Raw genomic sequence first — 68,894 nt, 5'->3', positions numbered from 1 at the left:
TAATTAGTGCAACATTCACTTAAACTAGCTTTGCTTTTGAGCTTTTAATAAGCTTATCATCACTGTCCTGCCAAACCTTGTTACTCCCAAATGGCAACTTTACAAGAGAAGGAAAAATCCTTCAAAACTTTCAATGGAAGTCAATGTTAAACTAGTTTAGTTATTTTTGGAGCATTTCTATTGATCGATTAATCATGAGCTTTTGCTACTATGTAAAGAACAGCCATATGCAAATTAATCCCAAAAATGAAAAATGGCAAAAAAAAATTTGATGTCAGGAAAGTAAGCATTTTCAATTTTAATTTGGAAAACGTAAGAGATAAAGAAATGCTATGAAATGAGTAGATATTCCAATAAATAGAAAAAATATGGTCCAAAGCACACAAACCAGCATGCCTTATCTTTCTGTAGCTCCTTAATGAAGTTGCAGGTCATTCCCTCAAGGTCACTCACTAGGCTTTATCATTCTGACTTTATCATTGAATGTCTGCTGATGTTTGATTAGTGCCCCACTTTTCCAATATACATTAACATATCAGTAATTCCAATCTGGTACTGGGGATATAATGGATTATATACAATTTACATTTGCAAATATGTGCCATCCATCACTTAAGCTTCACGGGAGGGTGGTAATGCCAATAGGAATATACCCCTAAAAGCATGACCTTAATTCTTAATTATTTAATTTCTCGCAAACCTTGTTTTTCCATTATGTCCACATTTTATAATAAATAGACCAATAGAAATTCTCCAATATTTCTAGTAAGAAAAAGTTCAGAAGGTTTTTTATCTTTTCCTGTAAAGTTTTGAAAATGAGGTTTTTGCACAGGTCTTCAGGGTCACACTGTATTATTCTATGCCTGCCTGTGATTGGATAAATGGTAGGTAAGTATACTGCAAATTCTATACCCAGCCCATTAACCAGATATGGAAAAAACACACACATTTAGCTTGATTATGATGATGGCAAGATGTTAATCCCCCTTAAGCTGATTCCATAAAACTGCTTTGATTTGAAGCTAATTGGAGTTATGTATAGTACAGTGCTGTGGCCTATAGATGAACCACCGCCCACTGCCGAACACTGACTTTCATGTTAAAATACGAATTCAAGTGGTAATCTACCAGCACCTTAAAAAGAAGAGTCAGACATTTTCCACCCATTTTCACAGACAAAATGTGAGCTTTACTTAAGTCACAGCTTCTTACTACGCCATAAAAAACAACCTTGTGACATTCCTTATAAAGGTCCCTCCTCCCGAACAAATTTTTAATTAATTAATTGATTTTTTGCTGAATACTGCACTCTGAGCAAGACCTTGGGTAAAATTTTGATAAGAGCACATCTGCTTAGCTCCCCTGGTTGCTCTCATCACACTCAGGTCTTTGACCCAGAACGCTGAAATAGGGCTCGGTGCCGGCATCTGTCTGTTTAAGCCTGTTAAGCTGAACTGTGCTATCGGGGTAGTGAGCCTGCTGCTTCAAAACGATAAGTGTGAGATGCAGTGACGGTGCATGCACTTGCGTGTCTTTAGCCTCTCCTCCTGACGTACACTTGGAGTCGGTCCACTTGGTTTTTGCAAGACAAACTTAGGATTTGTAATCAAGACTGTAAAGCAGGGTTTTCTTGCTATAAGTGGAATGAAAAACTGCTTAGGGCCCAAAGCCACTGGAGCACTCACACACTTACTGTATATCATTTGAGTCAGCCATATTGATCATGATACTCATTGTATTCATACAGTTCTGCAAATATGAATATTAAAATAAAAATATATGACTACCATTGTATTGGATAACCTTTTTTAAATTAATAACTGCTTTGCTTTTTAACAAATGATTAAATGCCCGAGAGCACCAATTATGACAGGTATGTTTTTTATGTACCAAAAACAATCAAATTATTTATTTTATTTTAACATTTTCTGACCTCCTTTGTGTGTCTTTGTTAGGACTGCAGTATGTACATGACCTCTTTGGTTCTGACTGTCTACTTTATATTGTTTCTAAAAAAAGGTCCTTAATAATATTATATAATGATTAATAATATATACTATGCATCAGTAACACATCAATATGTATCAAGCCATTATGTTACATAATTACATTAAAGCAGTAGCATGCAAGAATTGGGAAGTTGTATTGATATTAGGCTCCCCCTACAGTTGTGGAGTGTAATTCACCACTGCTGTAAAAACAAATTTCACTGCAAGTCCCCCTCAAAGACAGCTGTACAATTGCATTTGTTGGCAAGTTAGAGTAGAGTAGTATCACAGGATTTGACACATACATAAATCAGGTAACACATTCAGCTCCATATGGCAGCAGCAGTGTTCAGGCCTGGAGTGGCAATGAGAGAGACACCCTTCTCCCTGTTGCAAGTTAGAGGTGCATCAACATGATTTTGAAGCTGTTAGTTTGAGGTCAAATTGCTACATAATGTTGCTTTACATTCACATATTCTAGATATGTGATTAGAATGTAAAAGAATATAACATAATAGAATAGAATAGAATAAAAGACTAGAACAGAATGCAATATAATAGAATGGAATAGAATATAATAGAATGGAAAACAATAATTGAAAAGAATAGAATAGAAATTAAAATAATAGAACAGAATACAACATAATAGAACAGAATAGAATGTAAAAGAATTGAACAGAATACAATATAATAGAACAGAATAATGTAACAATGTAACAATGTAATAGAATGGAAAATAATAGAATAGAATGGGAAAATAAACCAGAACAGAATAAAATAGAAAGGAAAATAATTGAACAGAATACAATATAATAAAACAGAATTCAATAGAACAGAATGGAAAGAATAGAATAGAATAGAAAGGGAAAATAGCACAGAACAGAATAGAATAGAATAGAATGGGAAAAATAGGACAGAACAGAACAGAATGGAATAGAATATGATATTGTTATTTGTTGTGCAAGTACATTAAATTGGATTGCTAACGTTCTTACTAAACACTACGAGAATGAATAAATAAGCAACTAAACAGTGACACCATAGCAGTTTAATCAGTACAGAACTGTTATCAAAAGAAACAACTAAACCAGTGACAGTGGAGGGATGTAGTTGTTAAACCTGTTACATGTATATAACATCTCAGGTTAATATCTGTAGATATGACATTGCACACTCCAAATAATGTGAAAATTCACTGAATTTGGGAGATTATTAAAATTGTGCTGGTATCACAAAATCAATGTATTCAAAATGGGCTAGTTTCCATATATGGACTAAAGAATTACCTGTATGTTGTGAAACTTTACCCGTTACGTCAAAAATGAAAAGTGAGCATTCCATGAAATTCCATGATTTTTTTCCATGCTGGTTGTTCTTTTCTTTCTTACGTGCAGAAACATGATTGGGATCAGAGAGTCTTCACTTGCAGGATCACTTGGGAACTGCACTGTTGTAAACAGTGCCTTACTCTGAATATATCAAAAGGCAGAAACACAACTTTTCCAGATGTGTTGCGATGTATTGTGATATGTTATTTTATGGGAATAACAGACCCGGTGCTGTTTTGTATGTGTGTTTACAACTGGAGCTCAACTGTTTACAAACAGGCTGAGAAAGAGGCATCCCCCTAAAGCCTCCAAAAAGTTACCTCTAAGGTAACAGAAGATCTCCTCGGTTTAGCTCTGCCTCATTTATATCTCAGGGTTGTGGAAAATGTTCAAGTAGAACTTATACCTTTGAGTCTTCACTGGAAAAACCGAATCCTCCCTTCTTTCGTGATGCCATTATAAAATCTTCCAGCTGACTGACTCCCAGGTCACAAGCCTCCACAAGGTCAGCCATGGGTGACTGAGAGGTGTGGATGCCAGCCTTCATGGCAAATTGGTCCGTTAAATCCAAATGAATGTTCTCACAGTATGTCTTACACTAACAATTTCTGCCGGCCACCAATGGAGCATTAAATGGTCCATAGGGATCAGCGGCTATATGTCTATTAATCCCGTCTCAAGCCTGAAATAGCTCAGCACAAACCTTTAGGAAATTCCTCTTACAGCTGAGCATGGAGAGTACAAATAATGAAGTCTGACTAAGAACCTGTTGACAGTAATTTAGAGGAATATCTGCGCCCCTGGGCTAATTTAAATTTTGCACGTGTCTGGCAGGATTCTTGGCTGGAGATGTCTAACAGGTGCATTACACACACACACAGCAAGGATCGCTGGGGGATCAGCAGATGGAGACGAAGAGGACCATGGCCCTTAGCACTGTAGCACTGTCACACTGACCCTTTAATTGGGAGTCCGATGAAGCACTCCATGCTGGGATGATGTGTTGATTAAGTGGCAATGAAGGTGAATCTCTATTTGCAGTGAATTTAGTAATTAACTGGTGATATTGAGAAAGGCAGGCTTAAAAAACACCACAGCAAGGGTTAGGACAGTGAAGGGTAAGAGGGTCAAAGACATAATCCAAACTAAACCCTCTTTATAGGCCTCTGTCATTTTCATCAAATGTCTGCTTGGGCCTGCCATTTTTTTAGGATGTAATTTGTATCAATGGATCCGCCGTCGCACCAGATGTTCTAACACAAAGTAAAGAAAGGTGCCCCATCCTCCATTGTTTAGTGGAAGATAAGGTGAATGGCTCCTTAAGCCTGGTGGCTAAGCTAATGAGCTAACTTACACATGAACAGCAAGTGAGAATTTGATTCTACCCCGTATTTAGCAAATGGTGAGCTAAACAAATACCACTAAACTGAACACTGTGGCTAGTACCACAATGACAGTTGGTCACATTTAATATTACCACAGGCTACTTAATGCTAAAGCAGCTGCTTCTAGACCATTGCAGAGTTATGCCAATGGTTACAGGTGTGCTAATGCACTACATACATTACAGCCCTGTCTTTTTCATGGATTTTCACTTTAAATATGAAATAAATTGGAATTCTGCTGCTGTATTTATGCTTTATATTAGGAAGTTCAGGTTTTTCTAACACTACTATTTTCCACAAGGTCATAGCACATTGCAATCTCTCATTTTGAAATAAAAAGAGCATGCCCCTGAGAAATACAGTTAGTGTAGTATATAGCGTTCAATGGATTTGAATTGAATCTGAGACTTGACAATTGAAAATTCATCAGACCTGAAAACATGTATCGACACTCCCCTGCTGACCACAGAGCTGCTCTTAATTAGACATTTTCGGGTAGCAACCACTCCATTCCACTACCATTTCAGTGCCACTGCTGTGCTGAGAATGGTCCACCACCCTGTAGAAACTCATGATTAACTGGAGAAAAACTTAGAAGCCAGGGGTGCTTGAATGCAGAGCTTTTAAACTTTTTTTAGACTTGCACGTTTACATGCCAAAGGGAACAAAGGGCTCTAGAAATTCATCACAGAGCTTTTCAGTGCTTCTTTCCACTCAGGCTCTGAACAATGGGGAACATTCTCTCTCTGGTCTTCGACATCTTCTGAGGGGAGAAAAAACACATTAAAGGCTGCGGTCAACCACGTACGGATGCAGACTATTACTTAATTACCCTCTGGCTCACCGTGACACCCCCTCCGTACCACAGCCGACACTCACACCCAAATAATATCTGCTCAGAAATGGTCCTGTAGCCAGAAACTGGCCAATGATGAATTGTGTAGAGGGTATATAATTACGTGCATGTATGAACTGGGTGTAGGAAGGGTGTGAAGAAGCAGTGCTACAACAGACCGCTGAGGAATGTGTTATCTTTTTGTATTTGGAATTATGCCCATAAGATACTCCAGGCCAAAGCTGGTTATCTAAGAAAAATGTAAAAATCCCTTCTATAAAATCCTATAGTGAATAAAATGTTCCACTTCTGATACTGCACTATGTTACTCTGGAGGAGCTGCCCAAGACCAGTGGTGTAAATGTGAATCACACTCCACAACTGTAGGGGGAGCCCAGGAGCAAAAAATACCAATTCTTGCATACTGCTGCTTTAAGTAGTCAAAACAAAAATACTTTTACATGCTGGCTAACACTACTAGACATGGAACAGACATAATGTGACTGGTAACATCATCTGAATACCCCCAAACTAACAATTCAGTAGTACCGTAGTAACTGCCTTGACTAAGTTTTGTAAAAAGGTCAGGTGTGCATTGGCTTCTTTTTATTTTTAAACTATTTTCCTAGAGTCGAGTCAGTAGTTGAGGCTTTTTTTTCTGCTTGGTGACCAGCTCAGTCACTCCTTAACCACTGAATAACACATCTGCATTTAAACACTACTCCAAACACCACAGCAAGTGATTCAGATTGGAGAATGCATGTTTTATGAGCCAACATGGTTGCTGCTGGCTTTTGCTCTAATTAGAGGTATTTGAGCGCAATATGACGGATTAAATATTGAAAGGAGGTAAAGGTCACGTCTTCTAGCCGAGGCCTATCTTATAATGCCTTAGTGCAGCAATTACAGAACATGCGTTCTATAACAAGCGTAACCTTTTCAACAGAGAGTACTTCTAAGTTCTTGTTACATCTTCTGTTATACAGTTTGAAAAGCAAGGGTACTATGCAATGACTGTGCAACCCCATACCTCCCCCCAACGTCGCTTTCTCTCTCTCTATCTCACTCTCTCTCTCTCTCTCTCTCTCTCTCTCTCTCTCTCTGTTGAAACTGAATAAAATACAATGATGCTGAAGTAGGAGAGCTCAGAAATGCATACAATTTAAATAAAGGGAATATGATGAATACAGAGAATTAGAAATCGCAAGGTCATTCGTATGGATAAAAGCTCACCAGTTGAAGAGGTTTGTTTTTGCCTGATGGTGGGAAATACTGTTTGCTGAGCCAGCTGTACAGTTAGAGCACTGGCACAGAATTTACTGAAGGGAGATAGATCATTTAATGCATTATGTAATAAGCTTATGTGCTTATTAGGTGGTGCACTTGAGGCCCATACAAATATTTTTTGTAGTAATATTAAAAGCCATAGGGATCCTGTTTATTATGATTACGGTTATATTACTGTACTGATGGACTGAAGTATTCCTGATGTTTAATGCTTCCTTTTGATTCTCATCCAGCGTTAAGTCTGGAATTGAGTCATAGGTTTCCGACAACTTGTTCAGCAGGGTGGAATTCCACAAACTATCAGCACTAATTGCAGGTAGTTTTGGCTCAATGAATGGTCTGCATACTCTGAAACCCAAGCTAAGTGGTTGAAGAGTGAAATCAGTTGTGCATTACTGGCACTTAGCTCTGTGTGAGGTCTTATGATAGTTAGCCAAGACAGCAGGTAAAGCAGCTGCCAGCAATACCTCTGCATACGGAGGACCTCCTAATGTGCTGCACCTGATCTTTTTTACTAGAATAAGACTATGAATCACTATGGCCTATAGGGTGACCTACACCAATGCATTTAGACTTAGTTAGAAGGTGATTTTTTTCAACAAGTTTAAAGAGGCCATGACAAGAATAGCTACACAGATTCTTGTAAGAAATTCCAGCTCACTTTTGCACAGTAACTCAAAGCACTTTTTACCATAAAAACACAAATCACTGTGATGAGCGCAATATCTGTCACCATTCATTCCCGGTTCTTGTTCCATTCCATCTGGTGTTTATACCCTTGTTCTGTCTGATTATGAATTTCCCTGGTGTATACCTGCCTGCCTGTGCTTTGACCCCATCGAGCCTGTGTGACAATGCACTGGAAGCCCCTCAATAAAGCTACTCTGCACATGCATCCTGCTCCTTTCCGTTCATTACAATATCAAAAGCACCTTGAAATGCTGTGAACAGTGTCATGTTGTGGTGCAGTGGTTAAGACACCCATGGGCCTAAACAAAACATTGCTGGGCCAGATTTAAAGATGGAGAGCATGGACATGAGCACGTTCTCTGAGACACAACCACTGTCAGTCTACTGTGGGCCTTCAAATGAATGCTGTTTCACAAAGCAAGATATATCAGTTAATCAGATAACTTAGGTCAAGCTCTATAATAGGAGAAGAGGTTTATGGGACAAGGCTTAGCTTTGGGGTCGTTTCAGCATTGAAGGACATTTCTGATTTTCAAAATGAAATATATATTGTTATTTATGCTACTACATTTAATAAAAAATAAGAGATTAAATTATTAGAAAAAATGTATTGGGCCATTTCAGCATGTTTTTTGTTCTTTTTTTCATGTTCATATGTCAGCCCTGTTTTGGACATATGGCTATTTGAAAGGAATATCTTAGCAGCATAAAACACACTTTTATATCACTTTATTGGTCCTCAACTAAATGACTTGTAGCATAGATTTTGAAAAACTATATATATGTATATATTAATCAAATGCTATTTTTTCATATAGTTATTTTCTTTACATAAAAACAACACACATCTGGATGGCATAAAATCTGTTTTAGTTTTTCTTTTATAGGAAGGAATATGAAAAATGTGAAAAAGGTTTTTTCTTATTTTACTCATAAAATGATAAATAAAAAAAATAAAATATTGAGTGTTTGTATCAAACATGAATGAATTGAAGAGTATGTAAAAGAATATTATGCAGCTGATTTCATGTATTTATGATTTAGGTATATTTCATTCATTAAAATGTCAATGGGACAAAGATTGTCCTCAAATGCTGAAATAACCCTTTGGCCCAAAGGAGAAAGCCTGCTTTTTAAATACCCCCAACAAACCTCCCACTTTATACTGCATCTAGAAAATAAAGGCGTATAAGTGTGCAATGAGTTTTTAAGGTAACCTTTCTGCAGCAATTAAGTGCACAAAATGCAAATTCTTTAGCTATCATTACCAACCTACCATGTTAAAATATACTGAAGACAGTTTAAATTGGAACAGTTCAACGTTTTTAATATATAACTTAACTATTAACTATCATTTAAATCACTATTTATTTTTTAGATGTTAAACATGCTGCACTATCAACCCACCTTGTATCAGATAGTTTCCCATTTACCAAGCAGCAGGACCATAATGCTGTAACTGACTTCTTTATTAACGTCATTAACTTCAGCTTTAATAAAAGCTGTTCACTTTCTCAATGGAAACTTAGAAATAAATATAGCAACCAGAAGTGATCAGAGCACTCTGTTAAAAAAGCCAAAGTGGGACGGGATAATGTGGATTATTGGGAGGCGAGAACAGTTCACTCCCCACCAAATAGTGGGACGCGACCTCTCACTCCCCATTTATGCCTATTGATCTAGCACAGGTAAATAACTGAAAGCTGGAAGTTGTAAGATAAGCTGTAAAAATGTGACTGAAGTTAAGTTCATTAACTGTACAGCTGGAAAGAATCCTTTGCAATACCTGTTGGCTGCATTCTAAGCCATGTTCTAGTTTTCTGGATTTTCCGTGTTCTGACCAATGCTTTGTTTTCTTTTTTTTGTATGGATTTGCTCGTTACTTGCCTGCCTGTGTTTTGAGCCATGTCTGTTCAATTGACTATGCGTATTGGTTTAGCCCTAATAAGGACATTCTGCACTTGCAGCCTGCCTCACCCCATGCATTACAGAGGACTTTGTCCTTCAAGGTTGCATTGAGCGACTTTGAACCGCCTGGTACTGCCTTCGCTGTGCCTGAGTGCCCCAGCTTTTTGCATGGGGACCCAAAGCCATTGAGTGGCTGAGCTCCTTGGCCTACTATAGCGAGTGGTTTCAGCCTGAGGAGCCACTTGAAGCAAGCCAACTCACTCCTTCACCACATTTCGGGGGCTGTTTAGGTCCATGTGACCTGTTGGGAGAAAAGGGGGAGGCCTCCAAAGGATTTTGTTTGGTTGGGGGGTAGTACATTCACATACTTGTACACTCTCGCCAAGGGAAAAGGGTAGTGACCGAGCAGATGGGGTAACGCAGCAGACAGGGGTTCTACAGCGCTGCTTATTGCCTTAAAGAAGCTAAAAAAGCCAGCAAGCAGTGGGTTCCACTGAAGGACACTGCAGTTAGTCTGCCTCAAGGTGACTAGTCTCAAGGTGCCACTGAGTGCTCCAAGTACACACATGCTATCAAGGCTCTGCACAGTGCTATGAAGAGCATTGGCCATTCAATGTCTGTCCTCAAGGCGTAACCCAGTGGTTTCCTGGGCTGCCAAGCCTATGGTGGCTCCTTGAGTCATCTCTGTTGATGGGTCATTCTATGAAACTCATTTCGCCCTTGATATACCTTTTGGTTGTGACTGTGCCTCCCTCTCTTTCCACTTTGAGGGCCATGCTTTAAGGGAGATTTTGGTCACAATGTCTTCCTCCTGTTAGGGAGACTTGGTGTTGCCTCAAGTTCAAGCTTATTTGTTTTCCTTGCATAATTAACCTTGAGATCTGACCCATGTTTTTTTCTGGATTTTCTGTGTTCTAACTATTGCTTTGTATTCTGTTATTTGGAGTATGGATTTGCCTGTGTGTTACCTGCCTGCCTGTTTTTCTGAGTTCTACCTGTTCCATAAATTACGAATATTGGTTTAGCCCTAAAAGAGGCTATGCACTGACGTCACATTCCCGCCGGAACACACCCTTGACTTGGACTTGGAGTTGAACTGAGGGGCAAACTCTCAACATGGCTGCTTTTGTTAGGGAAAACCAGCCAAATCAGAAATTAAACAAATGGTTATCTGCTAAAGTTAAAGTCAGTTGGATTTAACAGCAATCTATCCAGATTACTAAAGAGCCAATGGTTCATGAGCAGCAATGTGTAGCCAGGAACGTTCAGGTAGCTTCAGAGGATAAAACCTCATATCTGAAAGCGCAGAGTCGAGTGAATGGTCTTATGACTGTTTTCAGACTTATTTAGTAGACTGGCTCATCCAGGTTTGCTTGCTTTCTCTCTTACTAGAACTTAACAGTGGGCTTGTTTTTCCCCACCTGTTGTCAGAGCTTGACTTCACTGCTCAGTGAGCTCCCACGTGTCCCACATGAATCTGTTTGTACAGTCAGTTACACAACAGCTCTGTCTCATTTTTGTGTTAGCAGCATTCACACTGAACACTAGCGATGCCGTGGCCACAGTGATTCATGTGACGTCACGTGCATACCCTCTGTAAACACATTCTGCCCCTGCAGCCTGCACTTATGCCATGCATTAAAACACTGTAAACTGCTTATTAGCACATGAAGTACACACAGTTTTTAACAGATCATTTTTACAGTATAGTCTCCAAAAAAGCATCAGCACTTTGTAGAGAGCCGGAGCGACAGGTTTTCAGGGATGAATCTCGATAGGACAGTTGTCATCTGTAAGGTACAGGCCTGAGCTAGCTGGCTTTTGGCCACTGACTTGCAGTCTGAGCTCTGCATACTGGAAGGGTGAAGGCGCACCCAGCTGGGGGGAAAAGACGAATCCAGCGAGCCGATCACAGCCAGGCAGAGATCTAAAATCCCCTGCTGTTCCTGCCGCTGGGCTGGGGAGAATCGCAGTTTGTGTTTCACAGACAAATGTCATTTCCATTAAACGTCTGAAATCTGAGTTAAAGTCGGAGAGACTTCTAAGAAGTAATAGCACAGGCTATGAGTTTGAAAGGTTTTTTCTTTTTTTCACCTTTTTTATTTGCACCTTCCCACTCAATATCATTGTGCTGTTAAGCATGATGGATGACTGCTTGGACAACTGACAGCATGGGACACAGAAATGCTTCAAAAGCACCTCTTACATGTGTCACTTAGAGGCTGAATGGCTATGTTGATGTCACATATTTAATTCTCTCTATGTGAAATGGCATGGCAGATGTGATCATTACTTTCTAACTGAGAAATATTATATTCTCCAGCATGACAGCTGTGTCTTCACTAAGCCTCAGGCCCAATCTCAGTGCGGTTTGATCTCATGCCTGTACCAAATCTGTGACTTATAGAGCTTCTTATTGGGCAAATTCCACAATGTAACAACACTCATACCCAACAGCATATATTAGCTTTCATAGTTGCACAGTCAATATGCTCATGTTCTTTTTTAGTGTGCCAAAGAATGCATTTAATGGATATATTAAGTTGTTATTTGATGTATAAACAGTGTATAAACAGTTGCATATTAAAGCTTTATTTTAACACCGTAACAAAAACACTGTAATTATTTTTTGTATTTATTCCCAGGTCTTACGGGATGGTGTTGCTGTCCTCCCATTGTGTCCTCTCAGTGCAATGTGCTGTTGGAAGCTGAAGAGACTGTAGCCAGTGTAGCTTTTAGCCTGGCCCTGACTTGTTTCCTCCGGTTTGGCTTTATTTTAGCCTACTTGGTTAAAAAAAAGAAATCAGCACTTTCCCCTTTAATGTATGTTTAGCTCCATTTCAGTAGTCAGCTAAGGTTGGAGCATTAGCTTTTAGCCTAGCATGGAACCCTTTCTGCAGAAACTATCACAAGATGTGCTTAATTCATCAACCTATATTCCCATAACTAGCAGAATCTGGCAGTGATGTACTGCTCTCCAATATCAACAGCACTATATTCTCCCATCACTGTTGCTTTTTACTGGGAATCAGTAACTTGGGCTAGCAGGGTTTTTATTAGTTGGCTGGGTGTCAAAACACATGCTCGTATGGGGTTCACATGTGTGGAACAATGGCTAGGTGGGTTCCAAGTGGGCATGGGCTCATAGTGCTTTTGTACATGTGTTGTTACTGGGACCCAGTTGGCCTTTTCAAATATGCCCCACCATTACAGCCCACCCTACTCTTATATGGGTCCCATCTAGGTCCCATTGAGCAGTGTACAACCCCGATGGGGCCCATATTTAACCCCTCCTGGTACAATCACTGACCCTGGTGGGCATCCATCTGTGGGGTCAACATGGTTCCCATAGGTAAAACATTCTAGGTGCCATACAGGGCCCCATGGGCATGTTATCAGGGCTGTGTTGAAATAGTTTTGGGGTTTTTGGAAATTACCTGTTTAACAGCTCTTTTTTGATGATGCCAAAGTTCATGGTGTGTCAGTTCTATGCACCAACTATGCCAAGATAAATACAGTTTGACATTCAAGGGTTCAAAGTACAAAGAAAAAAATGAGGTATGGAATGTACTTGATTTAGCAGTCTCACATGCCTAAAATATAATACTTAAATACAATAACTGTATTATACTTATGCTTTTTTTTTATTATGCAACAAAAATGAAAAGGACAAAAATTAAGATTTTATTAAATGATGTGTGAAGCCATTTTAGTTAATCAACATGCTTGAATGCGCGCAATTTTAATATACAGAAATTTTGGTACCTTAGTCTCAGTAGAATTGGAACTCTCAGCCTCATAAAATAGAAGTTTGAGCTTGATAATTGTTTATATATTTGTAACATGTAAGGTTTCAGAGTGCATGTATGTTTGTATTTCTTCACTTTTTTATTTACCACCCCCCCCTCCCATTTTTGTCCTCTCCTAAATTGACAATTTTCATTAGTAACTTGTTTGTATATGTATATAAAACTATGTATAAAATGTTTGATTACAAAAAAAAGGAAAATATGGAATTTCTGTGTGACTGACCGTATGCTTTTCACGCAAAATAATGTGTGTGTATATTGTAATCACGTAAAGCATGAACATTTTAATTATTGCTTAATAATTTAAAATGTATTTGAGCAAGATTAGTAATTTAACAAGCACATACCGGGTATAAATAAATACAGCTGAAAGCAGCATGAGTGCAAACACTACAACTTACTCTACTTCTTCGAGGGTTCCTTAGTAACGGCAGAGTTTATATATAGAACCACAGCAGCTCAAGTAACTATTTGATTGCTGAAAAGGTTCTTTGCTGTCTGGTTAAACGGTTCTACTCTACAAAACTCTATGAAAAGGGTTCTTCTCTGTGTAACCTACTTTATATAAGGCTCTGTGTCAAACAGGCAAACATATTTTTGACCACAAAACAGAACAGAAAAAAATAGAATCACCAAAAAATAATTAAATATAAAAATATTTTTAAAAAAACTTCAGAAGAAAACTTTTGGAACTGTTAATTGTATGGATGATCTCAACATTTCACACTGTTTTTCATTGGTTTCATTGGAGTTATTTGTAACATTGTGATGCTTGCATTGCTTGAATCTCAACATTGAATTACATTAACTTTGCCTTGTGAAAGCTGTACTTTAGACTGTTACTTATTTAATTATATTATTGTGTAAGTATATATTTATATCATATGTCTGAACAGTGAATCATTACAACCATCAAAACGTCAATTCTGTAACCTATGCCCACAACTCAGAAATCAAACATATTTCTAATGAACAAAAAATAAATCATTTACACATGAAACCCACATTATAATTTACCCTGTGCTTGGCTGTGTACCACTTCTCCCTAAGTTTATTTATAATTTTAAAATAGCAATGCTTGTTTTGCAATAAATGCTAAGACCGCCTCCACAGGACAAGCACACACACACACACACACACACACACACACACACATCTGACAAGCTTGACAATTTAAGCCCCTGAATTTCCCACTTGTGCTCATTTGCTCATATCTATAATCTCATTCATCTGTATTTAAAATCCAGGCCTGCATTGATTAGTGCATGCTTTAAACAAAAAGAACATTAACACACCAGGCTTGTCTGCAGCATTGGTAATGAATGTTGAAGGAGCAGAGCAGGCTGAAGCATGCAGTGACGTATTTGCTCTATTGTTAGTGTAATGAACACCTGGTCATCAGTATAGTGCAAAATCAGCCACGGCTCTGTAGCACCACATCCGTACTGTAGTGCTGACACAACTACGCACATTTCTGTCCTGTATTTGCAAAGACTGGCAAGACCAATATATATTAATCGTTTCATTAGAGGAACGGTTGCTTGATGCTTGGATGTAAAGGAGCAGAAGATCTTCACATCATTAAAGACCTTTAAAAAAAAGTATCACAAAAAACAGAGACTTTTCAAACTTTGTAGCATCTACATGTCAGAAAATATGCCACAGCCACCCTTTTCTCCTCACACTACACAGAAGAAGAAGAAACCCCATAAGAATAAAACTGCTAAATTCTTTATGACTGTGGAATTTAATTAATGAGTACAATGGGAAATATGACTCGCCCGAATAACCAGATTAACCCCCCAAAACTCAGCTCATATCCTTAGTAATCAGAGGTTCATTCAAGCTGTTCAATGGTTCTGCTTAACCTCAAGCAAGCACTTAAACATGGCCCTTGAAGCCCAACAGTGAAAGGAGCACCATGCAAACATTTGGGCACCCTCAGATATTTAAGCTCTAATTTGCTTGTTAGAGCTATGGCTTGCTTACAGTCATTGTCAGAAAAAAAAGGCCAGGTGCAAAATTCAGAGCTTTATAAATACTTAAACTCCATTAGCAGCAGAACTAACCTTTAGCAGCCATTTGCTCCTCTAAGCAGCTGCCTAGCACTCTGAACATTAAAATAACTGATGACGACAAGGCAGAAGAAGGCTATAAGTAAGTGCTTTTTTCAGGTAGCTGATTCCTCAGTTGTGTAATTAATAAATACAGTCTTAAAGGTCCTAAAAATAGTTATTTAAGTGATGCTAAAGAAGAACCATTTTTGACTCCATAAAGAACCATTATTCTAAAGTGAATAACTTTATAAAGGCTTATAAAAGAGGATTTAACAATTTTAAAGGTTCTTTACATGCACACATATCTTTAACAACAATGGTTCTTTGAGGAATTAAAAATGGTTCTTCTATGGCATCGCTCAAAGTACTCTTTGTAGCATCTTTATTTTTAAGGGCGTGGGATTTGACGGGAACGGTGAAGAAACTACCTGTAGGCATAACAGGTATGTTTGTCTTGCCCTTGTGTTTTCCCTTCCTGCCCTGCCATGTGCACATCAGCACAGCTCTGTTAGTGTTTGCTTCTTGTCTCCACTCTAGCCCCGCCTTTTCATTAGTGTTCCCACATGTGCCTCCTCTGTAGCCCCACCCTTGTTAGTTTCAGTTGTTTCTTGTTGGTCTGTGTATAAGTAGTCCCTGTGTTTCTCCGGCTGGTGTTCTGAGTACATGTTCATGTGTGTTCATGGCAGATCATGGCAGTTTTTAAAGGACATCTAAACAAACCTGTGTCCTTCAAACAGTCCTGTGGACTGATGAAGTTACAATAGAACTATTTGACCACAATGAACAAAGGAAGGTTTAGAGAAGAAAGGGGCTGGATTTAATAAAAAAAAGAACACCTGTTAAGAACAGGGGTGGATCGATCATGCTTTAGACTTGTGTTGCAGTCAATGGCACAGAGAGCATTTCATTTGTAGAGGGAAGAATGGATTCAACAAAATACCAGCGAATTCTGGAAGCAAACAGAAGGGACAAAACTCATTTAAACAATAATGAATAGACTCTACAAGAGGTCACTAGAAAAACAATTTCCAAGCTGTGATACTTGCCAAAGGGTGTGTCACTAAGTGCTGACCATATAGGATGCCTACACTCATGTTCAGGGCTCTTTTTTCCTTATTTTGAAACTATAAAACATAAAAAAATAGAAAAAAAGTAATCTTGCCCAAACCTTTGCATGCCACTGTACATTCAGAAGAACTGTACATTTAAAACTACAGGGACCAATTAATACTAAGCAGAAAAAAGAGTAAACCTTCAGGCTGTCTAGGAATCATCTCTTTTATGCCTGGTCAAATTAGATTGGCCTACTATCCAAAGGTTGATGCTCAGATGAATCTTTTGATGATTATTTCATCCTTTTTTAACAAATTTGATTAGAAAGTTGTGATCATCCTGTGCTAGACCTCAAGACCTCATCAAACAACTTTTACTGTATGGCAAATTTCTTTTTCTGTGCTCTGTATAAATGCACATAGACCTTCCAACTCCGCTTGTAATAGTTAACACACTGTTGTCACTCCATGAAGTCTTTCTTGAGTATTACAAACTCAAATTTTATAAAGAAAACCTTGACAATGTTGCAGGAAGTGTGAACTGCCTTGACTGAATACCAAGAAGGACTTCTTTTCAGGACTGAAATTCTTCATGGTACACCTAAAAAAATATGATTCACTGGCAAAGTCTTGCTGGCTGTCACTATTACATAAGGCAGGTCACTGAGTTGAGCTGATAAGAAGAATAGGACTTCTACAGATATTCTGCGCTTGTGTTACGTGCTTGAAGGACTGTTCAGTAGCAGACAGAGGAAGGAGGAAGTAAGAAAAGGAGCTGGAAATGCATGTGAATTAAACTGGAGTCATGATTGTTAAGTGCATAACATATAAGCCATGGTTTATGATTTATCATCAGGGCGATGAATGATTTCATATGACATTGGTTGGTACCTACCAAACATGGTCCAAGGAAGGATAACTGGTGAACCGGCAACAGGGTCATGCCCTGAGAGCATACCCATGTAGGGCATGTATGGGTAGCCCAACTGGGCAACAGAAACTTTTGTCCATGGTTTCCATGTTGGCCTCACATATGGATGCCCATCAGGGTCAGTAAGGGGACCAGGAGGGGTTAAACATGGGCACCATCTCAGTTGTACACTGCATGTGAGGTTCATTTGGGAAGCCCAACTAGGTCCCAGTAACCCACATGTATAAACCCACTTAGAGCCCATGCCCAGCTCCACATGATCATATTGGCTGGGTGGGACACCTAAGAGCAGTTGATATGATCCATGGATCACAATTTACAGGACACCTTCAGACGTCATGTGGAGTCCATGCCTTGACGGGTCAGACCTATTTTGGTGACACAAGAAGGACCTCTAAAAAATCAGGCAGGCATGGCAAGCTATGGCTGATTGGTGTACAGAAATGGTCTAGTAACACTGTAAAATTCCACTTGTTTTTTAAGATTCAAATTTAGGAAAAAACACTGCTCTGACACTCCCAAAATAATTAAGAGGGGGTCTTTTTCCTTTTGTGTAATCTGTCTTATGTGTAATATCTCTAAATGAGACAAGTAATTGGGTTAATTGAGCATATTTGAATATTGGTTATGATTTCTTGGATTGGTTTATGATTTCTCTTTCCACATTTTTCTTGGCTCCACTTTCAAAAGTGACCTAATATCGTGCATAGAGGGTGCCATCAGTTTTCTTTTAATATTCATCCCTTATAAGAATAAAACAGAAGAAAGGGTTCTCCCACAGAACCCCCAGAAGCTCCACAGGGATTCCACATAGAGTTCCTTTGAAGACGATGAGGATTGCTTTCACATTCACAGTCAGAGGCGTATTTACACTCTAATTATTACACTTGTGCAATCCAAGCAATTTTGCCTAATAAAAATAAAAGCACCCGGAATGTTAATGCTTCATTGCAACCTGGAGAAGTAATTTTTTGCTTCTCCACAACTCTGCAGAACATTCTCATCTGCATATATTGAACAGTAAGTGGAGATAAGAGTGTATCAAAAGAGGGAAAATATGCTCCTCAGTGGATTTTGTATTGCAATACAATTTTCTCTAATGATCTGGAGATACAAGGAAGATGAAGGATAATTTCTTTAGACAAATAGTTTAGACATTGAAATAAAGATAGATGGTGGTTACAGTGCTACTGTACCAAAAAGAACTATCGCCAGATCCCATAAGATCCATTCAATAGATATTATAACTCCACAAAACTGCCAACGGTTCCATAAATCAAGCATAAGGGTTTTAGTTGTTTCCAATGGAATTAATGAATCAATAGACACTGTAACATCAGAATATTATGAACACCCCTGGTTTGGAATGAACATGTCCCATTACATCAGCCCCACTTTTCATATAGGAGCACTGTGCTGTTCTATAATTGCAGACTGTAGTCCTTCTGTTTCTCTGCTTACTTTTTTGGCCTCCTTTCATCTTGTTCTTCAGTAATCAGGAGCCCACAGGACTGACCACCACAGGACAGCTATTATTTGGGTGGTGGACCATTCTCAGCACTGCTGTGACACTGACATGGTGGTGTGTTTGTGTGTTGCACTCCATAAAATGGATAAAAGTGATGCACAACACACATGGCAGTGCTGCTGGAGTTTTTAAACACCTCAGCATTACCAACCAGAAATATCAAGCCAACTGTGTCCTGGCAGGAGTGACAAATGAGTGGACTATGAGTAGACACTCCACTCTGTTTGATCTACTCGCACACCACCACCAATGCTGTGGCGCCCAGGGAGCAGGAAAAGGTGAAAACCTTACTCAAGAACCCAACAGTGGAATCTTGCTGAGCCTGGGTATTGAACCCACAACCCTGTCATCAATTGCCTGGTGCTCTAACTGCAGCCCGAAGAACCACTGCTATACAGTAAGTGGAGTTGATAAATTGGCCAAGTTCATTCCAAACCAGGGGTGGTCAAAATATTCTAATATGACCGTGTACTTAGGACCATTTGAGCCAGTTCTATTCTAAGCCAGGAATAAGGTCCATTCTGGACTCTTAGAAATATGTGCTCCAATATTTCAACCGTCTTTTATCTTACAGGGAAAACAGAACTATATATACAGTATTCAGTATTTCTGTAAAAAAAGATTTTCAGTGTATGTCAGCTTGCCAACCTTTTTTCCATTAATGAATTCCCCAGTTATTTTTTAGAGCTTAGTAGGTGAGAACACTCCTGGGTCACTCCAAACCCACCACCCCCAGGCCTCCCGGAAAAGAGCTGTTTAAATCCACCAGCTAAGGAAAGTGACTTTTTGAATTCAATTAAAATGAAGTTCATTTTCCATCCACCGTAACATTCACATTAGCATAGTTTCACTAGAATAGTTCAGTTCAGATGCCTCACAGAAATCCCACTCCAAGCACTGACCACACATAGCAAGCAATTGACAGTCGTCCACCTAGGGCTGAACGCTGTTCCATGCTTGCTCTTTTTGACAGTTGTTAGGCTGCTGTTAATGTCAGATAAGGGGAGATCTTCAGTCACCCTTGCATGTTATGACAATGAAAGAAGCAGTGCTCATATTTCACACCTCTTATCAGCCACAAACACCGCACACCACTTTGCTTGTGCTGTTCTTCACCAGATGGAACTGATTGCGCATACACTTAGAATAATGAATCTACAAATGCATGACTGAGAAGCTCCAGTAACAGCAGAGATATATTTCTCTCTCTCCTCCTTGGGAAATCCTAATGCCTGAAAGTTAACAATGCGGCAAATTGAATTATGACATATCTGCAATATTTAGGCAGGCTTCATACTCACAGTAAGTGTTATGGAGCTTCCTTGTTTCATATAGTCTTAAAATAATAAGCCATCATTGTTTGATTTTGAGCAGCTTGCTCTAACTGTAGTTTACTTTGCTATGTACAGTACAGCACTTAAGTAAACTGTACAAGGCTATTTATCTGGGCGGTAAGCATGTGTCACTAATTTGTGTCTGTAATTATACAGAATCAGTGTAAAGACACTTGAATTCAGGAAAGGTTTACGATGATTTATAGATATGTAGCTGATATCATTATGCTAATTCAAAAATCAAAGATTTGGAGCGTCTAGATTTCTCAACTATCATTCAAATGTTAATGATCCATTTTTATATGTTCTTCATAACAGGGTACTTTGGGTGGTCTATATAGAACCATGACAACCATTTGAATACATAAATGGTTCTTTGCCTAGTCAAAGAACGGGTTCTTTACATTAGCAGGAAAACCTTTCTACCTAGAACCTTCTACAAAACATGGCACCAAAAATGGAAGAATTCTTCTTTGATTTTATACAGGACCTTTTTGCTTAGAGTGTACCACCAGCAGCTCAACCGATCTAACTTAATGAAGCACTGAGTTGCCAAACCAGGTATTGGATGATGCTTACAAATAAATAGTGAGGAGGGATTTGGAAATGCTTAAGGGAACATATTACCAAATGTCAATTTGTTATTTGTATTGATTCTAATATTACAAGAGCCAATGAACACCTATTGTACGAAGGTGTCCGAAACATCTGCACAGTACAGTACTGTGTGTATGTCTCTGTATGTATGTATGTATATATGTATGTATGTGTGTAATGGAGTTATGTAATAAATAAAAGTTTGGAAGAAGGACCACGCCCCAACTCCTCCTCTTCATTTCTCTTCTCATGACGAAAATTTGCACTGCCCCTGCTCCTCGCAATGGTCCAATTATACTCAACCTCTGCCTGGCAAGGGGGGTCTGGCTTCAGGTCCCATCAGCTCGAAGCCCCCTAGAACTCCAGCCAAAATCTCTCAAATTCTCCTCCTTGCCTAAATCAAGCGTGGTCTGCACTTCGCAAACTGTATGCATGTACTGTATATGTGCATGTATGTATATGTATGTGTGTGCACACATCTACAGATGTATTCTTTTATTACTATCATTATGAAATTTTACATTTTTGCCCAAAAAAAGTAACAATAGCATTTTGTTCCACTTACAGCATACCTAAGACATATCTACACATGTCTATACATGTATATATGTCTTGAAATTATTGTATGTGAAAATTAGCCGATAAAACTTAAGTTAAGAAATGCTGGAGTATTCTTTTATGTAAAGGTACTAAGCAGTTTTTGGTAGGATTAGAAAGCCGTATGTTTGGAAAGCCATGCCGTGCATGTGTCTGTGTGGACTATCATCTCATAGAGATGCCACTATTAAGGAACAGAAGAATATCCCCTGTGTCTCACTTCTGTTCTCTAGTTGGAGATGGGTGAGCGGCCTGAGTTTGTCGTGGTTTAAATCAGCTTTGCTGAGAATTAATGCATGCACTGTGAAGAATATTAAAGAAGTTCCCCCTAATCAGACGCCTCATCTCGGCCAGTCTGCCCCTACTGAATTAATCTCTACTGGTGGAGCACTGCCGAGCATACCACTACAAGGAATCCAAGGGAGGTAACTCTAGGTTACGCTGGCGTCTAGGCTCATGCTCATGCTGTCATGGGAGGCACGAGTGGAATATCTGACAACTGCTGAGTCCTGAGGGTAATCTATGTATTTCGTATTTTTAATGTGTGTGCATTTGCACATCTGTGTCAGCGATGGGTTAAACTTAAAATAATTTTTATGCATTCATTAGAAGGGGAGTCCACAAACATCTGGACATATTGTGTATGGACCAGATATCTGTCTGAAAGAAGATACTGCCATCCAGTGGAGAGTGTTGCAAAAGCTACATAAGAATCTAATGATAAAGATGGGCTTACTGAACATAAATGGATCCCCTGGCTGTCTTATGTGATCACAGACTATTCATATATATATATATATATATATATATATATATATATATATATATATATATATATATGACTTATGATCTTCTAAAAGTCTGCAAGACAAAATCTCTGAGAACTGCAGAATTCTTGCATGTTCCATTCCAAGTTTATCACAATCTTCTGATCAACAGAGGGAGACAAAGACCACAGGATTAATAAACAAGGCTTGCCATTTCAGCCATTCAGTGCAGATAAATCAAACTGGCTTTAAATGACTAGGAGAAAAATCTCATTGAAATTATTGGGGGTATTAAATGAGCTTATCAGTCTGCCTGCTAACCAAACGATTTAGACAGCTGATATACGGTCTTATCATAAATGGCAGGCCGATACTTAAACTGTAGATAAGTGCTAATGTGAAGTGCTATTAGCTTTCATTTTTCTGGGATTTTGTGATCAAGCGGTTTGTTGAAGTTCAACTATACTCAACTTAACCTTAAATTAGAGAAGATACCAAACATAATACTAATATAATGGGTTACACCTAAGCCTAGACTAAAAAGTGTCCAAAGGCATAATTTGTCATTCACTGGGCTTAATCCACATCCTGAAAGCCTGCCTAACATGTCCAAATGGTTTGTAGACTCCTGCTGATCCAAAGTTTATCCTGAAATCAAGGGAATTAATAAAGAATTTGAGCCCCATTGGTGACCCCTGCTGCGGTAACAGTCTGTTGGGTGTCTCCAAACCAAAAATGGCTTTTTTGTGGCATTGCTTAAAGAACCATTTCTAACACATTTTTTAAGTGTGTACTATTCTACAGAGTTGGGAGATCTGTTATATGGTTACTTGTATTACAGAGGTGGGCCAACATAGTGTTAGGAGTCTTGCCCAAGGACTCTTATTGGTGTAGCACAGCATAATCACCCAGACTGGGAATCGAACCCCAGTCTTCCACATGGTTTGGTAGCTCACTGGCAGGAAGCAGTGTTACCTGTTGCACCACACCAACCACCACCTGACACCAACTCTCAGCTCTAAACAAAGCCTCGGTTAGAACTTTAATATAATAAAGTGTCCCAGGCAGGGTGCTAGCTAACATCTCTAAGGAACATGATGTCCTCTCTTAGTTTTAAGTTTGACTCTCTAATGCCCCGCCTCCAGTAATATAGAGATTCTGATTGGTTCTGCTGCATAGTTTGACTCTGTTGCCCCACCCCCAGGTGAAATGGAGATTCTGGTTGGCTCTGCTGCAGTGTCTGACTCTGTTACTCCACCCCAGGTTAAATAAAGATTCGGGTTGATTTCTGCTACAGAGTTTGACTCCCTGTTGCCCCGCCCCCATGTGAAATAAAGATTCTGGTTGGTTTCTGCTGCAGAGTTTGACTCGGTTGTCCCACCCAATCTAAAATGGAGATTATAATTGGTTCTGCTGTCAAGTTTCAGTTTTCTTGCTTGTGCCTGTAAGTCAGTGTCAGTGCAGTTTAGGGAAAGTAGAGTTCTTTTAGAAAGCGTTTAAAGTGGCTTAAAAATCACTGTTAAGAACACGTTCTGAATTTACTTGGTGGTCCAGACTACAACCTTTTATTGTATGTCTGATATGGCCATGTGTCTGACACCCCTGCTATAATGTAATCCTTGCTAGTCATCACCCTATTTTTTTTAACTGTAACTGTAATCTAACGACTTACTTTATCACCGCAACTTTAACGGATTACATCTATTACATTCATTTTGTCATATACTAGTTGTTGGAACATTGCTGTGAGGATTTGATTGCATTCTTCCACAACAGTGTAAGTGGGTTTACGTACTGATGTGGAATGATTTAGTTCTGGATTACAAGCATCACGTTATCTCATTTGAAAAGCATCAGATGGAGCTCTATCACTCCAGAGAGTGCAGTTCCACTGCTCCACAGCCCAAAGCTGGGAGCATTAAAACCCTCTATCTGACGTTTGGCATTAGTTATGGTGACATTAGGCCATGCGCTCCAGAGAGTCCCTTTCCATCTGCAGTGCTTTTCTATGGAGATTACACAAGCTGCCAGCAATGGTGTGCACTAAAGCAGCTAAATTTACCAAACAGAAGGAGTTTCCGGCTACTTCTGGACATAGGTTGTAACTGTCAGAGAAGTCAGACCTAAAAATCAAGAGTTATTAGAATACACAGCTTCACTTTAATATTAAATGACAAGCTTTCACAATACATTTGTCTTTTAGTAGTGGCGACATCTTATAAAACAGTGCAAAAGGCAATGACAACAGTTCCAGGTGAGAGAGTCAAAAAACAAAGAGGCGAAAATGAGGTTATTGCACACCATAACTGGAAAAGTAGAACTGTGTGTGAGCCAACAATGCATCCACAACTGTCAACCGTCACCTTGTGTGATCCACTGAGCCACATTGATTGTTTTGCTATGTTATGCTGATAGTTTACAGCATGTGCAACAGTCTAATCCATGTAAAAACTAGCTGTTCGCAGTGTAGATCGAGGCAAAATACATACACACAACTTGTCCACAGTAACTGCAATATTAGTAGTGAGTATACAGTCACCAAAGAGCATTACTGAGCAATGATCAATGCTAACTAGGCATTTCAGTATGGTTACAGTACGAATGACATGGACTTATATAGAGGCTCTAAAGGAACTTAAAATTTCACATGTACACAATGTGACCTTCAGAAGCTCACAGTCAAGCTGCTGCGAAGCCTTTAAAAAGAATTTGAGGCATGTTACTGGCAGTGTTTGAGAATTAGGATGTAAACACTATGTAGATTCATAACTATGCAGTTTCATTCACACATGAAAGCATGTAGCGATCTGTAGGGTACTGCATGAGCCGAGTACAGCTAGGATGCTAAGATGATCAGATACTTTTTATATAAAAGAGAGACATGGGATCATAGGCCAAAAATGATTATCCTTCTATCAAAATGGTAAGAATTGAGCATATCAAAGAAAGTGAAAGGCTTTTTTTTGGGTATGTTGAAGATTATGATGAATATCAAAATCAGGCAAATATGTTTCTCGTTAATAGGCAGCATGTTAGCTTTGTAGTTTTGATTGCAGTTCTGGATGTTGTAATCTCCTCTAAGGCAAAAAATGAGGAAACCCGAACAAGACCTCGCTTCGCTCTGGGGTTAATAATAGTGTGTAACTCTTCACATAGAGAGAGAGAGAGAGAGAGAGAGAGAGAGAGAGAGAGAGAGAGAGAAGATAATAGAGGAAAATAGAAGAGGGTAAGAATTATGCAGTGGAGAGTTTGCCTCACGTCACAAGAGTAAGACAACAGGGATTTGTTTTTGGCAGGTTTTCTGTTATCTCAGGGCAGCTCTTATTCTGGCAGTAGTTCTCAGCCTCTTTCCAGTACCAATCAGCGGGAGAAATCATCCATACCTGAAATAGAAAACAACATCAGTATTTCAACTGTGTCATAAATTATTCATCTGCCCATAAGCACATCTTATAGGACTGGCTGGCATGTTCCCCACACTGAAAAAAAGTGATGCACTGAACATCCTTGTTGGTTATGGTTGTGTATTACATCTACACAGCTGTCACCAAATGTAAGTAAGTGAGGTTATGAAATACCAAACATCTGAGAGGAGAACCATGCCTGAAGCTTCTTATCCCGCCTCCTTGTTATGCCCCAGACCTGTCTTGTCTGTAGCCACACCTTCTTATCACTGCTCCTACTTGTTTCTAGTCTTGTGTTGTAAGCAGCCTGAGCAGTCCTGCTGTGTCTACTCTTTTGTGTTTTACGGTTTAAACCTTTTGATCACTACCTTTTTTTATTCTCTTTGAATTAATCTTACCCGTGCCTATATCCAGCCTCCGTGCCTAAAAGTCTTCCTTGTGTGACAGTTAGATTCTTATCATAAAGACGAAAGTTGTCCACTGGGTTTTCCCTGGCTAGCTAGCAATACCAATACATGCTAGCTGTAGTGATTGTTAACTAGGATTACAGATTTAAACAAGTGCAAAGGTCCATAACATCCATAACTGCAAACAGCTGAACGGTCGATCGTACCATCCTAAATCCACACGTTGAATGTAGTTAGTTTACAACTAGTGGTGTGCAGGATATCGGTTACATCACAGTGACTAGAGGTGCATCGTAACTAGTTCTGCGTAAAGTGACGAAAGATCAAAGCACATTGCATAGATTGGCTGCAGAGGGTTAAAAACGTCAATCAGGAATGTTACCCAGCATAAACAGAACGTATTAGACCCATGATCTTAGCCAAACTCTGAAGTTTCTCACACTGATCCTTACTTGAGGTATGTTTGTCTGTCATAGTAGTTTTGACAGCATATTATGGTTTCCAATAAAATTGCATTTCTATGCATTTTGTCCTTCGTATTTATTTAGTTTGGATGCTTATAACTGTGTAATCTGGGTCCCTCATGCACAATTTAACAGTAATAGGGCTAACAAATATCAACGCACTGTAGCAAAGTGATTGCTTATGTCATTTAGTTTTAAAAATATTTTTTGTGACATATGCTAACAATATCTATCTACTTCCTAATTTGTCCCTCATCATTTATGGGTAGTGTTACAAGTTCTGTGTTTTAAAGAACTGAAGCTTGCAATATGAATGAAAATACTATATTATTTATTTGCCTACATAATCACAGGGAAACTTGCAGACTTGTGTACCTGAACAGAGTCACCCACTAGGTTTTGGACAGAGCCAGTAGCAAAATATCTGCGCAGAACTTGTAAGAGCTCCATTTATGTCTTAGTTGTGCTGTAAATAGAAGCAACCGTTGAAAACAGAGTGCATATACATTGTAAAAATTGTAGAACTGATCAAAAGGGAGTTACTTGTCACAGAGAACTCTTTGCCAATACAAACCGAGGAGTATTTCCATCTTAAGAGCTGTTACTACTACTTTTTTCATGACTAATAATCAGTTGCACTTACCAATTAAATGTCTATTAAATGTCTAACACTATATTATATGCTTTGTTAATTGTTAATAATAAAGTGTTTTTAAATATTTGATTAATGTAATCATAACTTATATAACTTAAATAACAACATCATTGGTCTTGGTCATGACTTGAAGTAGAATCATTAAGACAAAAAATGATGAAGTTCTGTACTTTGATTAAAAAAACATAATTTTAAATAACATATAAAACTATATATATATATATATATATATATATATATATATATATATATGTATATATATATATATATATATATATATATATGTGTATATATAATATAATTTGATGTTATACATCCTGTAAAATTGAAATGACAAAATGATGCAACCCCAGATAGGACAGCATCTTGCCCAATAGCATTCATTTTTTTACTTTTTTTGTCTATGTAAGCGATTCCCACCTAATTGTTAGTCCTCCGCATCACATGATGCTACTAGCGCTGGGTGGTTGAAGACTAGCATGTGCTTCCCCCACGTCATCTAAAGCATCTCTGTATCTTTTTGAACTACCACTAATGTAGCAGAAGACGCATAGAGAAGAACACTAACCTCCAATTCTGTTACATCAGCTGGCTAGTATTGTGCTGAGTGATGGGGAGATGGAGGGCCATCCTTCATGTTTCCTACCCACTTAAAGATTGAGGCCATATTTGCTCATTTGGACATCCAAATCCATTTGGACATATTTGCTCATTTTAAAGCCATTATTGCCTGTGGCATCACTAGGGATTAAACCTGTGACCTCCCACTGATGGGGTAGGGCCAACACTTAGACAGCTACGTCAATCGGGAGCCCCTGCATCACTTTCTTTTAGTGTGTGTAACCTCAAAATGGATTACTTCCCAGAACTTTCTAGCAGTGGAACATTCTGCAGCAGTAACATAAGACAAAGCATGTCTAGCCTACTGAAGCTGCCCATCACATTCAAAGAACACAAGCCAGTCTATGCTCTCCGCCACCAAAAAAATAAAAACCAACAGATGCCATTCGAAAAAGCAGAGCAGGAATCCAAACCGCTGAGCACTACTGATGGACCTCTCAGTACGAATTTCTCTGCTGCACTTCCTATTTGGCCATTCCCACACAGAAGCCAGTGTTTCTTATACATGATCATGGCATTTGGCAAGAGAGCAGGCCAATGATCTCTACAGTCAACATTGTGCTGCTATTGTACTGCGCTTTGCCTCCCATTTGACTTGGGCCTGTGAGAAATCTTGTGTTAATACATGGTGGAAAGAGCTCACTTTTAGACAGGCAACAAGACATGGTTGGAGCAGACAGCCGTGAGAGAATGTGGATGGAGTTTCAGGTCAACAGCTTGTCAGGACAGATCAGATCGATGGAGGAGAGAGACAGAGGTGGAGGAGTGAGGATGTTTTTCGGTTAGCCAAACATGATGAGTTGATGTCGGTGAGGGTTAGGTGACATGGCAAAGCGAGAGGTAAATTCAAAATACCGTATCGTGTGTGAGACAACCACTTTTATTCCGTTACTGCGGGACCCGGGTTCTCTTTATTTTCTGAAGGAATGGCTAGGTAGTCTGTCCTGTAGACACATGGGTACAAAGAAAGAGGCAAATTCTAAGATGGTGCAGCTGCACCACTGTATGTAGGGTCCTTTTGAAGGGCTACAATCAGTACAGAATTACAAACACAGGCAAAATCTTAAAATGGACATCAATGGAGTCCATTTTCGCCCTTTAGTCAGGGGAATTTAAGTGTTTCTCCAGGGATATAAAACAGCAATAGGAAACAGTAATAGAAACACAGAGCTGACAAACAAAAACATCAAACAATGGCTGAACCCTGTCAATTATGGAAAGAAAAATGCTAGGGTGCGACAAAAAGGGCTTGCAATGGCCTTGTTTTGTGTCAAATGGCAGTAGTGGATGGATGAGTATCACTGCAGGATCTGATTAGGGCAGATTAGCCTTGGAGAGGGTCCAGTAGTGTTTCCTGTCTACAACATACGACTGATATGATTAGGGCTCACTAATGCATCTAGAGCACTTCGGATGGACGCATTATCATAGTGTGTGTATGTGTGTATGTATGTTGATGTGTGTTTTTATAGTGGCGATCAATCACTACATCACTAACCTACAGAAAATGCATTAGGAATTCCTTACTAATGGTCGAACATTCAAATGAGAGCGCCATGTACTATGGTCCGTGTTGTCCACTGTGTCTCTGTGTATGACCTGGAACTAGGCCTATCACATAACTGCTTAATTGTAATGAAGAATTATTACTTTAGATCAGATAATTTATATAAAAATATATCTTTTGATCTTTGTATGCAACCTTAAAGGATAAGATTAAATTCTCAGATGTACTACAAAAGGTTCTTTCAGCAATGCCGTAGAAGAACCACTTTTGGTTCCTTAAAAAATCATTTAGAAGCTTAAAATGTGAAGAACCTTTAAATCTGGTGAAGAACCTTTACATTCTTTAAAAATGTAAAAGAATCTTATTATGATTTTTTATGGAAGCAAAAATGGTCTTTCCATTGCCTTTTTATAATATATTATTATATAATATATTATATTATTGTTAGAGTTGTTATTCAAGAGGGTAGATATCTCTAAATTTCCAATTTTAGCTTTTCCTACCAAGTAAAATTGAGTTTTTACAACCTACCTGACTCATACTCATTATCTTGCCCATACGTTTAGTAACACAGTCTTAAATTAAGAAGGAAATCCTCTACCCTCTCTTTCTTTCTCTCTCTCTCTCTATCTCTCTCTCTCTCTCTCTCTCTCTCTCTCTCTCTCTCTCTGTGTCTCGTGAGAAAGTCAGATACTCACGCGCTGTCCTGTGCTTGCTCGTCCGATTTGGAGATTTTTCTGTAGCAGTAGATCATTTCAACCAGCAGCCAGAAAGTGAGGAACACCAGCAACACGTACATCATGATCTCTGAGTACAGTGCTGTGGGGTCTTTAATCGCTGACACACAGAAACACAACATACATTTACAACAGATTAGTACTTGGACATGAGTCAATGCAATGATTAAGAATTCTGAAGCATGATAGTGTGCATGATGTAAATGTGGGTCTAAAAAAAAACAGAAGAGTTCAGATACAATGCAGAAGGTCTGCGATGAATTCTTTCAGGAAATGGGTGAGTGAGTGCAGGTTTAGTCTATATTTCATGCTGAATATATGCAAAATGCTAAATTCTGCTAAATGCCATAAATGTAAATGTAAATGCTCAGAGGACGCATCGTACTTTTTACTACAGAATATTTCTGTAGTAAAAAGTATGATGCGTCCTCTGAGCTGATTACTCTGGTCAGAGATGAAAGTCAGACCGTTCAGGTAACACCTGGACGTTCATGTCAAGGTTCTGTTTACTGGAAATGCTTTGAAGAACCAACTCTCTTCAGTCACTCAATTTAACTTGAATTTTTATTTATTATAACTTTTAATATATGTGTTTTAGTTGCATTACACAAATATGACTTCTCAAAGGACCATAAGTAATCTGTTAATTCATACAATTTGACAAGTAGAATTTTACCTTAAAGTCCAATTTAAATTTAAACATTTTTGTCTGCTTGACCAAAGAAATCAGTTTTCTTCTGAAACATATATTCATCTGCTCAGTAGCTAGCAAGTATCCACAAATAGCTCTAACGGGACACAAAGAAATCAACCCTTGACAACTGGCCTTTTAACAAAAGCACCTATTTTGTATTTTGTACACTGGCAGTCAAATGTAATTTTTAAATCAGTATTCTGTAGATCTCCATCTGGCCTTGATGACTGATTCACACTGCTTCTAATATTTCCATAACGCTTTCTTAAAATGACCTGCCACATTATTTTCCCTAATCATTCGTCACTGCTGTCCACACCTTCTATAGTGGCTGGATATTTCTCTTCAACACATTTCTCAACACAGCCTCACAAGATCTCAATGGGTTTAGATGGTTTGGGGATTGCGCTGCCAAGACATCATCTAAACTTCCTGATCTTACTCACTGCCATCACTTGAGGGGTGTTCCCTTGCATTGTCTTGATGACTTGTTATTTTTATGGTTCTCCACCAAAAAACAAATGATTGCGGCTTCAAACACATTAAAAAAAGCTGCTAAACTTCAGTGTATGACATCTGAGCAATTCTTTTTAGCTGTTTGTGTATTCGGTAGACCAATAATACTAACGTTTTTTGCAAATAATGATTTTATAAATATTCTCAGTTTTCATATATTCTAGATGAACAATACAGTATGTGATTCTCATGCACACATATATCCACTGAACAATCCATGCTCAAATATGCTTTAGAAACAAAAAATCCAGAATAATGTAAAGCATGGAGATTAGTGAGAAACAATGAAAGACTAGATGAGCGGTGAGTGGAAAGTGGCAGTTTCTCAGCTTTATCATTTTCAGTGGAACGGTGTGGACACGTGATCTGTGACCACTTTTCATATGTTCTATCACTTAGACATCATTAATGTTCAGCCTGAAGAGAACAAAGTTGAGAACTGTTGGTTCAATGGTTCACCACAAGCAGTGCAGCGCATGTTGACAAGTTCCTAGTTCGTCCGATTCAGAGACTGCCAAAAAGTGATATGACTTACCAGCAAATTTACATTGGCAAAGGCAGGTATATTGATATTTATTGTGCCGACATGTTCGATTGTGCACTGCGTAATGCGACAATGGCATGAAATGTGAAAGCTCGTACTGTACGTTTGTGGTTTTCAACCGTGGTTTATAATTCCAGGCAACTTCTAAATCCACCACTTAAAATACAGCACTGTCTATTTCTATCTGTGCATCAAATAACTTGCAGCAGAGACACAGATAGAGATAATGCATTGTGGCTGCATGAGTAAGTAGAAACAAATATACATTCTGTAAAGTATATTCGATCGAAGTGGGGGAAACTGTGCATTCAGCAATCTCAAGGCAGGCATCCACAGAACAGTATACAAGCCAGAATCTGTACTTTACCCCTTAAAATAGTAACAGTAGTAACAGGTTGGTTAGATAAAACTCATCCCCTGAAAACAACTGCCCTCCAATAAGCAGTAGGCAGTAAATGATGATAAAAACAGAACAAAGCATACTATTACTGGAACAACACAAAGGACACAGAGACGCTGTAGGGCAGAGAGAAGTCGTGTTTAAGAAAGGCTCTAGAGTCATATGATGATATGCAGACATATCCAAGTTTGACTGTTATGTATTTGAGCAGATTCAGTAAAAATGGCGCCGAAGCACAATTATACACATCAACAACATACAGTCAACAACACGGCAGGCGGCACAAAGTAGGGAGAGTAATCTTACCTTTCGGTCTCACCACCAGGTTGATTGTGATGCTGTTACTAAAGGTAGGGGTATACAGGTTGAAGTAAAATGTGCGCTCTACCACACACTTGTATCTGCCGCTGTCATTCATTGTGACATTTGCAATGCTGATGGAGACGTCCTGCAGGTCTTTGCTGCCGTTCCACAGCAGACGGCCTTTCCACGGCCCATCCATATCCCGTGGTAAGTTATTATACTGGTAGATCTAATAGACAGAGAGAGGTTTAGGTTATAAACACATGCAAAAATGTTTCCGGAAGAAGATCAGCTGAAAGATCGGCTGCTGACAAGATTCGGTACCTTTAAATACCTTAAGACCAGGCTTTCAATTAATTATCTAATGTTTTAATTAGGCATGTCCTGTCCTGTCACATTGTGTGTGTGTGTAATGGTACACATTCTGGACTGATATCTGCATGTGTGTGTACTAGCATTAGCGCTAGCCTTCAATCGGTGCTGGTTTAAAAACAAAGAAAGGTGTGCAGTTCTCCCGCTGGTAAAACAGAGTGTTTCAGTGAAAGAGCATTATAAAGGTTCATATTATGGTCTGTTTTCATGTTCCACTGTAAAATGCCACATGCTTCACACTACAGACTTTTTTGTTTACCTTCCTACATCTTTACTTCTGCCAGCAGGGCAATAGTGTCTATTAATGGTGTCTTGAGGACACCCAATGGTGCTCTGAACACTGTGGTTAAAACAACGACTCGGAATTGGATAGGGATTAACATAGCCAATACCTGACCCATTAAAATATACCTGGATCTATCCGATCCAGTGGACATAATTGGCCCAAATTGTAATTATTCAATGAAACATTCTACAAAATTACCATTCAAGGCAGGTGGCCCATGCATAAAGCTCTCTGTATTGTAGAATGTAACATAAGTAATCCTTGGTCACCAAGTGAGACCATTCATACAGGTGGCACTGGCATACACTTGGCATGTAACTGTATTGAAGCACATCCCATGACTGGGCAATGTTCAAAACAAATCACAAGAACTTTGCAAGACTATGTCTAGGCTGGTGAATTTCAGTTTAAACAAAGTAAGCCTTTACACAAAGTTTTTATCACCTACTAAAAGGCTGTTTTGAGGGATATATATTGTTTTGGTATTGCTTTTGTTGTTTGTACCTTCCTTTCAAATTTAAATGCAATGTTTTAATGTCCATTTCTCAGTTTGATCAACAATACGTTTTCAGTTGATCCTAAAAAAACATGTAAACATTAGTAAATGAGCTGCAACAGAAATTGCTTAAATGTTGCATAAGATGTTCAGTCTGTGTTCCCATTCCCATCTGTAGGTTAGAACCTTCCCTATTAAATGACATCCCCAGACTGTGAGGTCTTTGACACTGGAGCACCAAGTTCTTGATGAGATTTGAACTTCTGATCACCTCACAATTGATAAGCAGGCAGTTAGACTGTAGGGCCGGTCAGGAGCTGTGAAAATACCTAACATAAAAAACACAGTCCTCAGTAAATGTCCCTTTCTGTTCGTTCTTGATACAGATAGATGTGAAAGGGGAGGTTCTAACCTACAGTTAGGAATAAACAGTAAACAAATTGAGAGGGAGGAACACAGACTGAACATATCACACAGTATCTAATGTGCCAATTAAAAAATAAATAATCCAGCAAATAAAACAAAGTATTTTAGAAATTATAGCCATAACTAAGCAAAACTAACAGAACACATGAATTAAAAAGGGTGGTCTGTAAGAGCATGATGAGCTTACGTGCTGGGCGTCACTATCCGAATAGAGGTAATACCAGTTCACTTTGGTTTCAGCCTCGATCTCTTCTCTCTTCATGCATGAGATGCATGAGAGCTTCATGGGCTTTCCCAGTACTGCCTCTGTTTCGATATCTTTTTGTGCTTGTGCATTCGGATCCACGCACACCGATCGGCATTCTTGCACTGGAAACAGAAGCCAGAGCCCAGGGAGTATTACAACCCATACATACACAACCCATGTATCAGTGGAAACCAAGCCCAGAACCTTTCACCAAGATTCGTCCACAAAACTCTAAAACTCCTGAGAAATTATCACTAAATTGCCCTTCAGCCAATCAGTTCAACACCAAACACTAACATAACTACTCAATCTTAAGTTTCCAGCTACCAAATAATAGGTCTTAAGGTTAAACACTGATTAATACGCTTAAAGGTTTAAGTGGGATAGATGCCTTTTTCAGTTCTGTACAGTATCAGAAGCTGTCAGTCATCGGTTCCTCTGGATGAGATCACATCTAGCAGCCAAGCCCCATAAGGCGGAGTTAGCACATATTCTTTTCTTCCCTCGGCCAAACATTTAGCCTCAATCTGCTCGTCAGCTAAGGAGGTCAATTAAATCTGAGGCATATATCTGTCAAGGGAGGACAGAAGTGCAATATCATTATGTGTGAATCCCAGAATGAGTGAAATCTATTTGAGCTCGTCAGTCTGTCCTCATAGCGCCTGACCCAAGTCCAGGCAGATAAACCACGCTGGTCGCTGCAGGCCGGAACGCAATAAAGACAGCGCGGCCTGCCCCACTGAAGAGGGTGCGACGCAGCGATGTGGAAATGAAAACATGCTCTGGAGCGCTGGCCATAGCGGCGATTGTGAACGCAGCCTCTTGTGCCGTTGTTTGAAATGGAGGCCATCTTACATAACCTACAGCCCCGAGCTGGTGCTGTCAACATTGATCACGTCTTCTTGTTTTGAAGGGTCAGACAGGCAAATGGAAACATCGGGAATAACATGGCATGCAAAGTATAGTGCGAAACAAATTCAACTGTTTAGCACAAGACTTGCTACAAGTGGGGCAGCTGTCTTGTAAACACAGAAGCAATGGAAAGGATTAATGAGTCCATTGTTATAATAACAGGCTAGGCGCTGGACTGTCTGTGACAAAATCTAGTCCCCAATTTGAAAGCTTACTTTCTTATATATGGCTTTTAAAAATCCCTGTTTCTCAATTTTGACGTTTTTCATTTTTGCCATCAAATCTGGCAGTTGTTCTTTACTTTGTGTCCAATTTGATGATGAATGGACCAAAGGAAACGCTCCAAAATCACTTGGAATATTTTACATGGATTTCCATCGAAGGTTAGGAAGGTTTATTCCTTCTCCTGTAAAGTTGGCATTTTGGAGATGTAGGGTTTTTGCGGGACAATGACAACATATTTGTTGCTACTTCAACTGTGAAATGTAGACAATCTATGAACGCAAAGCCTCTACACCACACACACAGACATGTGCAGTAAACACTGCTGCTGATGAAGCGATAATGATAATAATAAATGATGGTAAAAGCTGCTCTTCTTTAAGGCGGCGTCGTTGATCTGAGTAAGACACTGTTTGACAATGAAGGAAAATTCACACTTGAACACTTGAGCGCTTTGTCACCTTCTGTAGAGGATGTAAAAAATGTAGTGTCATTCACAGTTCGCCTCTGAACACTCAAGAAGACTCACCAGTAAATATCAGAAGTGAGAGGAAACCCAGCAGAGTCCTCATCATCTGAGTGATCATGCTTGTAATTAGAGGGCGGCGTCCAGGCCTGGGTGTGTCCCTGTTTTCAAAGAGAGGAAAGAAGAATCAAAACGCTGATAAAGTCACATCACACACACACACACACACACACACACTCGAAGACCAGGAGGACCAGGAGTTGACACTGAGGTGCTCTTGAGGTGCTGGGTCGCCACATGAAGGTGATTTCTACAGGACCATGGACAGCAACACCCATTCTTTGTGCGAAACCCACCATTAAACCAGTCATAAAAGGGGCCAAGACTGAACCCCAACTGTAACCTATGTGAAAGCAGACGACCTGAAGAGCCGTCGGTCAGAAACCAAACACGCCGAGAGAAACAGGAAACTTTGAGATACTGAAGGAAGGTTACTGAAAGCGTACCTCGATAGGCAGACTCGTCTACATCCAACCCCTTCCAAACAAAGCCTCTCGGAGGGCTGAACTCAAGGAGTGCTCGGTGTTTTCTTGCTCTTCTCCTTCATGGTAGCGCTGCTCGTCAGTCGAAAGAAAACACGAAGACCTGTGGATTCCAGAGATTTCCTCAAAGACGAAAACCACAAAAAACGAGTCCAAACAGAAGGGGTTCCCTCAGTAGGGGTTCCCTTCACACGCGTTTGAACAATAAAAACGACCCTCCTCTACACAGACCCTCTCTCTCTCTCTCTCGCTCCGTCTCTCTCTCTCTCTCTCTCTCTCTCTCTTTCTCTCTCTCTCTCGCTCTCTCTCTCTCTCGCTCCGTCTCTCTCTCTCTCTTTTCTTTCTGTAAGTAGCCGCTCAGACTCCTCACACTGCGCATGCGCCAGTGGCTCAAACCTCTACCAGGCTAATTCTGCTTCTAGCTTGTTTATGTGCTGTGTAATAAATCCTTATTACAACGTTTACCTAAATCTCCAGGTTCTCCAACTAAAGAAACACATACTATTCGAACGACAAATAAATAAACACATATATTTTACACCTGAAGTGTCTACAATTATATTTACCACAAATAAACACATATTTCCCATATGAAGAGTCTACAATTATCTTTACCACATATTAGCACACATATTTCACAGCTGAAGTGTCTAAATAACATAATAATCACAAACAAACACATATTTCACAGCTGAAGTGTCTAAATAACATAATAATCACAAATAAACATATTTCACAGCTGAAGTGTCTAAATAACATAATAATCACAAACAAACACATATTTCACAGCTGAAGTGTCTACAATTATATTTACCACAAATAAACACATATATTTCATACCTGAAATGTCTACAACTGTATTTACCACAAATGGACACATATAGTTCCCATGTGAGTAGACAACAACTATATTTACCACAAATAAACACATATTTACCATGTGAAGAGTCTACAATTATATTTACCACAAATAAACACACATATTTCATACCTGAAGAGTCTACAATTATATTTATCCCAAATAAACACATATATTTCCCATGTGAAGAGTCTACAACTACATTTATCACAAATAAACCCAAATATTTCCCCTATGAAGAGTCTACAACTATATTTACCACAAATGAACACCTATATTTCCCATGTGAAGAGTCTAAAACTATATTTATCACAAGTAAACACAAATATTTTCCCTATGAAGAGTTTACAATTATATTTACCACATATTAGCACATATATTTCACAGCTGAAGTGTGTAAATAACATAATAATCACAAATAAACATATATTTCACAGCTGAAGTGTCTACAATTATATTTACCACAAATAAACACATATTTCCCATGTGAAGTGTCTAAAAACTAACTGTGCTTATTCGCATGTGTTTATTTACAAGTCATGAAAAGGATGTTTAAATGTTCATAACACAACACTGCTAACCAAGCAGAATATAGTTCTTCAGTGATGGGAGATTTTAAAGTTACGTGTTTTACAGTGCTCTCCAACATCATCCTCAAAACACCAACTGAGGGAATTTCAGTTCACAGAGACTTGTAGAATTTATGCAGAGATGCTCTAAGAGCTTATGGTGGCTTGTGCTGTTTTTTCATTTACTTTTGCTTGGTGTGCATTTTCAATTTCTCCTATTGGGGATTAGTAGGACCTAACAAATATACAAACTAAACTTGTACAGGAAGTCATTTTTGCAAAAAAAACAATGTCCTCATATGAGGCCAAATAGTCAAAGTTTTAAAAAATTATCATCAAAAGTATCATGGTGCAGAGAAGTAGAAATGTAATGTCCCCATATGAGGACGCAGGGTCTCAAGAGGTTATGTCAGACAAGAGGAATGGGTTCACTACCATCCATGGGTTGCCAACCATCTCACTTTATATTGCAAAAGCACTTAAATAGCATCCCATTATAGATGCTCATATCCAGTAATTAAGGAATATGGGCCAACAGCATGTGTTATTGCTCTCTAGGTGCAGCCACCCTGATCCGGACGCCCTCGTGTCGTTGGGGTTATGCAACACAGTAAAGCTGCTGCAAGGAGAAAGCTTAGTCAGAGCCCCACACATTTACCACACATCAGTGAAGCACGCATTAGCATCTGTCTCTCCACCATCAGCTTGCATCTCCAACAACGTCTCCATGCTCCGATAACCAGCGTCCAGTCAACTGACTTCAGATGGAATGGAGCATGAAAGAACCAAGAGTGCTTTGGCTACAGTCTCTGTGGGAAAGCTCTGAAAGCAGGGGTCCATTGTACCAGCATTCAAGCCCACGCTTTAGTCCCTCTTCACCTAGGAGAGCAGCTTCACTGCAATTACAGCAATTATTTTATGAGTCACACCGAACATACATGGTGTGTGCCTTGAGTTAGAACCAGAATGGAGTGACTTTTGAGGACACAAATGGAAGAAAATACAATGTTTCTCTGGGAGTGGAGTAAAAGGCCTTTCTTTTGAAACCATCCCCTAAACGTTTAGTGTATTGAGTACTTATACACTGCATGGATAATACAGGACACACATTTAATGACGAATATCAGAGGCTCAGGATGAATAAAAATCCCTCATTCTCTGCATCGCCGTAATCCATACTTGACCTCTTCGCATGCATTAACACCCATAGTGATACAGCTTTAAATTGCCGTTCCATAGCTCGCAATTTTCTCTGCTTCTCTGTGCGGATTACACAGATTTACCTTAACTTGCTTTGGTAGCTTTGGTATCAGGACCTCAAGACTGGTGAGAGTCCTCCAAAGCTAACGACTAGCATTAATCTGATCAAGGTACTAACTTATAGGGAACCAAGAGAGGCTTAGCGCAAAGGTTAAAGTCAAGGATTTAAGGATTTCATCATTGGGATTATGTTTTCAATTCAGAGGGGTTCTGCATAATACTGACCTCACATAAACAAATAGCTGATAGCTTTTAAGCATTTCCAACAAATATCTATTATTCAGTTTCCTAGCATTGCAGCCAACCCAATCCCAATCTTTTGTTGTGGTGGTTTTTGTTTATTTATTAGTGCAACATCTTCAGAATCTACAACCTGCCAACAAGATTACTGGTGGTCTAATGCATTGTGGCGTGGCGTTATGTGCTGTAATAACAATAGCAGTTGTGTGTGCTGCTGGGAGATCGAGGAGCTGGCAGCCAACTGAGACTCAGCTCAGACTAAAAACGGCAGGCATGGTGGTTGCCATATCCACGAGATACGGAAACCATGGCAACAGCGATGCAGGATGACAGCATGTGCTGAGCAGCCCAGTGTAATGCCCTCGCCTGGGAGGAGAGTGTGGAACCCTGCTAGTCTGCTTATTAGCCTAATACAACATGAATCTTATATGCAAGGCAAACAAGCATTGTACTATTTATTTATTATTACTATTAGACTACTACTGTAGTCAAGCTAAATGTAAATGTAAATGAGTAAAGATATAAGAGTAAATGATTAAGAAATGGTGTGAACACGTCATGTCATGGGTGTTTATTATTATTATTATTATTATTATTTGCATGTTTATTAGCTTAATGCACCATACATATCATGCAAGGTAAACCAAGCCTTTACTATTTCTATACTATGAAGAATACTATTATAGTCAATAAAGTAGGTAAAGCACCATCAGTGTATATTGTGATCGGTGGACAAATGATTCAGGTCTGGGTTTCCATGATGTCAAAGAAGCCATTGTGTAAGATCTTTATTGTTTTGAAGATATTTCTGAGGAGATTAGATGGAAGATAATCCACTAAGTAATGTTGAAAGAAAAAAAAAAGAATTAAGACCTTGTAGACCACCAACACTGGCCCCATCCAGCAAAGATCGCTTAACCCCTTAACACGACAAGGTGTATTATTCAGTAACTACAGGGAAATCTGTGCAAACCGGTGGGGCTGTTTAGGGAGATCTCCACTCTCGCACCAGATCTGGAACAATACACAAGTGTTTCTGCCCGTCCTTCCTCAGTGAAAAGTCGACTCAGCACTATGGGCCTAAAAGGATGGGGACGCAAATAAGAACCACCTGATTAAAGCAAAGCAATGATGCAACCCTCAGTCCAGACCTTGACATCATTAAATGTGTTTGAGTTTACTTAGATGAAGTAAAACTCCCCTCCTGAACTTTGGAGATGTGAAAACATTAAAGACCTCCCTTCAGAAAAACTGATAGTGATTCTAAACACACTATACACAGAATCATCTGATATTAGATTTAGCTGTTGAGGCTTCTGTGTATTTGTGCAATAGTAGTTAAGTATCTTACTGTGTAAATTCAATATAACAGGAAATTATAGGAAAATAATACTGCTGTTTATGATGTAAACAATCCTTATTTTGCACATTGATATTTGGAATAAGAACTCACTAAAATGTGGCCAGACTCTATAATACAGTTTCTAAGATTTCTACATTGACTGATAATGTTGGACCGGCATGGGCTCACTGTGCCGTCAACATATGGTGAGTCACGCATGTGGAGAGGAGTTCCCTTAGGTAGACCTCAGAGCTCACAGGAGAATGCATACTAGACTGTGTGCTGTCAACCATCTGGGTAGAGTGATTCTTCCAAATAACCCAGGGCTGGTTTTGAGCAGTTTATACAATACAGAATATAATTAAAGCATCTGCTTGGAATGCATGGATTAAAGTGGCTCATATCATGGAAAACCAACCTCACATTTGTACAAAATAAAAAGTGTACTGTTAAATGTACCCTATGACTGGAAACTTTGTTAAACTTATTTAAATAGTGAGAGTTGTAAACGCTGTTGTATCCCCTGTCAAAAGCAAAACCCATGTAAGTAAAACAGAGCTGCTGCTTTAGGAAAACATTAAAGACAGGCTAAAAAAGGCTATACGCCAATGCTAGTCTGACTTAAGCAAGCTGATGCAGTTATCTGGCATCCTTTAGCCTCTGCAGCACATAAAGGTTAATACTAAACCAACCTAAGCAAGGACTGGTTCAGTTAACTGGTGCGCTGGAGCCTTTAACGAGGCTAAAAGCTAATACTAGGATGACCAGCTACAATTCTTTCAACTAGCCAACCGCACACCATGGCCACTTGGTTCTAAGCCATGCTAGGCTATGCCGACACTGAGGGCCGCTACAGTGATGTAAACTAGTCAATAAAGGCAGAGCTTCTCATTTTCAAACAGCAAAACACAATGTTTCATTTTGAGGCACAATAACAATAACAGGGTTGTAATCAGGCTTGATAAAAATGCATCTGAATTTGTAGCCTGAACCAACAGCAAATGTAATAATACATAACAATAAAAATCTTGCAATTATACAAATGGTTAAACTAAGAAAGCTAATCTTTATAAATACTGTAGATTTGTACTATATTATATAGTAAAAATATATTAGATGTGTACCCTTCTGTATTTATATTGATGGCTGAATGCTCTGTAGTAAGTCTCACTGAAGTAAACCAGGGAGATTCAGAATACACCAGTCTCTCAAGAGGATAGTAATCAGGTAGTCAGGTAAACACAGTCACACACTCCAATCCTCCATGTACTTTGGTCTTTCACTTCAGAAACAGACTTGTTTTAAGCAGACAGATGTTTATTACAGTGCTGCATGGAGGTAAGAGCTTCTCTATATTTCTTTAATGTGTAAAGTAATAAATTTCATTTAAGATTTTGTACACTGGAATGTAATGTACACTCTATAGCATATATATATATTGTTTGTCCCTCCTGTTCTGCAGTAACAACCTCCTCTTCTAGGAAGGCTTTACACTAGGCGTCGGAATGTTACTATGGTGGTTTGATTGCATTCAGCCATGAGAACATTGTTTAGTTCTGGGTAATTAGTTCTGGAGCACAAACACCACTCCAACATATGACATATACCCGCCTGGGCAACTCCAGCATGGCACTGATGGCCTGACATGATGACCTTTTTAGGAAGATTTTGCAAATTGTGTGAGGATAACTGAACCTGTGTCAGCAATGGGTCTGTTTATTATCTATAAGAGATATCTGCATGTTTTTGAACGTGTAATGAATATGTGACTTAGAGCTTAACCATGGATGCACCTGTTTGCCTATAATCGACAGATGACCAAAGGAGTCTCTTCAACATTAACTGCAGAACCTTGGCCTTTATAAACTGTATGAAAGAAAAGTGCAGCTGTGACAGTGAAGGTATGGTTCTTCTGTCTTAGACTAATGTGTCCTCATCATAGACCTCCTCAAATATCTGCCACTGTTCTCTATTATTTTGTGAGACTGATATTTTCTGTGGTCCATGCAAGCTGAGATAGACTTGGCAGATCTGAATGGTCAGATGATGAATCTGCCTTGTCACAGTTGTGGACCAGCCTCAGATGTTCTCAGACAGAGAGAAGTGTACATTCTCGTCAGTGTTGACCGTAAGAATCTTTTCAAACTGATTTCCCTACTCGCTGTTAACTCACTGTTAATTCATGTATAGATTGTTAATGCATTGTGTTCTCTCTGCAGGAAGCAATGATATGCCAAAACTAGTGCATACGTCACTGCTTCATAGCTGTGACCTCAATGACCCGCTGCTCCTCTGTAAGTTTAACAGTTTACTGCAACCAAAAATACTGTATCACCTGTAATACTGTAGAGGCTCACCCATGAACAATAATGGTAATGCGATCCTGAAGAGAGAGAGAGCGTCTCTCCGGCGACCTCAAGGCTTCTTGGACCATACACTTGAACGCCAAATGCACGTGGTTGATCGGCACACTGACTACGTTAGATAAGTTCAATACATTCACTCACAACTTTGAGTACATTCACTATGTTCAGTACCTTGAATAGGTTCAGTAAGTTTAATTCTCGGCAAAGAGTAGCTAGCGCTAGCCCCTTAACTACCTCAGCCTCAGGTGAAACGTATTAAAAAAACTAGAATAAACAATGAACATGAATCAAACAAAGCTAGACATGAACGTGAAAATCAAAACAAGAATCCTTATGAGAGCCTGTGGGCCGCGGCTCGGGACCACCCCCGGGGCGGGCGCGGTGACGTGGACCTGACAGTAACACTTTATCCCACATATACACTCACCATTCACTGTGCACCTGGTCATTCATGCAATTATCTAATCAGCCAATCGTGTGGTGGCAGAATTGGGCAAAAATGTAATCTCACTGATTTTACACTGATTGATTTTGACAGGCTTCCAGACTTGTTTAGGTATTTCTAGAACTGACGATCTGGGATGTTTAGCATAACAGTCTCTAGGGTTTAGTCAGGATGGTGCAATAAAGGAAAAACTTCCAGGGAGTGGTAGTCCTGCAGACAAAGAAATGCTAAAGCACCTCAGAAAGCATTTCGAGGCAGATGGGGCACAACAGCAGAAAGCCACGCCAGGTCAGGGAGGAGCGCTGAGGATGGAGTGAAAGCTGAGGTTGTAGTGGGCTCACTGAAACTGTACAGTTGAAGACTGGAAAACCTAGCCTGGTCTGATGAATCTCACAGATGGTAGAATCAGAATTCGGCACCAACAACATAATCCAAAAGTCCAACCTCTCTGGTGTGGGGAATGTTTTCTTGGCACACTTTGAGCTCAGTAATACCAATCCAACACTCATTAATCATCGCTTGAATGTCACAGCCTATTTGAGTATTTCTGCTGAACATTGCTGCTTCCCTTCAAGGGATCTACAATTTATCCATCTTCTAATGGCTACTTCCAGCATGATAATGCACCATGTCACAAAGCAAAGGATGTCTCAAACTGACTTCATGATCATGACTGTCATGGCATGGCCAAGAGGGATGAACACTCGCAGAGATGGAATTCAATGCAAGAGGGTTTATTTAACGAAACATAAGGGGTATGAAAAACATAAGCAGCAAACAGAGGGCAAAACCGGGAACACAACCAAAACGTGACAACCGAAACGGCGAACACAACAAACCTGGGACTGGAAGGAGTTGGGAGCTGAGCAGGCCAAACGGCAAGGCTGACCTAATCTCAATACGCAGTGTGCTGCCTTGAATGTGGGTCGCCTTGCTTGGGCATGGATAACCTGAGAATCCTAACATGAAGCGAGCAAGCCTCGCTAGTCGCGTGAGTAGCAGGAAGACCTACTCCTGAACGGGGGTAAAGCGCCAGAGCTGACCTTGGCATCCTAGAGGTTCCAGACGGTTTAATTCTTGGTCAAGAACGATGCTGTAGAGGCTCCTTAAGTACCCCCCAGTCCCAGGTGTAACACTTGAACCAAATGAACATGAATCGACTCACATGAACGGAAACCAGGCTGAAGTCCTTATTTGGGCATGTGGACGGCGGCTCGGAAACGCCCCGGGGAGGACGCGATACCGAGTGCCTGAACAATGACAATGAGTTCAAGATTCTTTAGTGACCTTCCAAGGCACTGAATCTGGATGCAATAGAAACTTTGGCATCTAGTAGAATGGGAGAAAATTGTAGGAACTCAAGAATTGATCTTGTGTGTAAACCTTGACAGTGTTAATCCTAAATAAATAAATAAATAAATGAACAATGCTTGAATTTGGATTTTATTATTTAATTATATATTTAATCAAATCATTGTTTTTGATCAGGGGTTTACACTCTAACAGGGGTAGTTGAGACTGTTTCATGTTTGTAGCGAAACTACGGAGTAAAGAAACGGAAAGGAAGCAATGTGCATCTGCTGTAGCGAACATGTCAAGCAGGACGTCGACCTCATCACTGTCCCTTCAAAGTAAGTACTGTAAATCTCTTACTGTAATGCATGCAGTACCACCAACCCACATGCTCCTACTGTTGCTTTTAGCTCGCATCCTCAGTCCCAGCCATCATCAGCTGGAGTGCTTTTCTCTTTTTCAGGCAAGCCAAGAACCTCTAGACGAATCCGCTTCTCCAATGCATCAACTCATCAAACCAGCTCTGACTGATTACAGACTCACTAACAAACAGCAGATTCTGCTGATTCTAATAAAAAGAATAAACCCAAACCCTACCAAATGTAATGTACAGTTACATTCCATGTGGAATCGTTCACCATGCAGTTCAAATAAACGGTAATAATAAATATGTTGTTCTCAGCTGTACCTGTATATTTTCAGTCAGTTTTTACAGGTCATATGCCATATAGCATATTAATAATCTTTTGGCTCAGGGCTGCAGATGGATTTGATAGGAGAAGGATTGGACCAAACAGAGCATGACCAGTAAAGGGAAGTATCTAGAATAAGGGAACAGATTTCAAAGGATTTGGAGGGATTTCAAGATTACTACATGATTACAGCGTGTCCATACTGACGGGGCAACTCTAAAATTAGGTGAAATCTGGCAGCCTTCAGTATTACGTCTCTGAATGTTCTGTATTTCTGTGTTAGTCAAAGTACACTGTAAATAAAATCTTGTGAAAATTCTTTGTGAAAATATTTCCCTAAAGAGCGATGCCTGTTTGCTGTAAAGCTAAACCATGTCCCTGCACAGGTTTGGCGTGTAGATGATGCAAAACCAACACCACATATATTTATTGTATATAAATGTGTGTAGTTTTTGATTAAACAAATTGTCATTTTGGTTTTATAGAATGGACTCCAGATGTTAAACTTCTTATTTCTAATATCCTCAAAACACTTATTTTGTTTTTTATTCATGAATTAAATTGTTATTGTAATTATAATATTTGCTTGTTTAGGTCCAATGTCTAAACAGGTATACATTTCACTTAAAAAAGATGCCTCTTTTAACCATATGTTTAATATATATATATATATATATATATATATATATATATATATATATATATATATAAGAAATGTTAGAAAAGAGAAAAAGAGACATTATTTACACATTTACACTAAAATTATTAAATCTTTGAGAAAATCCACTAAAATCAGTTGACATCAATTAAATCTTTATTAAAACATACATTACTATCTGTTCAAATAAAATCTTTACCTGGGGCCTTTTTCTCCCACACAACCTAAATATGACATAAAATTATACACAGTTGTTCTTAATATCTAGTATTTTAATTTAGAGATTTTGAACTTCATTTAAGTGTTACATTCTTTGAACAGCTGCAAATAATAATTCACTGTGATTGTTTTTACAAAAGTACACCAGTATTTAGTATGGTTTATACAGAACAGACACAAGTAACTCCAGTAGTCATAGAGTCAAACAAAAAAAAATCACACCTGAGCTGCAGCAAATCTTCTTAATAATAATATTTGCCATTTCCCCCAAAGTAATATATGTAAAATATGGATGCTTCTGTAATAAACTACGACAAATCTGCTCTAAATCTGCTTTTTATAGCCAACATTATTAAGATGCACCACTGCACTGATACTGCCTCCATAAAGGTAAGTGATGACATAGGCCTGAATAATGAAAGGTAAAATATCAGTTCTGGTATTATTATTTTATTTTACTTAGTTTTACTTCTAGAATACCTTTAAACTGGATCAGTCCTTAACTGTTTTAGGGTCTTGTTAGAGAGAGTTACATTACTTTATAATATGTGGAACCCCCCAAAGATCACTTTTTGGACCCCTTTGGTTTAATCTCTGTGTGCATTTATTGAGCCAAATTCTTTAGAACTGCAGAACCAAGTACCATAATTGTACTAATGATACACAAATGTACTTGAGATTACTGCCAGACCTCTGAAAACTGATATGCATATCAGAAATCTTAACTCGGAGCTCACCCTCACGAGCCAAGTCACCAGGACAGTTTCCTATCATCTTGACAACATAGCCAGAATAAAAGGCTTTGTCTCTTAACAAGACCTAAAGTAACTCATCCATGCCTCTATCTCCAGCAGGGTTGATTATATTGCAATGGCCTCTGTCTTGGACTTCCCAAAAACAGCATTAAACAGCTCTGGCCGTTATTGTTGTCCTCTTAATGTAAAGCACTTTGAATAACCTCTCAGTATGAAATGTGCCCTACAATAAACTTGCCTTGGTTGGCCTTGCCTTGACTTGCCATGCTTCACACATCACAGGCTGACACCCAACTGAGACATAGCACATACTCATTGCCTGCATTGAGATCGTCCTTTTACATAAGTGTCTGACCCACTTATAAGCCTTGCCTCATGTCATACAAAAGATGTGATTCAAAATGTTTGCCTATGTGTCGAGAGATGCCATACAAAATGGCCACTAAAAAAGAGCCGAAGAGGAACTTCCTGTTGCCCTGTACCAGAATACCACTCTATAAATCAATGCAATTTATGCCCAAAGCATTTACTTTAGATGACATGAATAATACATAGCCACACTTACTGGAGAAATGTCTTTCCTAATGGAGGTATTACTCTTCTATTGCTTCTATCCCTTTGAAATTCCCCCTCAGCACGAAATTAAACCAAGTAAACCATTGACCGCTGTGGCGAGCCACTGTTGAAAACTGGACTGGAGTGTTTTAGCTCACTCAAGCGTCGTCCTCTCAGGTATTGCAGCTGTCTACGTTGTAATGGAGAGAGCCAGGACAGAAATAGGTATGATAACAGGCAGCCACAACCGCCCCCCCCCCATGAAAAAAAACAGTATGACAACCTGTTGACAAAAATCTAAACGGCTCAAGGTCCAAATGCCTGTACCTGTTAAACCAACAGTGAGAACAGAAGGAAAACAATGAGTATGACATTGCCCACAGTGGCGGCAGCAGCAGTTGAAAGCTATGTCGAGTGGCTGAACAGCCTGGCTGTGGCAAGTGGTCCTGCTCTTTCGGGTAATCTAGGAGATAAAAAACAGTAAGACAGAAGGCAGCCAAGGGACCGTTCCCTGGTCTCTGGTCTATCAGACCACTTCAGAAACGGCCCATGGTGCAGGGATGGAGAGCTGATACAGAGAGTGAAGATTACTACAGCTGACCCTTCCCAATCTGTCCTCAGTCTACTGCCCTGGAGGAATACTCCCCTTCTAGCATCAGTCTGCCTCTGGGGACCAGCTTAATGAGTACACAGCACGCACTGCTGTAGATTACAGCCTGGAGTGGCTCCATTGGACACCACAAAGATAAAATATCAGTCTGTCAGTCATGAGTGAATCCTATCCATATTTGGGTGCTTGATTCAAGCCAGTGCTCAGTAAGTACTTGTAATTGGGTATATTGGTGCCTGTGCATATTTTGTTAGATATTTTGGCTCCTGTACTTGTGCTTGTAAGAGTGAGCATTGAGTGGATAGTGCTGTTGTAGACCAGAACTTTGATGTTGTGAAGAGTTGTGTGATGATATGAGTACCAGGGGTATGAGAATAGTGAAGTAAGCGTTAGGGCATCTGTTCTCTCCTCTCACTTGAATGTGTTGATTAAATACAGCAGAAGAGCCACAGGGGAATGAATGCTGACCCGTGAAAGAAAAGCAGTGGCATGTTTTTATTCGCCAGGCCTTTTTTACTAGCATAGAGCTTTTTAGAGCGACAGCTGTTTCAGGCATTAATGTTTAACTCTAGAAATAATCATTAACATCTGAATCAATGTAATAAACCCTTTGTTGATGATAGTTATTGCTTGGTTGGGTGAGCACCAAAAAAACAGGGGTTAAACACCTGCGGGTATCACATTTCTTATTGTACACTCACTATATGGGTACAAACAAAATATTTGGACTAATCTGTGACCCGCAGCTATTGTATGGATGTGTGCAGTTCCACCAGCAGCTCAACTTATTTACTTTAATGAAGGGATGACTAGATAAACTAGGTGCTGGATGGTCACTGTAAATACTCAACTTTCTCAATGAGAGCTTAGGGAATAGTAAAGCTATCACAGACTCACACACATTACAATTACAATGTATTGTTTATTAGTATTTATTCAATAAATATAAACATATATGCTCAGACATTTCATTTTTGCAGATGCTTAACCCTTTAGGCAGCCTATAGACCGCAGGTGGGCCAGAAAACAAACTTCTACCAATGAAGAGCCCCACCAGATTGTACAGAAGCCCCTGTAGTAACTGAGTTATACACCTAAGTGTGTAATAAGGAGTTTATTCCAGCACTTCTATTGGACCATTTATTATAATAAAGTCACCATTACTGTCTGACACAGGTGGAATTTAACCCATCCGTGCAGTGAACACACACACATACACACTAGTGATCAAACACACACAGTGACAGTGAACACACGTGCCCGGAGCGGTGGGAAGCCTTTACTGTGGTGCCCAGAGACCTAAAGGCCTTGCTCAAGGTCTCAGCAGTGGCAGCTTAGCAAACCCACCCATCAAAGCCACCACTGTGTCATCAATAACCCAGTGCTCTAACTGCTGACCCACCACTGCAACATGACATCCTGACTGCCATATTCAAATTATGTGAAAAATTGAAAAACAACAAAACTGGTGATAATATAGATCATATATATATAAGACGTAATTGATATATTGGGAGAGTAGAAAGGGTGAACAATACAGGGACAGTGTATCTGCCCCAGGCCATCACATCATTTTCTCCAAAGCAACGTCATCCATATGTTTGCTGTGTTGTTTCTTGCCAGGGAGCTGCTCTGTGGCTGCTGTCTGGTTATCTGCTCCATTGTTTAACAGTGTGTGTTTGCCGAAGGCCTGGCAGTCTTTATGTGTCGGCTGTGTGCTTTGAGGCTCGCTCTGTTCATTTTGCTCAGCTCTCTCCCTCTCCGAGCTGAATTTACTCAGCCGCTCTCTCATCTCCTTCAGCCTCTGCTCTACTGTGCACTGCTGAAGCTTCAACATCAACACCTGCTCCTGAGTCAGAGAGAGAGAGAGAGAGAGAGAGAGAGAGAGGGAAAGAGAGAGAGGATATAAGAAAAGACAGAGTGAGTGAATGTCAGTTTGGAGAAAGGCCAACAGAAGACATTAAATGAGTGAGAAAAAAAAATACAAAAAAAAGAGAGGGTGAGGAGAGAGTGAGAGAACAAGAGCAAGCAAAGAATCGAGTGCAAACAGAGCGAGAGAGAGAAGCTTGACGAATCATCAACACCCAGCTGACATTACAGTCCAAAAATAGCCTCATCAGCAAACCTCCTGTGAGAAAGACGTGAATAGAAGGATTCTGGGTTACTGGCTGACCCAGAGCAGGGTCACAGCTACGCACACCACACTCCAGTCAAGGTGAAACGGAGGCATATTAGAAGAATGGTAGCTGATTACCTGTAGGCCTTTGTTGAGCTGCGTCTGGCTCTGCTCCAGTGAGCTGTGTGTGTGTGTTTTGCTGTGCAGCTGAGAGCTAAGCTGCTGGTAAACCTCATTAAGGTGCTCGATTTCCTGCTCCACACAAAGCATCTAAAGCAAATACATCAGCCGCCCAGTGAGACACAGGAAGGTGGGGGGGTCATTATTACATAAAGCATGTGATTTAGTCTGTTCAGCAAGAGCCTTACCTGCACTGGGACTTTGGGGCTCTTTTGTCCAGAACCTGAAAAAATGAACAATTAAAAATATTACCTGATTGCGAAGCACATTTTAAAGGGCCAATATAACAAAAAATGCATTTCCATAATTTATATAAATAAATTAAAATAAGATAATATGATAATATGATTACCTAAAGATACATAATTGTACATAATTATTCCAAGATAATCTCGAGATATCTTGAGATAATTATCCCAAAATAAAGACAGTTTAGCCTCACCCAATAGGAAGAGAGGTCATTTACATTTACATTAACAATGTTTGAAAATCATCATGTAAAAAAATACCATTGTTTTGGGGCACTAACACCACACAGATATCATAAATATCAAGTGAACCTCACAGAAAATATATGTAAAATCATTTTAATGAGATGTGTCTCTCTACTGTATCTATAATTAGCTAGCATGTCTTACTTTCTGTGGATCTGTTTGCTGCAGGTGGCTTCAGTTCTTGGAGGAGCTGCTCCAGCTTGAAGTATTTGAACTTCTGGAGCCTATAATCAGTGAAGAAGATGAGCATATGCACAATTATTCATGTATTCAAGCATTCTATTAAAAAACATATTGCTGTTAGACCCACCTTGTTGTTGTACAGAGACTCTAGACCATCTATTGATGCATGATTTATGTTTGCCATCCTCTATCCCTCCATCGATGGTCAGTTATGACCACATAGTGGGTGGTGGACCAGTTTGTACTAGCATCACACACCCACTACCATGGTAGTGTTACTTTTGTGCCTGGCCACAGACACAGTCTATAATTCTACACTTATACTGTTCAATTACAAGCACTGATAAGTGGTTCACCTATGGGGTAGGTGTTTCTAATAAAGTGGACAATGAGTTAGTATATATGCAAATAGTGTTAAGAACAAACCTTTCTGCCAGTAGAGTCGGGGTGAATTGAGTTTCAGTAGGAACTTTAACACTGAGGAAGTCCTCCACTAACGTTCCAAATGTGAGCTGTGAGCCCTCTTCGTCTATCTGAAACCAAACATCTGGAATTTGTATCTCTGCAAGGTTTTCAGGTAAGTTTACAATGTGCACAGATACAGCTAATGCGCATACCTTTGCCATCTCTTGCTCCTGAGTAAAGGAAAGATGGAATAACTGCATGCTCAGGGCAGATATAGCCAGGTGGAGGGCTTTGATGAAGTCTTGAGGAGCAGAGCCTGGAAACATTGCATTAGCTTTGAAGACAAGTCAGCAATGAGTTTCCTAATACAGATTAATTTCACTAGAGCTGCATCAACCTACAGCAAAGGCCTCCAGCCCTCCTCCTGGGGAACTGTTTTCATGCAGGTTTCAACTTCAACCCAAATCTAGCACACTCCATTCAGGCTGTCAAGAACTTCTGAGAGCAGTAATTAGGTAATCAGTTGGATCTGGTGGGGCCGATTAGGGTTGGATTCAACGTCTGCAGGAAGGTAGCTTTCCAGGAGCAGGGTGGAAGGCCACTGACCTACAGTATATCATTGTATACTGTTGTAATAAGACCTTATTTGTATCTCTTGTATCCTTCAGGGGCTCCATAAAGGGTCTTTTTTTTTATTCAAAGCAATTACTTGTGATTCGTGGAATTCTATTTACCTGAACTAATGTAAGCCATAGCATGTAAAAGAATGGAGATGAACTGGCCAGCGTTTTGAAGTTTGCTCTCTAGGATGTACAGGATTTGGTTTGATGCATCATAGTAAAACTCCTTGTTACAGTAGGCCAGCAGAGAATCGGTGTGTGTGACTGGGAGCGATTTAGCCAGCAGCAGCATAACAGCAGGGAAGGTGCAGGCTCTGTTCAGCAGCCTCACAACATGGCAACCAAACAGGAAGACTGCAAAGCTCCGTGGAGAGAGGTTGTCAAGGGCAACGGGGATCAGGTGCGCTTGCTGCCTCTCTGCTGTGTCCTCAGAAAATGCTGGAGGGGAAAAGAGCAGACACACATCACAGAGCTTTAGGTTCACCACAACTATTAGTATGAATATATCAGGTGAGATAAACCGGAAATTCAAAAAAACATGTTGTATAATACAACAGTCTCAATAGATGGGTGGTCTTTAATTAAAGTGGATCTACAGTGCTGTGAAAAGTATTTGTCCACTCCTAATGTCTTCTATTTTTTAATATTTGTCATTATTAAATGTTTTAGATCATCCAACTCATTAAATATAAGGACAAGGCAACATGAGTAAACACACAATATAGCTTTTAAATGATCATTCTAATAATTGAAGATAAAGATTTGTTCAAAGCCCATATCACCTGTGCTAAAAAGTCTGGTTTTGCTGCAGCATCTCAATGGGACTCAAGTCAGGATTTAGACTTAGCCACTTAAAACCTTAATTGTGTTTCTTTTGAGCCATTCAGTGGTGGACTTGTTTGTATGCTTTGGATCATTGCCCTGCTGCATAACCCAATTGCGCTTGAGCTTTAGGTCATGAATTGATGGATGGACATTCCCCTTTCTTTCTAATGGAGAACAGAATTCATGATTCCATCAATTATGACAAGTTGTCCAGGACCATCATACTACCATGTTGGTTTAATGTTCTCATGATATAATGTGTCCTTAGACTTATGCCAGATGTAGCAATACCCATGTCTTCAAAAAGTTCTGTGTGCAAATGTGAGGTGAGCATTTCTGCACTTTTTGGAGCAAATATTTTGTCAAAGCACTGTATTAGATAAGTGACCAGTGAATGATTATACGGAAAAGATCAGAGATATGCCCATATGACTCTAGCAACATTCCCAGCTATGCTCAGGGGCATACTTATGGGTTCTTCTTCTGCTTGGGACCTGTCACTGAGTGCTTGCAGAGACTGCTGAATGTCCTGTAGAGTTTTGGTGAGTGGGGTCAGGGCCACAAGCCTGGCCAGGTCGTCCTCGCTCATACAGGGAGCTGTGCTTGACTGAGGCACTGAGACACATCCAACAAACACAACACAAATCACATATAGTCAGCAAACTAAGATAAATGCAGGATGCAGGACAATTAGATGTACATGTTGTCCCCTACCTGGATCAGCAGAAGCTGCCTCTGTGTCAGGCCTTGCTTTCAGTTCACTCATATTAGCTGACGAAATCTACGGCAGATCATTGACATATGCTGGTTTGCACACATTATTTAGAAAGGTCTGTTGAACAAAAGTGAACAATGCTGCTGAATGGGTCACCTGAGTGTATCCTGTGTGGAGTTCACTGTCTCTGGTGTCTCTGTGGCTGCTGGTCACTGTGCTGTCTTGCTGCTGATAGACCTCTCCATTCAACCTGCACAGCACTGCCTCCAAAGATCTGTGCACTGCATCCATCAGGCCCATCCACGGCTCCACTGCCATAGTTAGTTTTTATACAATGTCATGCTGTGCCATCATGCAATTTTTTTGACATAATGTGAATCATTTCCTGATAAATGGACCAATAGAAACGTTTCAAAATGAATTGGAATAAAATCTTTTTTGATTGATGTCCATCAAAAGTTGAGAAGGTTTCTTCCTTCTCCTGTAAAATGTTTGGGATACAAGGTATTTGGTTGACAGAGATGATACACAGTATTTTACATTAGTTTTTCTTGTAAATGTAGGACATTTTGTTTTCAAAAACCACCTTGAAAGGATTCTTGTTTATCCTGCGCATTACTGGCTATAATCTTCTTCCACTGGATCAGCTTTGAAGGCTCCATATTCTCCAAGGCGTCCTAAAGAAGCACCAAGCTGTTAAAAAGCAATTCCATTAACAATGATAGCATGATGCAATTAGTTTCAGATGGCACTGAGGAATGAATCTCAGGCGCCTCGTCTCTCACCCGCAGAGCATCGGTCTGCTGACACATATTCCTGTAGAACTCCTGCGTGTCTTTGCGATGCTTTGCCAGCTGCGATGCCAGGTGTAAATTCTGGTCCTCTAATTTGTCGTATAGAGTTTTTACATTGAACTCTTCCAGCTCAAACAGTGCACTCTTGTATCCTTCAGTGTTGGTTTTATTTAAGACATATTAGAAAGAAGAAAGACTTTATCAGTGAGTGTACACTTCTATCCAGCTAAACCAGTGACAAGTTTGGACCCACTTGATTTAATGTTTGGTGTTTTCCAATATATAAAGGCATCAAAAGAATTATGTTTAAATGCTTATTTTGTAAAAGAAAAATACATAGCAATTTGGATGCTAATGGATTAGTTTATTTCCAAGAAAAATCTACTTTGAAGAATCTGAAGTATATCTGGTTAGTGGTGTTAAATTGTTTTCTCATTTTCTCCCCAATTTAACCATTACCCTTCATAATGCTACCAGTACTGGAAGAGTGAAGGCTAGTATGTACTGCCGCTAATACAATATTATTGGAAATCTAAACTCTGAGTAGAAGACTGGAAGACTGAAGAAGAACACTAACTGCTACTTGTAATATCAGCTTATATCATGCACAACCTGGGTAGCATTACGCTGAGTGATGAGGGAGGGGAAGTCCATCCTACTCACCCAGATAGAGCAGAAATAGGTATTTTAAATAATAAAATATAGTAATAATAATAAATGAGATATAGTTTAACATAAGATTTGTTGAACTTTTGTAACATTCCCAAATTATTTTCATGTGTTTTGCTATTATTCTGAAAAGTGGGAAATAGTAAAACTAATAAAAAAAGGGTAAACCTGTTCATATTGATGTTTTTATTATATTTACAGCAGATGTAAATACTGTAAGTGAAAAACTAAATACAATAAATATGCAGTTATATGATGAAATGTGATTGTCACTTTTTAAACATAACATATTAGAATATATATATATATTTATAATACCTCAAACCATTATTTTTAGAATCATCTACACCTCTATTCAATATTCACTTCCTACATGTTTGAAGTTGCTCAGGATGAGTCTATTAAAAACATTTTATATAATTATCTGCCACCATTCTGGTTAATCTTATTGATTTCAGGTTTTTGAACTTCAGACTTTTGGCCGTTGTTGTACTGCTCCCCATTTGGAAAGTCACAGTCAGTGTAAATTATATGTGCTGTAACTACATACAAGTCACCTTTGCAAACAGAAGGTTCTTCTGCTTCTGCACCTTCACCTACTCCCCGGAACCCGAGCTGCCCACTGCTGTCCGTTAAACAGAGCAACAAAAACAAACCATTCAGTTCCCCAAAGAATTAATATGCAGGGTAATATGATTTATTTTGACTAACAACGCTCTGGTTGCCACCTTACCAGTCTCCATTGTAAATATACTCCACAGGAACACTGGGTTCCCCCAAGCTGCGCCATTTCGGCTTAGGCCTGCCTTGAGCAATGAGTGAGGCCCGATTAGGCCTCAGGAGCAAGGCAGAGACAGTCAACACGACTATCAGTAACACTAGTAGAACCAAGACCCCTGTGGATAAAAACAGCCAGCCGGGTCAGATCAAGATTACAGCGCTATGTAGATCCTTTGTTTACCTCATTATAAGTGTTCTCCTGGCCACTATTATTGTGCCCTTTGGAAAGGCCGCTAGCCAAGCTGCTTCAGAGGTGTTGCAACGACCCCATTTCTGTACCCTAATATGGTGGCCTAATATAAACACACTGTGCCACAACATAGGCTATAGTGATGCTATGAGCCAACAATGAAGATTGTTAGGTGCTTATTATGGCTAATTATTACAGCCCAGGCAAAAAAAAATAAAAATGTACTGATAACACACACAATACATTCCATTTATATGTATAATAATATCATTTGTATGTAATAATATAATATCATTTATCATATGATTTATGTGCATTTCTTTGTATCAGGAGTTGAATGCTCCATTATATGCTCCATTATTATAATGCTCCAGCTGAATGCTAAAATTAGTGTGATCAAGTAACCCCATACCTATGATAGCGCTCCAGTCCGGCAGAAGGTTGAGGCGCTGTTGCTTGATGACTCCGTGTCGAACCAGCTGTGCCGGAGAGGTGGGCTGGAAGACAGCTGCGGTGGGGTCACACTCTGTGCCCTCATCTTTGACCACCACTATTAGACTCCAGTCCTGCACTGCGCTATCCAGAAATACGTACTTTCCCGGCTCCGTAAACACATGCGCAAATCTGGGAAAGACAGGGACTGCTAGTGCCACCGTAATGACATCAGGGATTGTAACTGTCTCATATTAGTCTGAAAAAGCTGGTGGTTACTGGTTGTTAGCATTGTCTTATGTTATACTGTATGCTTCATCAGTAGGAGTGTTGATTTAACACTGGCAAATTTACTGTGTTCATTTACCATAATAATGTAGATTTAGAACAATTACAAAAATATTTTGATTAAATAAAATAGTTGTGTAAACAGGTATAAACTAAATAATCAAATAAAGAATGTGATTGGATGTCAGTCAGTTATATCATTATCTTATGTTTATATATATGTATATACAGTGAGTCCAAGAAGTATTTGATCCCTTGCTGATTTTCTTCGTTGGCCCACTAATAAAGACATGATCATTCTATACTTTTAATGGTAGATGTATTCTTACATGGAGAGACAGAATATTAAAAAGAAAATCCAGAAAATAAATCTAAGGAATATATATTAATTGATTTGTATTTCATGGAGTGAAATAAGTATTTGATCCCTTAGTATTCATTAGCAGTTCTGGCTTTTACAGACCAGTTAGACACTCCCAATCAACTTGTTACCTGACCTGAAGCCACCTGTTCTCACTAATCACTTGTGTGAAAAACACCTGTCCACAGAATCAGACAGATCACACAGATTTCAAGTCTCCAACATGGGTAAAACCAAAGAGCTGTCACAGGACCTCAGAGTCAGAATTGTTGACCTTCACAAAGCTGGAATGGGCTACAAAAAGATTAGTAAGGTGTTGGATGTGAAAGTAACAACTATTGGTGCAATTATCAGAAAGTTTAAAGAGTATAACATGACAATCAACAGACCTCGGCCCGGTGCTCCAAAGAAGATTTCGCCTCGTGGGGTGGCAATGATGCTGAGAACAGTCAGAAATCGTCCTGCAACCACTCGGCAGGAGTTAGCAAATGACCTGAAGGCAGCTGGGACCACAGTTTGCAAGGAAACAATTGGCAACACTTTGCGCAACAATGGATTCACATCCTGCAGTGCCCGAAAGGTACCCCTGCTGAAGAGAGCACATGTGGAGGCGCGCCTCAAGTATGCCAATGATCATTTGAAAGATGAACCAAGTTATTGGGAGAAGGTTTTGTGGTCAGACGAGACCAAAATTGAACTTTTTGGCCTCAACTCCACCCGCCATGTGTGGAGGAAGAAAAATGCTGCCTATGACCCCAAGAACACTGTGCCCACCGTCAAGCATGGAGGTGGAAGCATAATGTTTTGGGGGTGTTTCTCTGCCAAGGGTACAGGGCTACTTCACCGCATCACTGGGAAGATGGATGGAGCCATGTACCGCACAATCCTGAGGGACAACCTCCTCCCCTCTGCCAGGGATCTGAAAATGGGCCGTGGTTGGGTCTTCCAACATGATAACGACCCTAAACATACAGCAAAGGCAACAAAGGATTGGCTCAAGAAAAATCACATTAAGGTCATGGAGTGGCCCAGCCAGTCGCCAGACCTCAATCCGATCGAAAATCTATGGAGGGAGCTGAAGGTCAGAGTTGCCAAGCGACAGCCCACCAACCTTCATGATTTAGAGAGGATCTGCAAAGAAGAGTGGGCCAAAATTCCCCCTGGTGTGTGTGCTAAACTTGTGGTTAACTACAACAAACGTCTCACCGCTGTGCTTGCAAACAAAGGCTTTGCCACTAAGTATTGAGTGTGTTTGGCAAGAGGGATCAAATACTTATTTTCCTCATTGAAATACAAATTAATTAAAATATATTCTTTAAAATTATATTCTGGATTTTTGTCTTGATATTCTGTCTCTCCATGTTAGAATATATCTACCATTAAAAGTGCAGAAGGATAGTGTCTTTATTAGTGGGCAAACAAAGAAAATCAGCAAGGGATCAAATACTTCTTGGACTCACTGTATATATATATATATATATATATATATATATATATATATATATATATATATTCATCAATTATTGTTTCCTATTGTAGGTTACTACTATTTTTTCCACACAAGAATAAAATATTAATTTACATACAAATGCTGTATACATCTTTTTATTTAATGTTATTTTCTGAAATCAAAGGTATTTTAATATTCAGGTTATTCATCATTTATTTTACTGAAGCTCTCTTCCAGGAAAGGTTCATCAAGTTCATTAAACTTCATTTCTTTTGTTTTGGCCCAGCCAGTTTGAAGCTTGGTTTTGCTTTTTGTTTCTAGTTCTACTGTAGCTCTGCTTTGAGTTTTGGTTTCTTTGTCTTTCCCTGTCCTGTTTTACACCCTGCTCTGCTTATGGTTTTCTGTTTACCTTATTTCCCTTGTCCCCCTCCTTTGCATTGCTCAGTGGTTTTGGTTTTCCTTTCCCGTCCTGTCCATGTTTAAGCCCCTCGGTCCCAAGCCCAGTTTTCTCCCTGTCCTCTGTTTGTTCTTTTGCCCAGTCCTGTTTGGTTTGGTTCATCTTTCTGATCTGTAGATTGCTGTACCCTTGTGTTATCCTGCCTTGGTTATACTCCCTGTTTTGTGTTTACCCTGCCTTTTTTAATAAAGGCATTGTTCCCACTCTGCGAGTCTTTCCAGTTTCATGCAACGCCTAGCCAGCATGACACTCACAAACACCACTCATCCCAAAGGCATTGGATGGAACGCCATCACTTCTATATTTCCCACTCATTTGCATATATTATATTTAGTCATTTGTGTATAAATCACTAAGTATACCTGGTGGAATTAAACTGTGAATGCTTGATAAGCCGTTCCAGACGCCTGAACGCACCAAAGTCCCAGGCAAGATTACTGCTGAACAAATGGTCCTTCTGATATACAGGGAAGTGGCTGAGGAGACGGTCTAGAATCATGAATAATAGATTTATATTAGCATACTATACTACATATATCGCTTACGTAGGTACAGAAGAAGAGATTCTTTGTGCAAATATCCTACCAGTGTAGTTGATGGCTAGTAGAAAAATCAGCATATCACTGGGGTTGAGGCATGCTATAGGGTTAGGAATGCGGGGTAGAGGCCCAGAGGTCAGTAACTCCATCTCATCGCTCTGTCTTTTCTTCCTCCGACCTCCCTCCAGGATTTCTATTGGTTCTGATAGAAAATATAATTGGCAGCTGAAACTTTGCAGCTTGACATTCCCACAACTTTGTTATAACTAAAGAAAGCCATGAATTAAGATTAAGGTCTCTAGCTTTCAGTGCATGAACTGAACAATGAAAAATCTCCAGATGGTACCTGACAAGAAGGTGTCAATAAACACAGGATCCTTTAAAATCCAACCAAACACTCCTTCTGAGGAAAACTGGACAAAGTGGATCTTTCCAATGCTGCTGACATGGCTGTCAGGTCCCAGGACATTTATCATTTTCTTAATAGAGGGAAGATAAAGAATAGATTGATATACCTCACAAAAAGGTCAGAAGATACAGTACATTAGCAAAAGGGCACTGCGGGCGTTTTCAGTAGCTGAAGGGGCATTCCAGAGCAATAAGTAATATTTAATGCTATTTGTCATGTTAAGCACTATTATATGCTTCAGCTTCATCACAATTTTATATTTATGAGTTTTTGTAAATTAATATTCTCTCTGTATAGTACCCAACATGGTCTACTTACACTGGGGAACTCTCTGATACTTTAGCTTCTCCTCTGGTCTATAAGCTCTTACCTCCAAAAGTGCACTAACCAGCTCATGGGCCCTACAGCTCGAATTCTAGTCTAAAGTCACATCCTTAAATTTTCACCTTATACCTTCCCAGTGATGCCTATGGACACTGATTATTGGGTCAGTCTGTCCTGACTTAAATTAATCGTAAAAGGCATTATTATTGGTCTGAGCTAAACAGGCTAATTCAATTTTAGCCTGTATTGACCTTAATTAAGACATAAGCTTGTCAGAAATTATACTGATTAAAATCCAAGGTACATGTTTGGTCATTTGGTCCCTATCAAACTCTCTTGCAAAAAGCCATTGGATAGAGATGTTGCACATATTTTAAATGGACCCAGCAAACACTGGATGTCAATTAGTCAGAAAGTCAGACGTTGAATTTTGGTTGGAAGTCAACAGTGGGTTGACATCAAACTCTAATATTAGATGTTGAATGTTGGTTACATCACAACTTAAAACCAACAAAACATCTATGTCAACTGTCATTCAACATCCCAACCTACATTCAATCAGATAACAACATCCATCAGTGTTTGTGGCAAGCTGGGGAGTGTCCCTTCAAGATTATTCAGTAGTAGTTACTATTGTGTAATCAATATGCAAGTTATGAACTTATGAATAAGGGATGTAAGTATGGTCTCAGATACTGATCCCTGGAGTTTAAGGGGTTAAAGTAAAACTCACCCATACAACACACATTAATACAGTATGCACACACACACACACACACACACACACACACACACACACACACACACACACACACACACACACAAGGCTCACCCTGTTCCACATCCTGCTTTCATCCTTAGCTTTGATCCTGAGCAGCAGCTGTCCATCTTGAGCGAATCTGGCAGATAGCTCAGGTAGTGTGGACACACAGGAGGAGTTACACAATTCCTCAGCCGATACATACCGCTCACAATGACAACTGTAGGAAAACCACACACTCTGTTTTTCACTCTCCACATACAGTATTACAAGCCTTACTGCTCATCTTCATTTTTAATCGACACTGTTTGATGAGCACTGTCATGAGAACTTAACTCTGTAACAATTAAAGGTTTTTCCTAGAGGCATGGGTCTAAGCCAGGAACCAGTAGTACAAAGACTATGGAACAAGTACTGTGCACTGTACTGGTAAGGCTATTTAAGGGAAAATAATTCATCTTCAGAACAATAGCAGTGAACTCACATGCCCAGGCCTACATGCAGACTCCCCCCCTGAGAACCACAGCTAATATTGCAAGAGTATGTGGAGGGGTGAACGCATTCTTGGGAAGAAGCCAGTCTAACTTGACCCACTCCACAGCGTTTATTCACCTGTAGGGGACACATGCCTTCATCAGACTTTACATTATCGTGTTAGAAAATGGCAGACTGACATTTATTAAGTTTAAGCGAGTGCGGATCTCCTACCTCAGGCTGACAGTCCAGATCACTGTCAGTGCTGGAACTCTTGAAGTCCAGTTCATTATAGAACACGTAACCCGTTTTACACAAACAGGAGCCGTCAGAGTGCTGGAACACCCGGTTTTTACCTAGACACATGCATGAGGATGCACCTACACAAGACAGCTACGGTAAGGCATCCCTGAACACAAGTAGTGATCAACCATGGTAAGATTGGCAGGAAACATCTTTCTCCTTGAGGTTTACATGTTTTTTACAAGCCTATATGTGAAACAGAAGCGAATGTGTGATGCTCAAGGAATGTAGGTTGTATGATACTAAGGCCTCATCCACATGTCTCCTTCCTTTTCTATGTGTTTTGACCTCCCAATTTTTGGGAACTTTTTTTTTGTTTTCAGTGTTTTCGTGTTGACAGGCAAAACATAGCTTTTCCAAAATGCTGATATCACAAAGTTAACCTGTGCATGGTTGTTGCCCACTGACGATAGAATTTACTCTTTTATTACACTGAATAAAAATTGTCCTGCACTCACATTTGGAAAAATGCTTCAAAATGACCATTTCTCTGATCAATCAGCAGTGTGTGGGCGATTAAAACACAGTGAGATTGCCACAGCAGCTTAAAAAAGATTTCCCCCCTGATTTTGAACTTTTTCCTACATGGAGACCTGCAGTTTGAACAGCTTTCAGCTTTACACTGTATTTAGGTCTGTTTTGGCCAATACGCTGCTTCTTCCATCTGACAAGTGTTTTAGCACCATTTTTACATTCTCACATGGATAAATAGATTTACAGAAACAATGCTGTAGGCAGAGGGTATTTGGATACGTGTGAACAGGGCCTTGTTGTTGTCTAATCGCTTTCATTACTTGTTGGATACATTAACTTCTAAGCTCCAGTAAAACTAGTCTCACAAATAATTGTACTTTTGCCAAAGATTATGGTAAATTTTGAAGGGCTGACAAGAAACATGACAAATAACATGTCATTGTTTTAGCATGTAGGAGCAACTTTTATGCTACTATGAGTAACCTTTGTCAGACGTGGAGGAGCTTCCACAGGGAAAACAGGCTCTCTGAGCATTCAGGTGGTTGAAGGTATCTGGAGGACATGGCTGGCATTCCTCAATGAGCTCTGAATTTGTGCGATTGCCATAGGTACCAGGTGGACATGGGACAGGATTGGAAGAGCCCCGTGGACAAACATACCCCATTGGACAGGCCTGACCTCTATAGTGCTCTGCACCTGTGGAACAGGCGATCATATTTATAACTAATGGTATTTTTAAATTTATGTTTTATAAGACAAAAATCTTTTCAGTCATATTAAATACATTACAAAGGACCAACATAATACTGTATAATATTGTTAATGCTTTAAGACATTAATACTAGCTCTCTCCTTCTCTATTAAATGACTGACCAGAAGGGCAGAGGTAGCCTGGTGGGCAGGTGAGACAGCGGAGGTGAGCCGAGTGGCCGGGTCGATAGGTGCCTGCCTCACACTGGACACAGCTGGTGTTCTGAGAAACTCTCAGGCCGGTGATGTTCCGAGGCATAAAACCACCACCACAGGATAGCATGGTGGAGCTGTTGGCTGGGCAATAAAATGGGTACATGCAGCTGCCGCAAAAAAAAAACAAAAAACAGTAAATCAACATAAATGTTTTTTGTATATTTGTATATTTACTAACATGAATAGGCATATAGTGTGATTCCAAAGTCATGACCCACACAAATATCTGTAAGACACTTTATATAGGATTGATCTCATCATTACCTTTATACCATACAATACGATATGATCAAACCAACTTACAGATATTTAAGTGTTTCCTAACTTTTGATTCACCCCACATGTTAATATGCACAATACAACATGCTGGCATACACTTGCTCTGGTGTGTTGTAGGTGTGCGAGCCTTCAGGGCAGTAGTAGCCAGCAGGGCATGGAGTGGGTTCTCCAGTTTGTGGTCCGCAATATGAGCCTGCTCTGCACAAGGTCTCCTCCACTGAACCTGTTGGCAATTAAGGCCATTGTGCCAATACACTCTGACACAGTGTAAAATCTAGTAAACATGAAGCACAGGCCAAGCCTGTATTTACCTGTGGGGCATTGGTAAGAGGCTCTACAGGGAATACCCGCAGTGTTAGACTGGCCTGTGAGACGAGGGTCAGGGCAGTAACTGCCAGCTGCACAAGGCTCACACTGGCTGGCTGAAGTTGCACCTGGTTGTATCCTCAGGGTGCCTCCAGGGCAGGGGACTGGCAGGCTTGTACCACTGCACCAATGACCAGATGGGCAGGGGAAACTGGAGAAATCTGTGAGGCCTGAAAGAAACAATGCAGGGGGACAACAATGAACACATAATCAACCAAAATCTGAACTTTATCGAAGTGCAAGTCTACATAATTTGTTACAAACCTGGCCAGTGCACCCCTTAGAGGTTAAAAATTAATTTCCTCCTCAATTGATGATCAAATAGACAGATTTTTGTCTATATCATGCAAAATTTAAACACTCCTAGTAGTTGTCACAGCAATGTTTTGGCCAAAGCAGAAAAGTCTGCTAACTTGGCCATGCCTCACTAACTTTGCCTCCACATTATTGACCCCTTATGTGCAATTTTATTTTAATGTGGACAGATTGAACAGAGACCATTATGTTAATATACATAAATGACATTAACATTAATCTGACCTGTGGCATTGCAGAGAGTTCCAGGTGGACACGTAAGACAGTCTCCTTTGCTCCCTGCCCCAGGAGTAGACCTGTAAGTGAAGAGAGGGCACTCTCTCGGTCCGGGCCTACCCTCAGACTCATAATCAGCTATGCCATCACAGTAATGACCCTCTGGACACATGTACAGCACTGGATCACCTACATTTGGAGTAGAGGCAGAGAAATGTTCATCACAAAATCCTAAAATATGGAGAGAAGATCCATATGAATAGTTTCCTAACTGCTAACGAAAACTTACCCTTTTTGCACCAGTGTTTAGGAGGGCATGGGAGACAATCATGAATACTGCTTCCACCAGGGGTTTCCTTTAATGTATTAGCAGGGCAGGGTTGAGGTTGCTCTGTGGCTTCAGGGCAATAGAATCCTGCCAGCACAAATAGTGTTACAACTTTTTCACTTTGTCCAGACTGTCATGCTATCTGTGAAAAGCCCCTAAATTTCACTCAACCTCAGAATAATCCCCTGTGTTATTGTGTGTCATGGTCACTATGTGACTATGGGTCACTTCCAGTGCTTAGTTTAATTTACAGTAGAATGAATCCTGAATGACCTACCAGCAGGACAGGGTCCAGCACACTGCTTGCCCCACTCACACTGGCTCCTGTTGGCCAGTGCCGGGCCCTGTGGGGTAAAGTCTGAGCTGCCTGAGATGCACAAATAGCCAGCAGCACACATCCCTTTGATCTGACCACCCCTAGAAAAAGGAGATGGTTTTCTGAATAACATTCAGACCAGAAATACAACCTGTGTGGCAATAATGGGGTCCAAGTACAAACACTACTGGTTGAAAAACTACTGATTTATAAGAAATATATAAGATGTGTGTGTTTTCTATGGTCTAGTTAAATTATTCACTGTGTATTTGCACAATTAACTTGCAAAGAAAGATTATTAGTAGATAAGATTACCTGCAGAATCTTCCTGATGGGCAGTTCAAACATTCTTTCTCATCCTGCAACCCTCCTAGACCAAGAGGTGTGTATGTGCCATTGGGACATGGCTGAGGAACCATAGTAGCTGTGTATATATACAGAGAATCAAAGAATGGTCATTTCACATTACTCCAGGCATTTTAAAGGATAACACTGACAGCCCTCTCTGCTGTATTATACCTGCTGGGCAGTAGGAGTGAGGGGGGCAAGGCAAAGGGTCTCCCACTATGGCCTCCTCACAATAAAAGCCTGGCCGGCATGGGATGCAGCTGTCCAAGCCTGGGTTGGGTTGATATTGTCCTGTGGGGCAGGGCAAGGCCAAGGGAGAGCCCAAGGGACAGTAGTGACCCTGATAAAAACACACACAGTAAGCCTCCACCTTCTGATTTCAAATGAGCAAAGAAAAGGGCTGAAATTGCAAAATGACCTTTGGGCAAAGGAAGGCATGGGGAGTGGTGGAGGAGAAGTCTGCAGGACAGTAGAAGCCTGCAGCACATGGACCACTGGGAGAATCTAGGCCCTCACCAGCACAGTAATGCCCTGCTGGACAGGGCAGGCAGCTCTCAATGGAATAACCACCTGTGAAGTTGATTAATATTGGGTAAGCATATTTGTCTAATAGGTTAAATTGTTGATTATTGATATTTACGCACCAGACATATTACGCATGCTGCCTGCAGGGCAAGGCAGAGGGTTGAGAGTGCCTGATGGGCAAAAGTGGCCTTGTGGGCATGGTCCATTTCTTAGGGTGCCTGATGTGTTTAGGGGGGCAGGATATGCAGAACCACTCTGGCAGAAATATCCTTGCTGGCATGGACCTAGAATAATAATTGTTATTTTAACAGTAATAATAATAACAAATATTGACAATAATAATAATATGAGGATGAACAAATATGTAAGCCTGCGTAGGAATGAGAACTGATGCCCTATTTGTTTATAGTATGCCCATGTGACAACAGAGAGAACAGAAGGGGACCAAAAATGGACCCCTGTGGACCACTTTAAGTAATATCATATTTTTTTAAATGTGGTCATCTAACAAGTGCCCCTGTCTTGTGTCCTGTGCCGTTATATCCCTGTGTGTGCTCTGTTTCTTGTCTAGCAATGTTGATGTTCATAGTGTTTGTGGTGTATTAGCATTAGTTTGGTTTCAGGCTGCAGTGCATTTTCTCATTCTGTTTTGTTGCTTTAGTTTATGTTTTTAGGATTTTGTTTCTTTTGGGTTCTTCCAGTATGGATGTTTCTGTTCTCTTTTTCTTGATTCTGTGAACTGTGTTTGGGATGATATTAAAAGGATTAATAAAGGTAACATGCACTTGCAGGGCTCCTGCTTCAACTCCCTAACCATTATATATAGTGATAAAATACTTTTTACCACATAAACAAGAATAAAACTATTAAACAAAGAACACTTTCTGTCAGCACAACCAATTTCTCAAGTCTAACTATTAATATTGTGTGTTATATACTATCAAAAGCAGCAGAAATATCAAACAATACCAAAATGTTTTACAGGGACCATAAACCAGTAATCCACAGCAATCCTCTGAAGAGACGTGATGAAAATAGTCATATTTTATGTTTACTACAGGTGTGTCATCCTACCCTGCGGTTGAGAGGCACCAGGTAAGCTGCAGTACAGACCAGTTGGGCAGGGAACGCAGGCAGACTCAGATTGAGCCCTGGTAACCTGACCAAGAGTGCCCACAGGGCATGGTAGGGCTGTAGCAGTACCAGCAGGACAGAAATAACCTGATGGAAAACACAACAAACAGTGGCTAATTGTTCTCATTAGATTATGCAATACATAGTGATACACAAACAAAAACAGAACCAAAAAGAGGCCAACCCACCTTTGGGGCATGGTGAGGGCTGCTGAGTGGCTGATGAGGAGCACATGGTACCAGCTGGGCAGGAGAGACAGTGAGATGCTCCAGGAGCACTGCTGTAGGTTCCAGGCTCACATGGCACTTCCAATGGGGTACCAATGGGGCAACTGTGCCCACTGGGACAGAGATATCCCCCCATTCCATCTATGGGACGAGCACTGCGACTGCCTCCAAGGCACACATACCTGAGCAAGAAAGTTTTTACAAATCCATCAATTGTATAAAAGATTACACACCTTTTTTTTATTTTCTATGCTGTGTCATGCCACCATGTTTGATGTTTTCCACTATACAGCTGGGTTTCAATTTGAAAGTTTTGCATAGAAGCAAAATGGATGAGGACAAAACACTGTCGACTAAAATCCATTAGTAGCAGAGGAGTGCATACACTATCTCAAACTCAAATGGATGTGGGTGTATTTTGGTCAGACAGTCGCCCACGGCTCTTGGAATAGATGTTATTACCCTGCATCACATAGGAGTGCATCAGAAGGCCAGGCCATCGCAGGCTGCTCACAGAAGTGTCCTGGTGGGCAGGACTGGCACTGCTCCACCACACTCAACCCTTGGGAGCTGGACAATGTGCCAGGGGGGCAAGGGAGAGGGTAGCCAGTGCCAACTGGGCAGTAGTGACCAGGAGGGCACATGTTATTACCAGCTGACTCCATCTGTAAGTCACAGAAATATGCAGTTAGCCTAAATTGGTACACATTTTTGTCCATCTGGCTTAGAACTTGGCTTGGTCCTCTTTTAAGTAAAGCTTTAAGTAAGATGAATGATACTGATTCACTTTGAACTACAATTGCTTGCAGAAATGAGTTTAGCAAACTTTTAGACTCTACCTGGTGTCCCGTAGCATTGGGGCTGATGGCTCCTGAGGGGCAATGGTACCCATCCTGGCAGTGCCCAGTAGGCTCAGAAAGACCAGGAAGGGCACAGAACATGCCTACATAAGACAAAATAGCACTAGTCTCACATTGTTAAATTTTACATTTACATATGTCACATATAACATAGAGGTGTTAACAGAGCAACCTGAAGGGCATGGTAAGCAGTCCTCTTCGCTAGAGGCTCCAGGGTGAAGCCTGACTGTTCCTTGAGGGCAGGGGAACTCTGTGCCCATCACTGTGCCTTGGGGGCAGTAAAAACCCTGAGGGCAAATCGTAGGTTCCACCACCCCATTCCCTAAATATTAAATACACAGATTTAAAAAAACAAACAAAAAAAAAAAAATCTAAACAAGGCAGGATTGTTGACGTGTTCCCCACAGATACGTGTGTATTAACAATGACCCACCCTGACAGTAGTAGCCTAAAGGGCATGTCTCACAGTTCTCTTTTTCACTGTTCCCCATCACTGAGCTAAATGTCCCTGGCCCACAGGCAATGGGTTTATCTATGCCTGCCGGGCAAAAGAACCCTGATGGGCAGAGTCTCTGCTCTGGACTGCTGGATCCCC

The 68,894-nt window shown here is 39.9% G+C and overlaps 1 protein-coding gene and 1 long non-coding RNA gene across 4 annotated transcripts; both read right to left on the bottom strand.

Annotated features, from left to right (window-relative positions):
- Positions 1-24,230: 24,230 nt before the first annotated feature.
- scn3b (sodium channel, voltage-gated, type III, beta) lies at positions 24,231-47,745 on the bottom strand. Of its 3 annotated transcripts, XM_072692133.1 has the most exons (8): positions 47,578-47,745; positions 36,279-36,417; positions 35,836-35,933; positions 34,113-34,294; positions 32,349-32,574; positions 29,850-29,988; positions 28,500-28,588; positions 24,231-25,476 (listed from the first exon to the last, which is right to left on the bottom strand). In XM_072692133.1, the coding sequence occupies exons 3-7, from the start codon at positions 35,891-35,893 to the stop codon at positions 28,525-28,527; spliced, it is 669 nt and encodes a 222-aa protein (XP_072548234.1). In that variant the 5' UTR covers positions 35,894-35,933; positions 36,279-36,417; positions 47,578-47,745; the 3' UTR covers positions 24,231-25,476; positions 28,500-28,524. The 3 variants fall into 3 exon arrangements, with proteins under 3 accessions (XP_072548234.1, XP_072548233.1, XP_072548235.1); XM_072692132.1 differs by lacking the exon at positions 47,578-47,745 and having other exon boundaries at positions 36,279-36,643; XM_072692134.1 differs by lacking the exons at positions 28,500-28,588; positions 47,578-47,745 and having other exon boundaries at positions 36,279-36,646.
- A 1,396-nt stretch (positions 47,746-49,141) lies between these two features.
- LOC140565400 (uncharacterized) lies at positions 49,142-51,350 on the bottom strand. Its single transcript, XR_011980588.1, has 5 exons — positions 51,278-51,350; positions 51,112-51,191; positions 50,662-50,696; positions 50,432-50,563; positions 49,142-50,026 (listed from the first exon to the last, which is right to left on the bottom strand). It is a non-coding gene; the product is annotated as an uncharacterized lncRNA (long non-coding RNA).
- Between the last annotated feature and the right edge of the window lie 17,544 nt (positions 51,351-68,894).

The sequence above is a fragment of the Salminus brasiliensis genome, chromosome 11 (genome assembly GCF_030463535.1).
Source record: "Salminus brasiliensis chromosome 11, fSalBra1.hap2, whole genome shotgun sequence".
Taxonomy (NCBI): Eukaryota; Metazoa; Chordata; class Actinopteri; order Characiformes; family Bryconidae; genus Salminus; species Salminus brasiliensis.
Note: the sequence above shows the minus strand (reverse complement) of the source record. Positions and strands in the feature narration are given on the sequence as shown.

Bases quoted from the DNA above. Each gene is read 5' to 3' on its own strand.
- scn3b (XM_072692133.1), bottom strand. From the start codon at position 35,893: ATGATCACTCAGATGATGAGGACTCTGCTGGGTTTCCTCTCACTTCTG. The intron at 34,295-35,835 runs GTGAGTCTTCTT...TTCTGTTTCCAG, and splicing joins CTCACTTCTGATATTTACTG to TGCAAGAATGCCGATCGGTG. The intron at 29,989-32,348 runs GTAAGATTACTC...TCTGTGTGTCAG, and splicing joins CCTGGTGGTGAGACCGAAAG to CGATTAAAGACCCCACAGCA.